This window comes from Lagopus leucura, unplaced genomic scaffold (assembly GCF_019238085.1).
Source record: "Lagopus leucura isolate 7727_CA_CO unplaced genomic scaffold, USGS_WTPT01 Super-Scaffold_100073, whole genome shotgun sequence".
NCBI lineage: Eukaryota > Metazoa > Chordata > Aves > Galliformes > Phasianidae > Lagopus > Lagopus leucura.
The window spans coordinates 739,334-807,511 of NW_024962314.1; the positions used below are offsets into that span (position 1 = coordinate 739,334).

The window sequence follows — 68,178 nt, forward strand, 5'->3', positions numbered from 1 at the left end:
TGCAGCCACAAATCAGCACCAGTGAGCACAGGGAAAGCCTTCTGCTCACGGCAGAGCTGCTGTTCATTTCACAGCACTGACGATTTGGGGGTCACTGCTTCATGAACACAAGCACAGGTGGCAGAGCATGGGATGGCATCGCTTACTGCCCCTCTGCGATACACGAATGCCTCAGCATCACACTGACGTTACTGGTAAGGAATCCAACCTTTAGAAACCTGCCCTTTTCAGAAATACCTGTCATCTGCAGCATTGGCTGTGAGAGGGGATTCAGTACAGTCAAAGCGCTCCATTTAGACACTGTTTTAAGTGCTACATACACCACAAGTTTACATCACGTACCTCAAATACAACAATAATATCAGTGTTTCTTGCTATGGAATAATGGTGTTTTGAAAAAACTGCATTTTTCAGCAGAAGGCATTGCATAGAAAGGAGCAAAAGCATGAGAACAGTACCCGGAGGGATTTCTCATGGTCAAGTGGAACACAACCATACAAGGCCAGCCTCAGTCTTCTGCCCCCTTCCAGGCTCTGACTGCTGGGCCCCCAAGGGACGCTGTGGTTGCTCATGCTGGTGGTTAATTTTACACTTTCAGAAGTGTGGCCACTCCTCTGCTGACACACAGCCTCGTGCTGATCCCTGCAGACCGGGACGGAGCCGTGCCTGAGCACAGCGCTGCGCTGCAGGACGGCCGTCCCTGCTCTGATCTGCGGGGCTGCAGCCCCAGCGCTGCGCAGCAGCCGGGCGCCCAGCAGTTCTCATGGCTTTGGCTGCAGAGGAGCTGCGTGCGGACGGTGAACGAAGCTCCCCGTTTTCTGGCTCTGCTCTGGGCTCACTTTTGCATGATGAGCTGATTCTTAAATTCTGGCGTTTGGCACACGCAGCGTAGCCTGAAGGTGCATCCTGCCCCAACCCTGCAGCAGCAATGAACCCCTGTGCAGCACAGAGCGCCCATCAGAGCCCATCTCAGAAGCACGCAGCCCCCAGCGCAGCACCCCCCTACTGGGTACTCACAGCTCCTCCAGGAATTGCAGGCGGCCGAAGGCGCTGGGCTGCAGCTGGCTGATGTTGTTCATGCTCAGATCCCTGTGGGGAAGAAGACATTCTCAGGTGAGTCCCATTGCAGTGTGCACACATAACTCCGTGTGCTCTGCTTCTCCACTGAGACAGAAAGCACTTCAGTGAGGGAAAACCCTGCGCAGCCCATCTCAGAGCTAACAGCTCGGTGCAGCCCGGGCTGCAAAGGGATGGAGAGCAGCACACCGTATTCCTGTTTGCATTGTTCTGTCTGCCACTCCATGCTCCGTATTTGGATGATCCCATGGTGTAACACAAGGGTTAAAATATTAGTTTGTGCTGCTGCTATTTTTATTTTTAAATCCCTAAGGGCAGTTGCTACTTAGCACCCATTAAAACATCTTTTTTCCCTGCATCAAAGTGCATCGTGTTTACACTGTAATGAATCAGCCTGATGTTTTGACACGTTGTGAAACAATGCAAAAATAATAAAACCAAAAAAAAAAAAAAACCAAAAAAAAAAACAAAAAAACAAAAAAAACCACACGGAATGAAAGGCTATGAAACAAAACACAGACCTGAAACATTCAACATCTCCTGGAAATTCTGCAGCCTGCTCCTCAAGCTGCCTTCTGCTGGCAATGCGGGCAGCCCTGCTTGCTCCCTGCAGAAGGCACTTCTCCAATCTCATATAAAAGCACCTATTCTGACTCCTTCTCTCCTCCACCTCGGTCTATACGCACATAACCTCAGGAGGAGGACAGCACGCTGCTTCCTCAAGCAGTCATCCAGACATCAGAGGAGAAATACCCTACCCATCACTCTGCTCCCCTTGCCTTGCCTCCCCAGGGCTCCCACCTGTGTTCAGGCCAAAGAGAAGGGGCCCTCCCCCATCACCTCTAAGGACAGAAAGAAGAAGAGGACGGATTTTCAAGGCACAGGGAAGATTTAGGCTCATTTTTTACAAATATATAAATCCCTGCTGCTGCAGGGGTTTGGATGCTGTTTGTTCATCACAGTTCTCCTGCAGGACTCAATCTCAACACATTTTTCTCCACAGGTCACCCACCCTCGTGTGAAGGCACAGCATTCCTGCCCGAAGCGTTGTTGGAGTGTTTGCCTTATTGCTCATATCAGGATGTTGTTGACTTGTTGCTTGTTTTCCCAAGCTCGTGCTTCTCCTCTTAGTAACGTTCCTTGCGTTACACACAACCCAGCACACGTAAGCACGGCAGTGCTTCTGTCTGGGTGGAAAGGGCCATCCATCTGTGCAGGTGTTGGGGGATGGCTGCTCCAGTCAGCCACGTTCAGCCCATTTTGAAAGGATGCCATTGCATCCGAACCCTTCTCAGGATTACTTTTTCAGGCACATCCACGCAGGGTTTTGGGATCCATGGATCGCAGGCTCTCCTGCAGCTTCTCTGGTCCTCCAGTGATTTTGTCTTTCCAAAATAGCTCTCTCGTTTAAATCTTCAGCATCTACTGAAGTCAAACAAATATTGGGTTCAGCAGCCTGCCCAGCTGCTTGCCTTTGGGTCCAGGAGGCCACACTGCTCTGGTGCAGTGGGACATGCCCTACCATCCCATCCCAGAGCTCTCCTGCTCCTCTTTCCCCAACCACCTCCTCTTTGCCCTCTCCACAAGCTACAAGATCAAAGCAGGACTCCTGCAATCCAACCACATTATGTGGCAGCAGCATGAAACGCTGTCAGAGAAGCAACACGAGCTCCCAGAACCAAAATGTGGCTCTGCATCACCTTCACCCACCCACAGGGCGACGTCTTTGAAGGCCTCCAGCACCAGGCGCTCAGGTTACCTGTGCTTCCCAATGGCGCTGAACCAAAGCCATCATGGCTGTAATTAGTGTGATTTAAAACCGTCCCCCGCTCCTTCCCCAGCTCATCCTAAACATTTATCAGACGCATTTCTAACTTGTACCTGCAGGAAAACTGAGACACAGTTCATGGAAACTGAGCCCATGTGATTCAGCCTCAGACCTTACAACTCCTCTGGCCCTCCAGGGGTTCCTTAAATTATTTGCTTTGATGTCACCTTCTTTCATGAGCAACCTTTGAGCATTCACTGATGAGCTGATCTTTACCAAAGAGAATGACATGACACACAGCACGTGCCAGGTTCTCCAGTAACTGCTCACCATGGCCTCTGCAGGAGCCACGAGATGGGCACTGCAGCCTTTTAGTTCAGGAATGATAACGAGATTTAAAGAGCAAAGCAATTTACCTGAGGCACAATCACGGAGGCAGGTGGGATGCCGGGAGGACACTGCCCAAACCACGGGGCAGCACTCCCAGTATTCAGGGAAACAGACTTTGATCCACTTCTGTAAGGGAGCAAAGCGACCCCAAAGAACGCGATGACTGCAATCCTCAGGTTTGAGCCTTCTGGAAGCTGTTAAGAATCCCAAATAGCGACCATCTCCTCAAGCCCTAAAAATCAATCCACCTTATCCATACCTTTCCCTTTTTCAGGAAGCTCAGGATTTCCGTGGGATGTTTCCCAGCACGGACTCAACCCCAGGTCCCCTCAGTGTTGGAACTCGAGTTCCCCGACCATCAAACAGAGATTCCTTTCACCCAGGCATCTGAGCAGAAGCGTTTAAGATGGCTGTGGGGAGAAGCCAACAAGCTGGTATTCTCTTGATTAATTGATTACACAGAAACACATTAAAGCCTCCCAGTTTTGGTCCTGCAGTCTGATTTCTGTGGGAGCTGTAAAACCAGACCAAAATTCCCATGCTTATCCCTGAAGCATCTATCGCTGGACCTGCTCTCGCAAGGCACGGAGCGCTCCTGTCTTGCAGAAATCTCCTGGAGATGAGCGATATCTGCACCAATCTTCTGGCCACTCTCTTTAGCATCCAGTGAAAAAAAAAATGCACAAATAAACCACCTTTAATAAAGGAGCCCAACGGCAATAAATGATGGTTTTTATAAATTCTTCAGATTGTACAAGAGTGATTCATAAAGGTTCTTGTTATCTCCTTTCCTCAGTATCTTGAGATCTCCGAGGCCACCACAAAATGCCTGCGCTGCTTTGGGTAAAGCTGAGGCTGCAGAACGAATGGGACTGGAAGCCATCGAGCCAGCTGAATTTTTTTGCTAAAAGCCTGCAGGTTGAAAACCATGCTAAAGGTATTCTTGGTGGAGAAAAAGAGAAAGGGAAGATAAAGAGATCAAAGCAGCAAGAGCTCATTTGCATTGCACCATATCTGGAGGCACCAGCCCCGCTTCAATCCCCTATCACTGCAATAGGCAGAAGCAGAATGCGTTTCAACTCCCACCTCTACAGTTTGAAAACAGATCAGACATCTCAGATCACCCCCCCATGCGGGCCCTACCTGAGATCTCCACAGCGTTTCAGTCATAAGGGTTCCACCAAGAGCAGCCTGGCAGGGTGAGATTCAGCCCATCCCTGCCCTGTCAGCAGTCTGATCCATGCAGTGCATCCCAGCTGCCCATGGCGAGCATCGCGCTCATGCTGCCCTCATTAATCCTCTCCCAACTCATCCCACTGCTGCCCCAGCTCTGCTCGGTGCTCTGCAGCCTACGTGCTTGGAAGCAGAAATGGGCTGAGCAGAGGAGGTGGCACAGCTCTGTCTCTGTGGGCAGGCAATCAGAAATAACCCTTTGGAGCCACCTGACGAGCCAGGGCAGTGGATGAATGCTGACTGCTTCTCAAAGAAACAAAACGTGGATGTTGCCAAATGTGTTCCTAGAGGCTTTTCTCCTATTTCAGCCATGGCAGCTTAAGGTGTTTTCCAGAGCACGTCCTTCGGGCGCAGCTCAGCTGCTATCCGCACCCTGCAGACAGCCTCCCTCCTGCATCTCCGGGCACAGCAGCCCCTGCCATCCACATCCTTCTTAAGACTGCACCAAGTGCATTCCAGGTGCATTGGCCCCACGAGTCCTGGAGGAGTGCAGTTGGGAGCCTAAGGGAAGGCTGACAGTCATAGAATGCTTGGGCTGGAAAGGATCCCTGAAGATTGCCTCATCCAACCCCTGCCCTGGGCAGGAAGGATGAAATAAAGCCTTCCTGGACACTGCCGTGCCCACACTTCACCTCTGCCCACTCAAAACCCCCAACATCTGGGGCACTCCTCCCCCACTGCCAGCTGCTCCCCCCAGCCCTGCTCCATTTACTTCCAGACCTGCACAAAGGGGATGGCAGAGCCCAGGGCTGGCAGAGAGGAAACTGATAGCCTGCAATCGACCAGAGACACGCACAAAAACATGCTGCTTTATTTCACTTTGAGAGGAGCTGGCAGCCCGCAGTTACTCCTGTTAGTTCCCTGTCTGGCAAGAAATCAGAGAACAGACCTGGCAGACATCATGGTCACACAACCTGCCACCCCATCAGCAACAGAGCTCTGAGCAGGGGACCAAATCAGGGGAGCAACCAGGGCATAGCAGCACCCAAAGAGCGCAGCACCAGGCTGCCCATCCCGAGAGCTGCACCTCGGGGGTGACAGCAGCAGGGCAGAATACCACCCCCAAACCCGAACACAAGGTGTACACACAGACCACAGCACTGGAGGAGATGCACTGCTGAACCTGGGGGGCTTCGTCTGACACAAACTGGAAAAACTCATTCAGAAGTCAGGGAGATTTTACAGGAGAAAGATTCTGATGTATATTTTCAGTTGGAAGCCTCAGAAACTCCAGTTGGAATGCTTTAAGCCGACGTCAAAACATTTCATTCACTAAATGCCAAGCCATGAGAACACAGTATTTAATTACATACATTATCTGCATGCATTAACCTAAGGTTGAACGTGGAAAAAAAAAAAATAAATAAATCAGAAGCAAAACAAAACCCAAACTGAAACACAACCTTTCACTTTTACAATATGTTTTCATTCAAAAAAAATTTCAACCACAGCTGCACACTGCCTGGAAAACGGGCTTTGATGGAGAACAGCTTTTGCTGGAGGTAATGAAAGATTTCGTTTCCCCGTACACCACCAGCACTCCTGCTGCTCACAAGGAGGGACTTGGGTACCAGGGGTGACCGCATGCAAGAGCTGGCAGAGGGAACAGGTCTGCATTTACATGAACTTCCTCTCCTTGCTCGTCACCTCTCAGCTTTCCAAACACTGATGACAGCACTGCAGCTGCACACGCCGTTCTCTCACCATCAGAAACCCAATTAATTGGGAATGGAGGATTCTGCCTGATTTGGCACTTCTGGAGCAGCTCCCTAAAGTTCCTGGAAAAGCACAGGGGCCTCAGAAATAAGAGGACAGGTGTTGGTGTGATGCCGGGGTCTTCGTGCCTCCTGTTCCTTGGAGCAGACTGACAGCTCCAGAGATCACAGATTTCTATTACCCACAAGGTGAAGAAAGATCTCAGGTCAGAAGAAAATGAGCTTAAGGTTAAGGTTAAGGTGGGAGTTAAAGTGCCAGCTGCAGGCTGAGGGCTTTCTGCCCAGATCCCTGACCTCATGGAGAGGGAGAGCTTCTCCCATGGAGTCAGAAAGCTCTATGCAGACAAAGCACGCAGATCCCCCAGGTCTCAAGTGGGATTTATTTCTGCTGGCAAAAGGCTGCAGAGCTGCCACATCTGTGCCTTGGCTGCACGCAGCCCTGCACCTGTGTCCTCTGGCCATGTCACAGACAACCCTGGATTCCCCCCATCATATCTGCCACAGTGGTTCACTGAACCAAAACTCTTTTTCAGACTCAGCACTCCCACAAAACCCCTTACACCTCATTTTGCTCCAAGTGCTTCTTTAAGACTCCCACTCCCCTTTCCAGCCTCAGAGCAGTCAGTTGGGTTACAAGCACACAGTGCAGATATATGCAAGCACCTGCAGGAAGCAGCAGGGATGTCTGTGCAGCACATGTGTGCTGAGAACCACCAGTCTCAGCCTGCAGATGTGCAGCACTGATGAGCACAGCCTCCCTATGGCCTCCAACCTGCAGCTCAGCGGGCAGGAGCTGCGTCAGCCTGGGAGCTGGCAGGAGTGGCCTCAGGAGGCAGCACTCGTTGGGAAACGGTCCCCAAGAATGTTCACACTTTGGCCATTGCCATGTTTGGTTTGGAACACTTTGTGCTACAGAAGCCTGTTAAAATGGCACTTCCTACACATTCCCAGCCAGCATGGCCAACCAGCAAAGACAATTCAGCGTCACAAACAACCCAAAGAGCCAAGGATGTGTTCCCATGCCTGAAATGGGCGGAAGCCTCAGTTGTGGTGTCTCTGACACCACTGTGGTGCCAGCTGTGTTGCAACGCTGGCCGGCAGGCACAAGAAGGTGGGCTGTTCTGAACGCTCCCTTCTGGCTCGTGCTGTAGCGCGAGGCTGAACTCCTGCAGCATCACTGCCCTGCTCACACCAGTGCCACTGTGAGCTCACCCTGACCTACAGCAACAGCAAGCGAGCTGGAATCAGCCAGGAAAACAAGGCCAGATATCAGCTTAGGGTCAGCACTGAACTGCAGCCCCCCAGACCTTGCCTCTACCAACCCACAGCTGCAGATGACCTGAGGTGTCCTCACACTCACCTGGACTTCCAGCCACCACACCGGGAATCGCCATGGATCTCAGACAGCCACTGCTCAGGGAACAGCATCCAACCCAAGGTCTTTGCAGATCTTTGGTCTAGCAAAGGGAGGCAGCTGGGTTTGACTCTGAGCTGATGGGGAGCCCTCTCAGGTGGTTCTCATCAGATTACAGCACACCAATCAGTAGAGTCTGATCCCCCTCACACACAGGGGACACACAAGAGACAAATAGAAAGGAGTTGCTGAAGGTTATTTATAACCCTCTGCACTTTATCACAGGTTCACGTGCCTTGTTATGTCCTTGGGGTTCATTTGCCCATGCATGGCAATGCTAAGATGCTGCTAATTACCTCATTGCCTGTCCTACCCCCAGAAGAGAGCTGCCCACAGTAGAAACGAAGCACATGGAGGTTGTTCCCCTCATTAGCAGATGACAGGCCAGGCTCAGCCCAGTGGCCACCTGCATCAGTGCTGGCAAGTTGGTACTGCCCCCAGAAAGCATTCCCAGGTCACCGCATCCAGGTCAAACTTCCAGCCAATATAATGCCATCCACAAATAGAACTTCTGGAGAGCGGTGGCCTCAGAAAGTAGAAAATGTCATAAAGTGACACCAGCTGAGAAGTCAGGTTTTGTCAGCTCGCCCATGTGAGAGGAGCTGTGCTCTGTGAGGCGAGTCAGAGAAGCAGAACGCGCTGTGACGAGGCTGGATGCGAGCGATGCGCTCACACAGCAACGGAAAGCAATAATTCAAGTGGAGCAGGACTGGCTTCGGATGGTCTGGCACTGCAGATGATTTATATTTAGAGTTAGGCTTGGCAGGTGCTTTTATGGATGTTGGGTTTTCTATTGTATTCAACCTGTCCCAAAAATAATTTAAACCATCCTGCTTTAAGCCCTGGCCAACTGTTAACTACCGCCGCTAGAAAAAGCTCACAGCTCTGCCCTGCTCCATTTCCAGGGAGGTGGATGGAGTGAGGGCTGCTGGAGACGCAGTGCTGGCCTTGGTCAGAAACAGCCAGTCTCTCTAACGTGGTGGCCTGAGAACGTGGGCTGATGGAGGGAGGCACCGCAGCCTGACAGAGGATCTGACCCTGCTGGTGCTCCCCACCACGGAGTGTTTTCCATTCCTCGTGAGATTTTGAGTAAAGGAAATCGTAAATATTTGGTCCTGCAAATGTTCCTTCTCAATTCCGTGTAGGAGGTTGGACTCGGGCAGAGTGAGAAGGGAAATATCACCTCTCAAGCAATCGAGATGGACTCTGGGGTGGGACTTGCTCTGTCTGACCTCATGCTTGGGGAGGAAGGCAGAAAAAGCAGGGGGAAAAAAAAAGTGAGATCATTTAGAAGCGTAGATAATGATATTTTAAGTTGTGCTTATTATTTAAAATCTGTTCCTAGGGCTTCACAAAAACTGAGCAACACCGATGTTCCTGCTGATAACAGGGCAGGAAAGCACCCAAGTGATGTGACATGCAGAGGTAGGATGTCACAGGACAGCACCCACCTTTATCCAAAGGGATGACAGAATCCATGGCACAGCCCTGGGACAGGAGCTCTGCCTGCTGCCTTCCCTGCCAGCCAACAGAGCTTTTGGGACACACGGACCATGGCTGAGGTGAGCACACCAAGGGTATTCACCAGGGTTATCTATCGGGGTGTCCAGGATAGAGGATACAGGGATAGACATGAAGCTACAGGCAGAAAATCAGGAGATAACATTCATCTGGAGAAGAAAGCTCCATCTGTTCTCATTCTTATGGGCCACTGGCAAAGTGCAGGTGCTGCTCCCAGCCTGGGCAGCCCCAGAAATGGGGAAACCACCCACAGCAGCTGTGATCTCACAGACTTCCCAGATGCTTAGGCCACGGGAGTTCTGTGCAGCCACATCAAGTCTTGACAAGCCTTGGCAAAGGATGACGCAGATGCCACTGCCTCGCCAAGCTCTGCCCTTGTGGGAGCAACGTGTGGCCATTACCAACACGACCTCCCCAAAGGTCAACAGAGCAACACCCAGAGCATCGCTGCAGGCTCTCACTGAAGGTGCTCTGATTGCTGATCTGGGTTAAGGAAGGGGAAACCACTCAACCCTTGTGATCGCTCAGCTTTGTGCTGAGCCCATGTGGGCACCTCCAGCACTCTGCTCCTGCAGCTCCCCTGCAGGCAGCTGCGATGGAGCCGGAGAAACTCCCAGGCAGGTCCATGAATGCTCATTTTCAGATGTTATCTATGAGCAGGACAGCCAACCCTGCAGACCAGGTGTGCAGAAAGCAGGCTGGAGGTGAGACACTGCTGCCAAGCTGAAAGGATAACAGTGCCCAGTACGGAGCCCCCAGGCTGCTTGGAAAATGCTCACAATACCTTCACAAACATGAAGGAACTGGGCTGGCCCTCTATGGGGCACAAAGGTTGTGGCCCCAGAGCATCCTTCATCCTGACCTCCCCTGGGCTGGGGGAGGAGTGCTGTCTGTGGAACACAGTGTGCTGCATGCAGTCTGCCAGGTGGTGTCCAGCTGACAGCCTGTCGGCAATGCAGGGTGTGCTGAGGGGACCCAAAATGGGTAAACTTGGCATTTCTTCTCAGTCTTCTAACCAGCACACTTACAGTGTCTGAAGGCTGCAGAACTCAGCAGCCTGGAGCCCTCGCAGAGGATGTGATGGAGTCATACAGACACAGCACACTTATTAGCTCACAGCCATCATTCGCTGCAGATGCAGCACCTGCCTGAACAGTCGAGCTATTAAACAGCATGGCAGCCTGAAATTATGTTATGGGTCACCCCAAAAATGGCCCTTGGTGACAAAAGGCCGCGTTTCCCAGTCTGTGCCTGCTGCACCCACACCAAGGAGGGACTGCTGAAACCATGCGGGCAGCTGCAAGTTGCAAAAGCGTTTCTCCTGGCTGTCAGTGGATGCCTTCTCGCCCCCACACAGCCCACAAGAGCTCACCTTCTGCACCAGCAGCTTCCTGCTGGCCTCGCCATGCCCCCACACGCTGTGTGTTATCTGGGGCGCAGCGCTCCTGCCCGTGTTCTGATGCACCATCAAAGGCATCGGGAGACGTTGGGGTAAATGGAAAAGGGCTGGGGCATTTTTGTGCTCTGAATTAAGGAGAGGGGGGTCACCAACTCGGCAAGGTTGAGAAACCTGGCAAAAGCAGTGTCAAAGCAGGCGGGGCAGGCTGCGCCCAGAGGCAGAAATCAGTCGCAGCCCGAGGATTCAGGTCTGTCCCAGCTCTCTGAATGGAGCTCGGGACCCTCCCTGTCTCCACTTTGCTGACAAAGCAGACGAGGGAGGCAGTTCCTAAAGCAAAGAAAGTTTGAATTCCTCCAGCCCATTACCTCATGGCTGTAAATCTTCCACCTCTCCTTCCCAGTCACTGGTGAAGCCTGTCTATTGTCTAGGGAGCCCGGCTGTCTGCCCCAGCACAAAAGGGAGAACAATCAGTGGGCTTGGGAAACACAGGATGTACTAAAAGAGGGAAGAATAAAGCAGGGAAAGGGCCAGGGAGAGCTGGATGGGAAGGAGATCTCCAAGAGGCAGCTCCGACGATGGGTGCCTGGCTTCGGGAGGCATCCAGCCCTGCCTGCCTCGTGCAGGTGTTGCTCAGGCTGGGTCCAGCTCAGCATGATGCTGGGCAGGGCTGGGGCTCTCGGCATGGAGGTTCTCAGAGGTGGGGATGCTGTGCCCGCTGACTCCTGTTGTTCAGACTGCTCTGCCTGGTTTGAGATGAGCTGACCTTCGACACAGAGGTTGGGGTGTTTGTGTGGGTAATCCAGGGAACGCTTTGGGTTTTGCCAACCTCCCCCTCTGGGATGTGGCTGTGCTCCTTGAGGTATGGGCAGGCACCTTCCCATGATCGGGACGGTTGCTGGCAGCCTGATCCTGCATAAACCATCTTCAGAGCCACGGCCTGCAGTGCTCCAGGTCCTTTCCCTGCCCGTGAGGTGGAAGGTGACATTTCCTCATAGCAGTGAGACACGGATCCTTCCCCAAGAGCCCAACCTGATTCAGGGCTCCCATTCAACTCTAGCCTGATCTTTTTTTTCATCTTGCGCAGTTCAAACGTGCAAAACATTTCTGGAGAAAGTCGGTGGTTGTGTCATTTGCCCCCCAAGTTTTGGACTCAGCTTTGGAGCATTAGTCTTCCATTGCCCCAACAGACCGAGACACAGAGAAAGACAAAGCCCTTTTCTATGCTGTGCCTTAGAGCATGGCATGACTCCCATGGGCCACCAGCACGTGGAACACTGGGAAGGGAATCAAGGCCACAGAGCAATGTGCTAACCCAGACTATTGTGAGGAATGATGGCTGATGGGCTGATGGAGACCTCAGTCGTGTTAGCAGACTCCACAGGTGCTGTGCAGATGTTCTTCACTCCCTCACTATCTTGAGCTGCCACAAACCAAAGGCTGATGGTCCTGCATGAGCTCTGAGAGGTCCCCACCCTGCTCTGGTGGTCAGCTGGGCTGAGTCAAGCTTGCTTTGATGCATGGGGTGTGTGAGACGAAGCTGAGTGTGACCACAACCTCTTCATTTGCCAGTGCCCCAGCAGAGAGCAGCACAGAGTTGGGTTCCTGCGTCCCCATCTGGCACTGCTCTTCGCTTCTCAGTGCTTGAAATGTGAAGAGAAGCCTGGGCTGGAGATGGGGATTTGGCCACAGAATTAGGCAACCCAAAATGTAGACCTCCGAGCTTCTCGCATGGAAACCAGTGCTGTGCCCTGAGGACAGCAGGGTGACATGGGCTCAGTGGGAACTGCCTTCAGCTTCTGAAACTTTGCCTCTGTTGGAGAGCTGAAGTCTTGTGCCCACTCTGCTCCCTGCTTACAGGCGATATCCGTGCTGTTGAAATGGAGCATGTCCCACATGCCACGGGATGCTCATGGGAAGGGCACAGAGCACTACGTGGGTCTTGGGAGGACCAACCTTAGCAGATTTGAAAACCATCATCCTGATTATTGCTGTCACTCCTCCAGAGGAAGCTCAGATCAAAAGCCGTGTGGGTACGAGGGCTGTGATATTGAGTCCTGGAGTCCGGCTGCAGGTGATGACCCTCGGTCTTGGTTGCTGCTGGGTGACAGAGCTGGGCTTCCTGGGCACTGAGGAGCAGGTGTGGGATTTCTGAGCCAAGTTGGTGGCTGTTTGTTCTGCCAGTGCTCAGGGGAACAGGCCCCAGCGTGTGTTCTTGGTAAATAAATGAGATTACATCAAGAATACACCCAACTCCTATAATTTACTTTTCATCTGAACAAAACCAGCCTGTCATGACTCTGGATATTGCCTACTTGCTTGGGCAGAAGGGTTAACAATGAAGAATATTGGGTTTCTTTTGTTTGCTTTCTGAATTTTGAGCCTTAAGAAGCTCAGGAAATCCCTTTTTCAAATGAGAGAGCTTCACTGCATGGTGTGAGTCCAAGAACTGTTTTGCTAAAAGCTCTAAGAAGTGTGAAGGTCTGGCACTGCCATCAGCCACCCGTGCTGCCACCTGTGCCCTGACATCAACACCAGCTGGTCTTTCCAACAGTGACCCGGGACACTGATGACTTCATGGAGACAACCTCAGTGTCTGTGAGGGTGGGACTTCGGAAGTCCTGGGGACAGCCAGGGTCAGGGGAGGAGCTGTGGCTCTTTGTTCATTGCAGGGAGAGGGATCTCACGGCCTTTAATGGTCCCTCCAACTTAAGTGATTCAATGATTCTGTGAAGTCAACATCCAGGGCTGCTGCCACGGTACCCCCAAATTAAAGGGAGCTCTCTCAGCCAGTCTTGACATCTGATGCATCTCCCTCTTCCCTCCTCACCATCCTGCTCTCCTTCTGCCATGCTGTAGCATTTCTCAATGCCAGAATGCTCCTAAGGACCAACATCAATGCATGCAGTGCTGTCCTTGGTGGTGGGGCTCTGAATTTGCTCTCTGTGCATTTCCTCTGCTAAATGAAGAGCCGTAAGAGAAAGCTCCACTGCCTTCCCTACCAGCACAGCAACAGACAGAAGGGACTCAGAGCCGCTGCACGAGGAGCCCAGTGTCCATGCCCTGCTGCATCTGCTGTGATGTATCTGCCTACAAGTCCTGCGAGGGCCACTGGGCTGGGAAGAACTGCTGTCGGTGGGGGAAGCTTGGAAGTGTTGTGATCCCTGATTCCAAGCATGCTGCTGTCTATCTGTGGGACGACTCTCTGGTCCCTCCCTTAACTTGGCCCATGAGACCGTTTGGAAACAAGCGGGATTGGGTTTGTGGAGACCTTGCTGCTGAACCCAAACCATCCAGGCAGCAAAAGGTGAGAGCGCATTGCTGCCCAGTCACCTCCAACACTCGTCAGCAGAAAAGCTTCTGAACTCTGACCGCACGTTTTCTGGCCCTTGGCCAGAGCTGCCAGAGCTTTGCTTTCAGCAGAAAGTGCCTTTTCTCCAAAAGCAGCAGCCCTCGGTTCTGCAGGGTTTCAGCTGCTGTCCGGGCTGGGCCTGCAGGAAGGCTGAGGGCTTGGCTGCGGCAGCGCAGCTCCCATCCATGCCAGACCATCCTTCCGTTCAGTCTGAGTCTTCAAAGGAGTCTGCGCCATTAATTTTGCTGTCTTCCCTACCACAAGCTGTAAATCTCCTGACAGCAGGGAGAAGAAAGCAGCGAGCCCAGCTCTGCACAGCTCTGCACACAGGAGGATGCTGCAGCAGCATGGCGCAGCTCGTCCTCCTGCGCTTCGTCCCGCGCCGCCCCGCAGCTCCTGCCCGCAGCACCTCCTGCCGTGAGCCCACACCTCCTGCTCTCGCTGTGCTGATGGTGTCACACCTCAGCATCTCCCCTCAAGTCCCATCCTCCCTCCCACCAGCGCTGCTCCATGCAGCTGGCTGCCATGGTTGGAGAGGAGCATCTTCTGGAGAGCTCGCAGCCCGCAGCTCCCCGCTGCAAAGGCAGGATTTTGTTTTTCTGCTCTGTACTCACTAGACAAAAATGTCACGGCTTTTCCCACTTTTTCTATTGAGCTTCCAGCATTCACCGCAGAGCTCTGTCCCTTCTCACCCACATGGGGCCCTGCAGAAACGCCGCTGCCCTCAGCCCAGCACCTCCCAGCATCACCTGCCACCAGAGGCGGCTGCTGTTGCTGTTGGTCACAAAGACAAGAACGGCCTAAGGAGGAACAAAATGAAAGGTCCGCCTGGCACTGCTGCCTCCGTGCAAAGAGCCATAAAGACGAATCTTAAGGAGAAAACCTGCAGTAAGTGCTGTCCTCCATCCCACCACAGGGAAATAAACTTGGTGCCATTCACCGTGCTGGGCAGTCACTGCCTCCTGCTGTGCTGGGGCAATCACCAGCACAAAACAGAATGACCCGATGGGCTTCTGGTGGGGGAAAGGTTTTGCTTTGCCAGATACACTGATGGGACAGCAGAGCAAAACTCAGCAAATTGGCACCCATTTTTCCCAGTGATCTGTGGAGGCAAAGGCTGCAAAGCTCAGAACATCGTTCTGTTTTCACAATATCCTTTGGACAACATCATCCTTCATCCAGGCTGACACTCTCAAACACACTGAATTGCTTGAAATCCTTTCAGACAAAACATTGTCTTCAACCCAGAACAAAGTCCCCCATTTTCAGCTTGTGAGGGCAGCTGCAATAATTCCTCCTGGGATTACTTTTTTTCTGGCTTTCCAATTTGTCCATCTCCACCTAGAAAGGCCACTAAGGAGAATACAGGGAACCAGTGAGAGGCTACTGAGGCTCTACGAAATTCTCATGGTGTGTCTTTCAGAACAAAGGCAAAGCTTGAGATTCAGCATTTGTTTTCTGCATAGAGAACTCACTTCCAGCGTTAGCATCCTTGTCACATCGCAGTCACTCTGGGTCCCACGAGGAGCCCCGTCTCAGGGCCGTCTGAGCTGCAGGTGCCTCCTGCTGTGGGGTTCGGTCGCTGTGAGTCCAACAGGGTTCTGTCTCAGCCAGGAGCTTTGGTTGAGGGTTGGAAGACGCCATTCAACGCGTCACAGCTCAGCTTTTCCAGCGGAAATTTGAGACGTCCTGGCACAGAGCGCGATGTTCTGAAGGAAGTGTTCAATTTGGGGAGAAAAATGCATTTTTCCATTAACAAAGCCCTGAAAGAGAAACTCCTCTCTCCCTCTCCCATGGGCAGGCGTCAGCCCGCGGCGCTCAGAGCTCTGTCTGAGAATGTGATGGCAGAACAGCGTGCTTTGGGGCCAGCTTCCCTGCAGGCCCCTCGGGGCAGCCTGCATCTCACAGCACAGCGGTACCAGCAGCTCCTGACTTCACAGCTGCTCTGTTGTTGAGCACCACGACCCCAAATGCAGCACTGCATGGAAACCGTGCAGCACAGACATCCGTCAGAGGGTCTCTGGCTCAGGATGGACCGAAGGGGAGGAAGCAGGAAATGTGGAATAAAGCTCATGCGAAGTTATTGTTGCTTTGGCAAGGTAAGGGAAGTGGGGGAGGTGTTGGTGGGGCCATTGGTTTTGCAGCCATTTCACAGCCGTTCCCACATGGCGAGAGCACCCTGCGCCCACCATAGGCTTAAAGCCCCCAGTGAAGCCAAATGCTGCACGGAAGGGTTTTCCATCATGGGAACTGCTCCACGAGCACCAGCAGAAAGAACAGCAGGGGAGGGGGTGGCGGAAGGAGCATTTCCCTAAGCTCCAAGTCAAAGGCGCTTGGAACCGGCCGGGGCAGAAAGGCAGGACCTGCCCGACCAACCAAGGAGAGAAAGGACTCAGAAGCAGTGCTGAGGGCCAATTCTCCCATTTCATAGATCTGCTTTCTCTCTCATTTGCTGCCTCTTTTCCGGGCTCTGGAGCTCGAACCTTAGAGACCACGTATTTTGGTGCAGAAGGCGCTCCAGACCTCTGATCCTGCTTTTTAACCCCGCCGGTTCCAGCTGAGCCAGCTGCAGGAAATGCACCCATTGCCCTTGATCTTGGAAATTAGATGGCAGCTCAGGTATTACAAAGCTGTCCCTCAGAAGTCTTGTAATTTGGGGAGAGCGTCCCCAAAGGATGAAAAGAAAGGGAACTCTTGGACCAGAGGCAGACACCGTGTGACTTTTGGCCCAGCTGATGCAGTTGGCTTGCAGAAATAGAAAAAGGAATTCTGGGTTTCTGTAGAGATTCGTTAGATCCCTTTTATCACAATAATCCAGGACAACAGCACTGCTTCTTTCAAGGGACGTGAACCAACCCAGCCATCAGAGCCGTCACAAGGTGCCAAATTAGAGAGGTGAAATCCTGACGGCTCTCCACCGAATCCCTGGGCTTCACCTCCCCAGAGGCAATGGAAATGAACTCAGAAATCACAGACTTGGCCACGCCAAAGACAGTTAGTAGGTTTCAGCGTTTTATTAGCTTCATTAACTTTTATCACCAATTAATTAAAGACTTCACCAAACTTCTCCCCATTCCTGGAATTACTGAAGGGGACGTTTGAAGCTCACCACCGTTTGGATGCCTCCAGTGCACATGTCTGCATCTGGGCCAGGCGTGGGCTCCCTTCTCAGTGCCACAAAGAGGGGCTGATCCTCCTGCTGTCAGCTCAGCCTCCCTCCTCCTCCTACTGGCTTTAAGGAGTGGGTAAATGAAGAAGACAAGCTGTGAGGTTAGGTTAGGCTTGTGCTATCTGGATGGCTGGGGACCATTACCCTGCTTCCGAAGTTCCCACTGTTCCTTTCACTTCTCTGTGCAGCTCTCTGTGCCCACGAGTTGAGGTCTATCAATGCTTTCACTCTCTGTTCCATTAAATTACAAAGCAGCAGACTGGGCCAGGCTGAGCACTGGGATTACAGTCCCATCTGGAAAAATCAAAGGAAGTCTTTAAAGCCCAGCCAGATTTTCATTGTCAGGAGTCTCCAGCTCCATCAAAGGAGAGGCAGTCTAGACAAAACACCTACAAACTCCACTCTGAAAAACTGAACCGTTGTGGTTTCTGGGGAGGGTGAAGGGGCTTTCACAATTTCTGCTCAGATCAACCAAATAAATTACACCTTTGCTGCTTTGAGCTCTTCCACTCTTTCGTGAATCCCCACGAAGAGACTTTTGAAAAACCACTCCCCACCTTCTGGTCTATTCAGTGATCCTCCGGAGCGTGAAGTCCAAAAATCAGTGCATTCTGAGGAGATTCACAGGCAGCACTTCATTGCTTTGGGAGCAATCCTCACTGGAGAACTCCTGGAGACCTCCTCCTCCTCCTCCCTCATTCCAGCAAATGCCAAAAAGGAGCCTAGGACACATGATGGCAGATAGAAGCATAGACTCATAGAATGGCTTGGGTTGGAAAGGACCTTAAAGATCCTCTTATTCCAATCCCCCACATTGCCAGAGACAGCCCCAGAACTGCAGGCATCCTTTGGGCTAATTAGAGCTGCCTACTGCCTTCTCTCTGTCTCTCATTTTATTAGGCATGGCTTCTGTAAGGAGCATCCCAATCTTAGGGAGCCCATCTGCAGCAGTGCTGCAGCTGGATGGTAAATAATGGGACGCTCACATTGCCATCCTGAAAGCTTCCTGCTCTCAGCAAACAGCTCCTCAAGAGCACTGAGCTGCCTTTCCTGTGGCAGGGATCTTGTTTCTTTCCGGAAAAACACTCTGCTTCCTTTTGTTCTGTTCTCAGTGGTTGCTTTAGTGGAGAAGCTTAAACCCTACTAAGCCACAACAGTAGGGATGTAACGCGTGCTCTGAGTGTGTCAGATGGGTTGCTGCAGTGTTTTCTCCTTGCCCACCTTCTTACGAAGAGCAGCAGACTCAAAGCACTTGAATTGGCTGGAAATGAGGAAGCTGCCACACGAGCAGCCACTGCTGGCAAAGCCTCAGCCATCACCTCCATCGTGGGGGCCAGGAACTCCTGCACGTGGGTGCACCATGAGCACTCACACGGGCAGCGCTAACACAATTAATGCCCACAGTTAATGGTCACAGCACTGACTCAATGTCTCCAAGATAATTCTGGATGAGATGAGGAATGAGACAGGAACACAAAGTGCTGGAGCAGATCCACCCCACCCAGCAGCTGCCAAAGCGCCCTGGCCGATAGGCCTCCAGCCTCTGTGTTGGGCTGCCCACCACAGCCGTGACTTCCAGGGCTTGCACCTCCCTCAGCAGACTGCGAAAGCCAAGTCCCAGCACCGTGCAGGATGGGTGCAGAACATCCTGAGGGCGTCAGGCTGTCTGCATTGGGTCACCTCCGTTGGCTGTAATGAGTGACCTTCCTCTGTCCCACACACGGTGCCCTCCAGGTAGAGAAAGAAACTCACAGACAATGTTGTTGTTGCTGGGAATTTTGGAGTAAAAGCAGAAATTTTGACAGCAGAAACGAGTTTGAATGTCTGTACTTCATGGAAGTTTGGGAGCCGTGGCATCTCTGCTGGTGGTGGCTGCGCTCTGAGCAGTGCTGTCACACTCCAGCAGCGTTTCAAATCCTCCCCCCTCTATTTGTATTTTTTTGACTGATGCTCTCCAGTGCAAAACTGCTTGTCTGCATCAGCTGGAAGCTGAGGTGTGGAGGGTTAAGAAGCAGGTACAGGTCAAAGAGTTGGAGAACAGTACCTGGAATGAGCAAATACCAGAGGCAGAACAGATGAGACAGACTCATCTCTAAGCAGATCCGTCTCCACATTTTTGTAGGAGGCAGCAGAGCCAAAGGAATGCACAGTCTGCACACATCAGTAATAATGAATTGTTCCATTGTGACACTTAATGGGAAGAAGGTTCATTAATTACAAGGAGCTTTTACACAGTGGGGGGTTTAGCCTGGCTACAGCCAACATCTTTGGGCAAGCCCAATGTTCCCTGATGCTCTCCCAGCCTGGGAAATCATAGGCAGAGCTTATGCAAACCTCCCATCTCTGGCTGCCATACGCTGGACCGGAGCCTGCGTGCTCCGTGCTGCCTGCACTCAGCTCCAGCGCTGCCCCACCGCCCCGTCCTGCTGGGAGGGCAGCAGAGAGCCGCTCCATGCCTCCTCGCACCGACCCGCACAGCCCTGGCCCTGACGCTGCTCTGTGTGAAGAAGGGACCCCCGGCAGCCACGTTTGCTCCGGCTCCCACGGCTGCAGAACATGGAAACCTTTGCCTGCAGCTCGCGCTCCAGCTCCGCTCCCTCCCCTTTCGGGTGCAGATCCAGTGACCCCAACACCTGCGGCCCCATCTCCTGGGCGAAAGGTGCTGAAGTGTTTGGGGCACATCTGGAAGCCAGATGCCCTGCAGGTGACTCAGTGGCACTCCCTCTGCTCATGCACTTCACCTGTCCTGTCCAGACAAGTTGCAGCAGCGTGAGCAACAACTGAAAGCCAGCAATATCCCAAGATGACACCAGCTGAGAGCCCATATGGGACACGTCTGCAGGAAACGGCCCTTTCTGAGGGACAGCGGTGGGCGCTGCCCGTGGAACTCAGGGCACACAGAGGTGCTGCTGGGAGGGAGCGGGGCAGGGCTGGGGGCTGAGCCCTCCTGCTGGGCACTGGCAGCTGCGCAGTGGTCAAACTGCAGTGGCTCTCCAGGCTCCATGGCTGCTCTGGTTTGGGTCCATGCCCTGTTCCCTTGCATCAGATTTTACAAGGCACGTGGAGCAACAAAGCCAGAACACAAACATTCTCAGGAAGCCGTTGTGGTTGGGCTGCCAACAAACTGGTATCTGCTATCTGGTGGCAAGCTTTGCTTGACAGCACTGCATGGCTGTACCCAAATCCCAGTGATCTCCATTTGCTCTGCAGGTGAAGTCTGCTGGGAGTGCAGCATGGTCCCAGGATAGGTCTTTGGATCCATCCATCCACCGCCATCAGGCACAGCTGTAACACTAAGCCTGGGCATGGTCCTGGCTCTGCTGCTGGATGTGGGGGGACCAAAGAGCACCCAGCTCTGCTGCTCAGCACCACTGGGGCTCTGCTCCAGCTCCCTCCCCTATGCCCCATCCCCAGGCCCTCCTGAGAGCCACCACTTTGTACCCACAGCCTTATTTGGGTATGGCAGCAATCAGAAGGAGTGGTGAAAACGTCCGATGTCTTTTATTTATTTACTCATTTATTTTTCCCACAGCAGCTTCTCTGGAACAACTCCTCCTGCAGACAGCCTGCAGAGCAACTGAGCTTTGGGGAGGGGGTCTGCATGCAGCCCTCCTTCCATGACAGCCCCACTGCTGTCAGTGCATGGAGCCAACCTGCCCCACTCCCTCACCCAGACTGAAACTTCCTTAAGACACTTCCCATCTTTCAGGATCTTTTGGTGCTACTTTCATCTCCAATCCACATATCACAGCCCTATAATAATAATAGCAGTAATAATAATAGCAATAATAACAGCGATAATAATAATACCTTCTGCACGTATGTAGCACCTTTCATCCGAGGATCTAAGTCACAATTACAGCCCCACACATTCCTGTACATTACAGCCCTATAATTCCAAGACTCCTCAAGTATCCAGACTTCAAAGGGAGCGTGGATTTCCCCTCCAGCCCAGTCACAGTGCCCAACACGTCTCAGAGGTGTTTCGAAGGTGTCTTGGCAGGAGCTGGGGAGAGGCAGGAGAGCTCCGAAGCCAAAAGGAGCCTTCGTGGATTCCTTCCTCCCCTTTCCTGGCGCTGTCTGATCTCCCTGGGAAGTCATTGCAGCCACGGGACGTTGTGGGGTGCCGCTATGGGGTGGGTGCTGCTGTGAGGCAGCGCGTGTGCAGTGGGAAGCAGGCAGGCAGGAATGGCACTGGGAGGCCATTGGCACTGGGTGACATCCAGGCCAGGAGCCCACATGGTGAATTTCTGCTCCACTGAAGAGAAGAAAGGAGTGGAGACGGCGTTGTTCTCAGTGAAAGCTCTTATAAGGGCTGAGAGATTTTCAAGTAACCCCGAAATTCTCCTTTTGGGTTCAAAGCAAAACATCTCAGGGATATCCAAAACAAGTATGATTTGTTTTGGTTTTGGTTTGGTCTTAATTGCATGGGAAACATGAAAAAAAATCCATTAGTTTAATGAAAGCCAACCTTTCCTCCTCCTTTGTTTTTTTGTTTTGTTGTTTAATCAAAGAGGTGAAATGGCTGCTATTTACACCTGTGCGTTCAGGGCGCTCAAAGCAAGGCAGCTTCCTATAGCAAACAGGTGACCTTGAAGAGGGGCTGCAGGAGCTCAGGCCGGGCTGCTGCGTTCAGGGAGCCGTTCATGGAGCTCACCTGAGTGCGACCGCGGCACAGCGGCACCCCGAAGGCTTCACCCAGCCTCCTACCCGAGCTCCCGGTTGGGATGTGGCTGCGGGTCCGTTTGCACCAACGCCCCACAGCCGACCCCAAAGGGGTTTCCCGTCCTCTGCGCGGCTCGGGGAGGGGACAGCCCCGTCCGGACCGCTCCGTGGGACTCCCGGCAGCTCCTGTGGCCGGCGGGCACGGAGGAAGAGCCCAGCGCTGCTCAGAGCCTCTGCTGCTCCTCCTCCCCTGGGCTGAAGCGCTGCTTCTGCGCCCGTAGCGCCGACCTGCCCGGAGCCGAGGGGGAGCGGCGGGGAACGGGTTAAAGCAGAGCAGCAGAGGGGGTTCCCCGTTACCGGAATTCCTTCTCGTGTTCTCTGTGAGAAATAGGAGCTGAGTTTCTGCCTGAAAGCCCCAGTGCCTTTCCCGCAGGTTTCGTGCATGCAGTTAGGAAAACTCGCTGTGCTCAGGTTGGGAAGTGCCCGGAACGGAGAAGTCTCTGGAAGCTGTCCCGTATGGGGTGCAACGACACCCAGAGCCACCGCTACACCGGTAACAGCCCGGGGAAGGCAGCCCGCGCCTCACCCCCCCGACTCGGCAGAGATGTTCCTCTCCACGCCCCGGCGGGTGATGCGCAGCCCGCTGAGCGCTGCGCTGCCCGGGCATCGCGTTCCATCTGAATGAGGGGCAGCGTTACTAATTGGTGCCTCACGGGGATGCCGAGCGCTGGAAAACTGTTCTGTCTCCCCGGGGCCTCCGCTGTGGGTCCCGAGGCAGCTCACAAAGAAAGGAAGGGGGTCCCTCAGCAGGGCGACGGGGAAGTGCCGGGGGTCTCACAGCCCCACACGGCCCCCAGGGAAGCGCCGTGCTTCCCTCTCCCTCCTCCACCCTCCCGCTGCTCCCTGACCCAGGCAGGTGCAGAGGGGGAGAGGCGTTCGCAGCTCCATCGCTGCCTTTTGGCACCGGAGCCTCTGCCAGAATCAAAGCGCATTTCAAAGCAAACCCTAAACTCCTTTAATCGCCAGCGAGAGCTCCTCCTGCGCAGATCTAAGGGCCATGAGCTCAGTGTTTTCGTTGCCCGGGGCAGATTTATGAGCTTATTCTTCACGGAAGGGAGGGAGAGAGGGGAGGCTGTGGCGTATTGCTTAGCCCGGGGGGCGGGCAGGGAGGAGCGGGGTTGGGGGTGGGACGACTCCACGGGCTTCGGGTGCGAGCAGAGACCGCGATGCTGAAGCCCAGAGCGCGGGGAGGACGGACAGCAGCTCCTGCTGCGCTCTGTTAGCCGTGCGCTCGCGCACGTTCGCTCCGTGCTGCCTGCATCAGCGCGCTCCTCACCCCCTGCAACCCAGCCGGCAATTCCTGCCAGCTGCGCAGGGCTGACTGCTCCCACTCCTGCAGAGCCGAAAAGGGGACACTGCTGACACCCTGCGCCCAGGAAGCCCCGCAGGGAACGGCTCTGCACCTGGGGACTGAAAACTGGGGAAGGGCCCGGTGATGATCTGCAGCGCTACGGCCGGCTGGGGACTCACGGAGCTGCACGGGGCCCAGCGAGACACAGCAGAGCCCCGAATGGGGCCGCTGTGAGCACCGTTGGACCCAAACTGTTCTAGCTGATGGTACTGAGAGGAGAAAAGGAGCAGAGCTTGTGAGAGAGGGGCTGGGAGATGAGAAGAAGAGACAGGGAGAGCCTCCAAGGACCTGCAGGTTTCCACCTGGTTGGAAATTCAGTCTTCAGCTGTTCCTTTCCTCCCAACCCCCCACAAAGAGCCAACGAATCAGTACTGACCACCACCACCAAAATCAACAGAACGTGCTTTAAAAAGGCCAAGATGTTTTGCCACGATGATTCTGCAGTCCCACAACGTGAACATTAAACGGCTGGCAGGTAAACGAGCAGGTGAAAATATGGAAATGGAAACTTCAAAAAGAGAATTTGAGGGAAGTGAAAGCACTGAAATAATCTCTCAATATTTTTTCTATTCCATCAACTCTGGTCGGTCACACCAAGCATTTCCCTCCCAGGGAAACAACGTGTTCCATCCCCCCCCATCAGCCCCTGGTGCAGCTCTGGAGCTGAACGCTCTGCCGCGCCCTCGCTGCCCCGCTCCATCGCCCTGCCTGCAGACCCCTCACAGCTGCTCCAAATGTCTCTGCAAAGCGAGAAGGGCCCCGAGAGCCCTTAAATGGGGATGAAAGATCCGCGAGAGCGGTCAGCGCTGTAACGGGGTCGGGTCCTTAGGAGGTATTAGAGACGCTCGAAACGGGTGAGGCAGCAGCAGCAGCGCCGTCCGCGAGCAGCTTCAACCAGCGGAGGTCTGTTTTCACCCCGCACTGCCCTCCCCAGGGCTGGTACCGCGCACAGGGGCGGAGGGGGCCGGGATGTCCTCGCAGGCAGCTCCCATCCCCCGCGCTCTCACCTCGCCGCCGTCCAGCCCCGTCGGCCCCAGGACGGCCCTCCTCTGGCAGCGGGAGGCGGAGCTGCGGTGCTGCGACCGCATCCCTCGGTTCTCCGGTGCCTTTGCAGGCTCTCGGCTCTCCGGTGCGGCGCGGAGATGCGGGGCAGCGCCCGGCCCCGCAAGGCGGTCGATCCGCTGTCAGAGGCGCCGTCTGTGCGCGGATTCCCCGCCCTCTGCGCACCGGGAGCGCCGATCGGCGGCGGAGGCTCCGCGTCCCCGCAGCCCCACAACCCGGGTAACGGGGATGGAGGCAGCGGCTGCCCGCGGCTCCCAGAGCGGGGGAACCTCGTGTGAAAGGTGCTGCGCGGTCCGCTCTGCTTGCCTCGCACAGCTCTCCCTTCACACGATCTATAGCAAAACTCATCCTTTCCTGCCCTGACTTCTTCCCAGCTGCCCATCTGCACGGTACAAAAAGCGATGCCCTCGGGTCAACGGGAGCTCTCGCCGGGCCCCAACGGCCCAGCCGTGTTTTGCAGAGCCCCTCGTGAACTCGGAGTGCTGAGGAGGACCCGGAACACCGGGATGCCACACCTGGCCACCTGTCCTTCCTCACACACAGCAGCTTCCAGCAGCAGCACACTGGCTGGGGAAAGCAAGGTCCTTCCCGACCTGCTGCGCTGCACTCTGCTGATAGAAGCACCAAGCATCCTCTCACGGTGCACCAGTGCTCAGCGGTGTGTCCCATCCCCCGGTCAAAATGTGGGATCCTTCCCAGCCCACAGGACACCATCAGACAGTGCTGCTGAGCCCAGCTTTGAGGCTCCCCCAATCCCTGTGGGAGCGGAACCCTTTGGGGTATTCATACCAGAGGGGATGGGAGACACAGAGAGCATTGAGAGCCTTTAAATCCTTCCAGAAAAAGAAGAAAAAAAAAAAAAAAAAAAAAAAAGTGGGCGAGCACCTAAAACACCTGTAGGACTTCAGGATTGATTTCAAAGAGGCAATTTGGGCACAGCTGATGGCCAGCACAACTCAACCCCAAAAGCTGTGAGTTCTCACACCTGTGGAAGCGTTTGACAGGAGGGGTCCTGGAGCAGCTGGCAGTCATTGCGCGGCACCAACGCTCCGTTGTGCTCTCAGACGATTCGGATCCGCCCAGCAAAGCAGCCCCGGAGCAACGCGTGCAGAACGTCGTGGTGCAAACAGCGGAGGGGCGCGGGGGTGGGGGGAAGGAAGGGGTGCGGGTGCCTCTGCTTGGCAGCTCCTGGAGGAACTGCTGCCTTTCTTTATTTTCGGCCGTTTCGTTTTTGTTTCCAATTTGTGTGAAACCTGGCGCAAAGCTCCGAGCCGGAGGGTCCGAGAAAGCGGCGCAAAGGGGAAAAAAAAAAATAGCAGCGAGGGCTGTACTTACAGGTAGGCGGTCAGCGGGCTCAGGGCGGAGGGCACCTCGGGCAGCCCCAGCTCGGAGCAATCCACCGACAGCACGATGCCGTCCTGCTCGCAGTGACACTGTGCCGGGCACGAGGGCGCAGCGCCCGGCTCCGCCGCTCGGATGTGGGCGCAGCACGCCAGCAAAACGCTCCAGAAGGTGAAGCGCTCCATCCTCAGCTCGCTGCAAGCAGCGGGGAGCCGACGGGGATCCACCCCCACCCTGAGAGCTGCACCGACGGGACGCCCCGGGGCGCTCCGTCACCGCGCACCCGACCTGCGGCAATGGGGAGAGCGGTGGGGATGCAGCCGGGGAAGGGAAGGCATTGTTGGATGATTTTGGTTATTGGGTTTCAAGGGCTGGGCAGGGGCGTGAGGCGCTCCGGTGGGAGGAGTCAAACCTTCTGCTCTTTCCCTCTCTCTCTCTCTCTCAGAGCTGGCAGAAATTTCATTCAAAGGGAAGAAAGGGGAACGAAAAAGGAAAAAAAAAAAAAAAAAGAAAAGAAACCTCGACAAATAAAGCCGTGTTCTTGACTCCGGGAGCAGTGCTTGGTCTGTAACAGAGATTTTTGTGAGAGAGCAGTGCAGGAGAAGGCAGAGCTGAAGCACCAACGGGGAGGCAGCAGCACCCAACCTGCACTGCAAGCGCTTCGGACCTCGGGACGCTGAAACACAGCCCCGGATAACGCTCTGTGTCTGCGCCGGCAGCTGGGAGGTCCGGATGCAGCCGGGCTGAGCTCGAGCTGCTGGGTCCTGCCCTGCTCCCCTCACCATCCCCATCCACGGAGCAGGGCTGGGGGAGCTGCAGGTATGGGGCAGTCGCTGCCGCGGGGCTGAGTTCGGTGGGGCGGCTCCAGAGCGCCCTGCAGGGCTGCGGTGGCTGTGACGTTGGAGACGCTCATCGAAGCGGGCTGTGAGCTGCAGCCACGCTGCTCCAAGAGGAGCTTCCCCCTGCCTCCCCTCGAGGGGATGAGGCACAGGCAGAGGAAGGAGGGACCCCCTTCGGGTGGCTGTGACCCACGAAGTCGCCCCTCTGGCCGCGGCCGTGCTGAGGAAGGTTCACATTGCTGCTGCACGTGTTGGGAGCTGCATGTCACGGCTGCACATCCTGACAGGGTGCTTTTGCTTCCAGCTATAAAAGTCTTTCCTAACTGATGTCCCCATTCTCTCAGGTAAACAGAGGTGGGAGAGTTGTATGGGGTCAAGCAGCAAAGCGGGGGACTTAAAAACTCCAGTCGAGCTGGGGTGTGATCCCTCATCCACAGAGGTCTGTGGGGATTTCCTCCAAAGAGTTCTGCTCCCAGTGGAGCTCAGGTTTGGAGCTAATGCACAGACCGTGGCAGAGAGCCGTGCAGGACCTGAAGGGCACTGGGCAGAAACAGAGCCTGCACCTCATTGGACCTGAGAGCTTCGGTGCGTCCATGGCCGACCTGAGTACATCCCTCTGGGGTGGAAGTCCCACTTCTCAGCCGCTTCTAACTGCAACTGCTCTGTGCTGTCAGGTGCCCCGGTTACAGGCGCCGGAGCTCCACGTACAGCTCACTGCTATGAATGTGAGGGGATGCGCTCCTGCACGGCACACAACCTCTGTGTTGTCCTCTAGTGGCAGCAGTGGGTTGGGATGATGGGATGAGTGCAGCTGAGCAGCGAGGTGAGCTGCGTCTGTGCATCCCATCCCTGCCTCTGGGCATCACTTCGGCAGCCCCCAAAGCACCCCAGTCCTCCCACATCACTCCTCTCAGGGTGCTGCCAGAGCTGGGGACAGTCCCAGGCTGTGGGAAAGGTGAGGGTTACTGGGCTATTGGGCTGTGGGCTGCTTGCTGCTGTTCTCAGCAAATCAAGAGCGTGCCTTCTGCCCTGTAGGCAAACTGTGCCCTCTGTTTGTTTCCTGCTATTTCAGGGGCTTGGCACCATCCCGGCTTGGCTGTCAGTCCTTAATCCCTGCTGCAGCCCATCAGATTTTGGCTGCTCATCACTACTGTCACAACTGAGCCCCTGCTGGGCTGCATACTGGGACAAGAGGGCCATAGTGCCAGGGATGCTGCAGGAAAATAGGCAGTGCCAGGGCTGGGTGGTAAATGCAAGCCCTTGCAAGCAAGCAGGGAGCCCCAGGGTCAGGGGCCTGAAGCCATGGCAAGCTCAGCATGCATAAGAGCAGGGCAGAAGCGAGTCTCAGCATTGGTCCCATCTGACTATCCCAGAAGGAGTTCCCCCTCCAGTTCAGACTGTCCCATCCAGCCCTGGTGCTTCCAGGATGAGAGTGGTGCAGTGGCTGATGAGAGAGAATGCTGGAGATCCATGAGCTGCAATGCCTGTGCTGATATGGCTCAGGTGGAGGGGGAGCGAGCCCTGGGGAACCCCACAGCATGCATCCAGCTGGGGCAGCCAGCCCAGAGTATCGTGGGGGTGCTCAGCAGTGTCCCATGATGGTGCTGGGGGAAGACGCTGCAGCTGCTGAGCTCTGTACCTTGGAGGGTCACGTATCATCAGCACCAGCAAACAGAGGAGCTGTGGGATCCAGGAGCTGTGGTGCACAGCAGTCACCATGGCCCCGTGCCTGCAGATGTGTGCTTGGGAGTCCTGCCCTCCTCCTGCACAGCAGTGCTAACGCGGCGTGCCCCTGCTATGGGAGCAGGAGGGGCCCAAACAGAAGGGATCCTGCTTGTCTCTGGGGTTCTGGCCTCTGCAGGGGGCTGAAGGAGGAGGTGGGGGTTGGATGCTGAAGGACGCGGCACGGGGCACAGCTTGCTGGGCGGCCCGTGCTGGAGGCTTTGTTCTGTGTTACTGTTTTGTTGTCTCTTTCTCCCACTCTGGGTTTCGTGGCTCTGAGCTGCAGGGCTGGAAAATTATTCATCCCAACCACAGCTCCCACGACACCCTCTGGAAACAGCTGCAGCTTCAGCAGTGGGTGGGAGGTCGTAAATTCAGCATCGCCACCGCCTTGGCCTCCCTGCAGCTGGGATGTGAAGCACGGAGACGCAGTCGCACTGAACTCGCTGAGTGAAACCTGCTGACCAGCTTGCAGGACAATTCCCTGCCACGTGCTCGTCCCCTCCAAGTCCTTCTGGTCCCTCCAAGCTGTGCTGCAGCTGCAGCTGCCTGCAGGTTCACCTTGGCTGCCGGCTCCACTGCAATCTCTTTGTGCTGCCAGATGGGATTGCTTGCTCCTGGACATCAGGAAGCCCTGCAGACAGCAGCCTCTCCCACCGTGGGTTTCCCTTGCTTCCCTACAGCCGGCAGCTCGGCAGTAACACGCAGCAGGCCGTGCATCAGCTCTGCCTTACAGCGTGTCCCTGTGCAAGGAGACCCATGAGAGCTGTAGGAAGCTCCTGATGCAACACAGTAAGAGAAGTTAGAAGTGTGCTCTTTCCCAGGGCTGTTTATTGGCTGTACCCAACGCTGATCCATCAGCCCAGACCACGCTCAGTGCTGCAGAGCTCAGCACTCTCCACCCTGGGGCCACCCAGCGCTACAGCCGGGTCAGCATCCCGGGCACCAGTGAGCTCAGAAGGTGAGCAGAGGGGGAGCATCCCACCTCCCACCCCCAGCAAGGCAGAGGAGTGCTTCCTGAGGCTGCCCGGGCGTCCCATGCTGACAGTGGGGTGACAGCGCCAGGTTGGGTCTCCCTCTTGCTGCAGGGCTCATGCTGTGCCAGGAGCCACTCAGTGCTCCCACTCAGAGGGCAGGATGCTGCCGGGAAGCACCAAGGGGCCTCAGGGCTGCTTCTGAGTGATGATGTCCCGGATGCAGGTGTACAGGAACACGTACTGGTCCTAAGGAAGAGAAAGAGCGTTCTGGGGTCAGGGCTCCAGCAGTTTGCCTTATTATTGTGCAATTAACCAGCAGGGTAATGGCAAAGCAGGATTCACTGTCCCAAGTGGTCCATGACTGCTCTGTACCACCACAACTATCCAGAAAGGAAGCATCAGACACAGAGCTCACTAGGCCACCCTCATTTCCTTCTGCTATGATGTTCTGCACAAACTGCTCCAGAACGCTTCTGGGTTCCAAAAGCCCTCAGAGAAGGGCAGGGGGAGGACCAACTCCTGGCAGGGCTCTGGGAAAGGCAAGCTGTGAGGAAGGCAAAGGGCTGAGCTCCACTCACAGAGCCCCGGGGCAGGGCAGCTGCTGTGGGTCGCAGCGCCATGGGAGCCAGGAAGAGGGTTGTGGGTTGTAGACCCAACAGAGGGGCCCCCGAGCAGCTTGATGATGTGCTGGCTGAGCTGCAAGGCATGAGGAGCCTCCCCCACCCTGGCAGCAGTGGGCTCAGCCCTGCTGCATGGCCGGGGAAGCCACAGAGCCCACAGTGGCTGCACTTCTTCTATGAGCCTGTTCTGATTGGGTAATCTGCAGTGACAACCTGGAGCACAGCCCTGGGGATGTGTGCTTCAATATCCACTGGTTACCCATAGCAACGACTCAAAAGTTCATCCTCACCCCCGTGTGGTTGTTCAGCCAAACCCACGTGACCCCACCAGGGAGGAAGGCAGCATCCCACTGATGGAGGATGCTGGCAGTCACAAAGCACGGGGTTGGGGTTCCAGCCCTGATCCCCCTTTGCTGGCCAGCACCTGCAGCAAGGTGGGGAGGCAGCAGAGCTGCACCCACAGCAGCTTTATGCATTTCTGGGCACGCTGTGTCCTGTTCAGCAAGAGCACTGCTGGAATACAGTGCTCTCTGTGGAGCTCTGGTGTGGAGCAGCAGAGGCGGTTTTTGCAGGCAGCTCTGCAGCTGGGAAGCCCCAGATCTGCCCCAGTTCTCCTGTCCTCTGCAGGGAGGGGTTACAGGGGTGCTGCGTCAGCACAGCAAATGGAAGCGCTGCCAGAAGGCATCTGAGGTAGCAGCGCCCATCAGAAGCACACACCAGCGTCCACTCCTGCCCGCCTACCAGCGTGGGGGTCATGAGGCAGCAGCTTCTCATCAGCTGGAGGGTCACCCCATAGACATCCACAGTCCTCTCTGTTTTCAGCTGGTGCAGCAGGCAATCCAGGGCGATCAGTGTCCCCATCTGGTTCTCACCACCACTGCAAAGGACGAGAGGAGGGGTCACTGACGCCAGGCCAGGCTGAGCTGGGTCTGTGAGCACTGCACTGACCAGAGGTATGAGAACCCACAAGAGCCATCAAAGGAAGCTGGAGGCACAGCCAATCTGCCCCATCGAGCAACAGGGAGATGTGTGGCACCTGGGGACATGGTCAGTGGGCATGGTAGGAAAGGGACAAATGATCTCAGAGGTCTCTTCCAACCTTCTGACTCAATGATGCTATGAGAGAGCACGGTGGCGTGAGGTGACAGTTGGATTTAATGACCTCAGAAGTTTTTTCCAACCTTAATGATTCAATGATACTCTCCACACATCTGAAACTCCTCAGGCCATTGGTGGGGCAGAGCCTTACTGGTGGAACTGGAAGGTCTTTAGGGCCCTTCCAACCCAGCTGTTCTATGATCCTATGACTCTATGACCCCATGTACCTGCAGTGCAGAAGGAGAGGGCTGGCTCTCTTCCTGCTGGGCACGCACCGCCTGATGGCACCGAGGAGCTCCACCAAGCTCTCAACATTTGGCTGCTCCTTGTTGCTCCACAGCCTGTACAGGAACTGCTGCACCTGCCTCTCCTTTCCTTTCTTCTCCTGGGGAGACACAGAGCTGATGGCTGAGTTTGGATACAGCTCAGCCACATCTCCACACACCTCTCAGCCTGTGCCCCTCCAGCACCCCAAAACAGCCCCACAGAGACGTACGTGCTTCACTTTCAGCTGGATACACCTCCAGCCCGAGGCAGGCTTCTCCATGCCGCACTGGATGGTCAGCAGCTTTGTGCAGAGAGAGTCTCCTTCCAGCGGCCAGCACACGTCATGTGGGATCTGTGCACAGCAGCAGGTCTGGTTCGTGTCGATGGCAGACATCACAGCAGTCACTAATAGCTCCACCAAGGAGCAGCAGGCACAGTGCCTTACCTCCCCCATCTCCTGCCACGGCAGCAGCGTCAGGATGGTGTGAATGTCCTGCTCCCACACCAGCGTCCAGAAGTCCTCCGTGGTCAGCTTGTCAGGCCCCTGCACAGCCAGATAGTCTCTGCTGGAGCTGCAGCCCTGGGTGGGGAATGAGAACGTCACCCTCTGGTGAGGGCAGCGCAGGAACCTGGGGGGGGTGGGCATTGCTGCGGGGGGCCGACTCACCGGGACGCGCCACACCTGCAGACCTGAGAAAGGGCCTTGGTCCAGCAGGGAAAACTTCACTCTGGAGCGATCATCTGCAAAATAGGTGGGAGACAGAGTGAGCTGGGGCCACCGTCATGGGATTTTTTTCCCCTTATATTGATTTGGAATATCCTACATCTTCCAAAGTGTCCCTGTTGCCTCTTGTCCTTCCATGGCGCACAAGACTGCTTCTTCTCAGCACCCTCCCAGCAGTCGTAAAAGCTCCCCTTTGCCTTCTCAAAGCTGAACAAACCCACCCACCTGAGTGCCATGCAGCACACACTCTCAGTCCCCAGCCACCCCAGAGCCACCTGCTGGACTCACTCCCATGTTTCCAAGCACGTTTGGCTCTGGCCCAGCATGGTGGGAAGGGGATGTGAGGTGTCACAGCACTTACACGGCAGGATGCTGGATGAGGGCCGTGTTTGCTGGGTGCCCAATGATGGTGTAGCAGAGCTGGTTTCTTCCTTAGCAACCTCCAGGAGGGTCTGCCAGAGTGAAAGACAGAGGTGAAAGCGTGAGCAGAACTGGCCCAGGGGAGCAGGAGGGACCGGCAGCGCTCCCTGCTGCCTGGGGCAGCTCTCACCTCGTATTCCCTCAAGAAGCCCACGTTGGACTTGGCTGAGTTCTGGCAGTAGTGCTGTGCAAAGCTTTTCAGTGGGACGGGGCAGGACCTGCGGAGGGAGGCTGGTGGTGAGGGTGAACAAATGCAGAAGCATCCAGGCTGTGTCTGCAGGAGCTGAGCAGGGCTGTGGGCAGAGCATGGCCAGGCTCGTGCAGCTCCCCAGCCCAGCTCTGCAGCCCTGACCCTCATCCTAACCCATTCCCAAGACGCAGCATGGGCAAGGGCATCCCATTTTGAAGGAAGGAGAATTTGGCCATATAGATAGGTGTGCGACCTCCAGAAGCACACTCAGATGATAAGGTACGTGGGCAAAGCCTGTCCTGCTCCCTCCTCTGGGCCTCTTTAAGAAGGGACATCCAAAAGCCCAGCTGCCGTGAGTCCCTGGACCCCATCCCTGGTGCGTCCCACAGGCTGGGAAATCCCAGCTGATATCCACGCCTGCCCCAGGAGAGCTCTGCAGAAATTTGGTGTTGGCATTGCCCAGAAAAATGACACTGAGGAGGGGAGGACTGTTCTGGATTGGGCTCCCTGTGCTGCAGGGAACAACCAGCCCCAGGCTGACCCTTCTTAAAGCAGTGGGTGGGACAGCTGCTGGGTCACCCTGTCCTCCTGTCCTGGGATCCCAGCTCGCTGTCTGCAGGGCCATGGGGCAGAGTGGAGAGAGGGCAGGAGAAACACAGCAGGCTCTTACGTCTCTGTCCCTGATAAACCCAGGAGTGGTTCCTCCAAGATCTTGTCCAGGATGCAGCTGTGCAGGAAAATATACTGGGACTGGAAGGCAAAGACAGACAGCAATGTAGAGCAATCCTGCACCATGCAGATAGCGAGAAGGGGGGTATGGCACTGCTAGGGGGCAGGGTGTGCCTGATATTCATGCCCCCCGCACTCATACCCCACAGCCTTGGTTAGCCCAATCTCAGATCTCCCACATCCCTCCCCTGCGTTGTCATGAAGGGCATTACTGACTCCTTGACCCAACCTGGGGCAGAGGGCTCATCAGTTGGAAGGGATGACCTGGTGTGGGCAAGAACTGCCTGCAAAGGTTCTGGTCCTGTTGCTACGTGCTCTTGGGCATCTGTCTGCCAGCCCTGCAGGCTTTCGTCCCAGTGGGGCTGCGGAAGAGGGAGCAGAAATCTTACCAACGTCTGGATCATCTGGTAGCGGTTCATCCGCAGGGTGTAGACCACACCAAACATGTCCACCACCTTCTCCTGCTTCATCTGCTGCAGCAGCCGGTCCAGAGCAATGAAGGTGCCGCTGCGGCCCACCCCAGCACTGAGGGCACAGAGAGCACAGCTGGAACACTGCCTGACCCTGCGGCTGAGGAGGTCCCCTCCTGGACACGTCCCCCCCATGCCGTGCCAGCGTGACTGAAGGCTGAGCATCCGCAGTTCCCCATCCCCTGGGACTGGATGTCATGCTGGGGACATGCAATCCTCAGTTCCCAAGGAAGGAGACTCCACAGACCCTCAGTGCCCTCGGATGTTGTTTTCCTCCCTGCACCCTCTGCCACCCGTTGTCCCGCTGAGCAGCGCCTTGCCTGCAGTGCACCAGGGTCGGCCCAGCATCCTTGGCGCTCTGGATGTGCTCCCGCACCAGTTCCCTGAAGGCCAGAATGGATGTTGTGGACTCTGGGATCCCGTGGTCAGGCCATGCAGTGTAGTGCAGGTGGGACACGTGCCGTTCTGCCCGGAGGCCCTCCTGCCAGGGGTACATTGGTTATCAGTGTGCATGGATGTGCATGCAACCCACAGCTCCAGGAGCACACAGGGACCCTGGGACACCCGACTGCAGGCAGGGCCACATCCACCCCACCTGTCACACTACTGCATCCCTGAAGCAGCAGGGCACATCCCATAGCAGGGACACAGCAAAGCAACAGAAAGGAGAGAGAACGGATGAGTAAGAGGGGTGATACGTGTTGGATGTGTCTGCGCTACTAAGTTTGAGGCAGCAAGAAATGGAGCGGGTTGTCCAGAGAGGTGGTGGTAACCCATCCCTGCAGACCTCCAAGGTCAGGGCAGGGGCTCTGAGCACTGCTGGAGCTGTGGTGTACATGGCAGAGAGTGGGACCAGGCGGCCTTCAAAGGTCCCTTCCAACTCAGACCATTCCATGACTATGAGATGGATGACTCCTCTGGGGACTGGGTCATCTTTGAACCCTGTTGCAGGCAGGGGAGACTGCACCACCACCAAGGAGAAAAACCACTGCATGCCATGCAAACTCACAGCTCTTGATGGGTCCCTGGATCCTTACTTACATGCCACAGCTTGAACTCACGCATGGTCCACTCCTCAGCACTGCTCTGAGACAGCAGGTGAACCCGGAGCTGCCCGTAGGAGATGGGGGCAGCTTCAGACGGCCAGTAGTGATCACAGAGAACCTGGGACACAGGCAGGACAGGGTCACGGTGGGGCTGCATCACCCAGGGTGACCTCACACCTCCCTGGGCAGCGTGCACAAACCCAGCTCACGCTCAGGGTGAGGCTGGGCTGGGGGGTCCACATCCAGCACGCAGACGTACCCGCCCGTTCTCCATGCACACCGTCAGCATGATGATGTTGCAGACGTTCTGCTCCCACACCAGCCTCCAGAAGTCCTCGATGGTTTTCTTCAGGGGCCCTTGGGTGACAATGAACTCCTGCGGGGACGTATAGCCCTGAACAAGAGCCAGAGAGGAGCAGTTGGCAAGGGGTTGAGGCAGGTGGGTCCTGCCCTGGGACAGCCAGGCCCGCTCTGCCCTACAGATGGAGAAGTACCCTTTGTCCTCAGCCCATGTGGGCAGAGTTTCCTGGGCAACTGACTTTGCAAGAAGCCGATTTCACAGGAAGCGAGTGCTGCTCAGCACGTGCTCTACATTTTTGGAATAAGGAATGGCAGCCCACTTCCCCCCAAGCGGTTCCTCATTCAGCCTAACCAGGGAAAGACAGCTCCGGGTCCCTCTCCAGCTCCTTGCTCATTGCTGGAGGTGAGATGAGCATGCAGGGTCCCAGCCTTCTCCGCGCTGTCCCTCAGGCACACAAATGCCCTGTGGGTTCCCGTGTGCCCCGCTGTTACCTGGGAACAGCTCCGGGGTGTGGGATGCGGGCACAGCTCCGGGGTGTTCAAATGCAGCTGCACAGAGCAGAAGGAGAAAGAGCAGACAGAGACAGGGCAGCAAGCTGAGAGAGGATGGAAAGAGGACAGAGCTGAAGAAGAAGGAAGAAAGCCCTGCTGGTCTCACGCTCACTCCTCTGCGTTCACAGCACTCGCCATCAACCTCTGCTAAAAGGCACCCCAACACCTCGCCACTGCCAGCTGTGGTCCCAGCAGCAGCTCCTGCCCACAGCCCTCACTGCCTCCATCCTGGGGTCCTTTGGCCATGTTGCTATGTGGGAAGGTGGGCGGGCACTCACAGGCACAAAGTTGGCGTTGATGTAGTCTGAGTGCAGGTCGTCCCCCAGTTGGCTCAACCTGACCCGAGAGTGGTCGTCTGAAAGAGATCAGGTGTGTGAAACTGAAGGTGTGCACACACCACTCCTCCCAGGAGGGGAGCCAGGCTGCCTGGTGAGCCCACCTCACAGCCCAGGAGGGTGCTGGTGGGAGCAAGGAGCACTTACAGGGCAGCACGTGTGGGTATCTGTTCTTGGAGACGTTGGCTGGGAGCTCAGCCCCCACCTTCAGCTGCTCCTTCCCAACCTCCTTCAGCTCCTGTGGGACAAGGGAGAAGCCATGCACAAGCATCGTGGAGCTGCCAGCCCACCGCCAATGGCTGGCTGGTGCTTCCCGAGCCGGGCAGGGCTCACCCCTGCACAGGGAACTGCTCCACCTTTCACCCAGCATTGCCACTGGTACCGATTTGAGCCACAAGTGGCTGCCCAGCAACTGGGCCATGGCAACTTCCTTTGACCCAGGATGGATTGGAATGAGCTATTTAGGGGGAAATTAAGTCCCATCTTTTGCAGGAGTCCCATCTCACCTCAAACTCCTGGAAAAAAGCGTGGCTACCACTTGCTGTCTTCATCTCATAGTACTGCTTGAAGTTCTGTATGGGGATCGGCCGGTGGACATTTCTGCATGAAATGAAGTCCGGAAGAAAAGTTGCCTCAGATGCTGGGAGGTGAGGGCAGCAGAGCCCAGTGCTGAGCTACAGGGCAACGGAGGCAGGCAGAGAGGGAAGAGCCCAACCAGCAGCACCAACCTCAAGCTGTAGGTCACCATTTCCTGGGGCAGGCTGCTCTTCTGTGTCCTGGAAGCAGAACGGGGGAGCTGTTACTGATGCTGTCAGTGTGCCGTGTTTTGTTGGCCCACGGAGCACCACGGGCATCAGGCACATGGCCCAGTTCTCTGAATTAACCACGGGCAGCTGCCCTTCGCATGGTGCTTTTGCAGTCATAGAAAATCTTATCGGAAGGGACCCATAAGGATCACTGAGCTCAGCTGGTGGCTTCACACAGGACCAGACCCAGGGGGTGCCCTGGTTGGCCAAAAGCTCCTTTTATGCCCTTGCTCTTCCCCACAGCCTGGTTGAGTCTTGCTTGAGATTTTCAGCTGAGACCCATTGGGTAAGAGATGGCCCATCCTCACCTCCTCGCTCTGAGCTGCTTCCAGTAGACCAAAGCAAAAATAGCAGCCAATGTCAGGAGAAATCCCACGATGATTCCAGCTATTATTGGCACTGGGAGCGGAGCTGTGTCCATGCTACCTCCAGCAGCTGGAATCAGAAAGAAGGGACAGAAGTAGGAGCCAGTATGTGACTTGGTTTTCTCCATTTATGACATTTACTATAGCCCATGAGCTCCCTCTGGCTTGCTATTAGCTAACTGCTATTAATCTCTAACCTGCGTAGCCAGGTAGGGAAGATGAGAGAGCAGCTGGGAGATAACATCCCCATCTTACCCGAGAACGTGGTGAATGACACTGCAGGGGTGACAGGGTCGTACTTGGTGAAGGCAGCGATGCTGAACCTACGGCAGAGCAGAGCACAGTGCCCATGCACCACGAGCCAGCAGAACTGAGCACCCCGGCAGAGGGGGCTGAGCTCCACACAGACCCTCCCCTGTGCCCAAAGATGTCGGGGCATCCCGTTCCCGTGGAGACCTGCCCTCCTTCCTCCTCCAACAGGGAGCCTTCCCAGCTCCCTGCAGAGCCAGCTTCCTTCTCAGGTAGGCGTCCTACACACAACGCAGCATCTCTAAATGCACCTCTGGATTTTAGCAGCTGAGTCTGTGGGATGCAGGGTGAGCACCCTCTGGCAGCACCCCAAACCCAATGCTGGGAGCAAATGGAGCCACGGAATGACATAAGGGTTTGTTGATAAATAGGAAACAAGCATTGGCTGTCGGAGGAATGAGCAGCCAGGGACATCTGATTTGCACCCTGCTGCTAACGATTAACTAGGAAAACAATAGTTGATTGAGGATATCTGTTCTTCAGGGCAGCCAGAATGAAAGCTAGCTGTGATGAGGTGCAAAAGGCCCTGCGCAACCAAACTATTCTAAGTGCGTGCTATTCAACCACGGCTGAATAATGACACCGTGCCTTAAATGCCTCCTCACAGAAAGCTAATGATAGACTGCAGGGGAGCGCTGGGAGCACTGAGAGTGTTCTGGCTGGAGCCTGGGACAATACCGGGAGGGCAGAGGGGCGTCCTGCTGTGTTTGGCACTGTAAGGCAGTGCGCTGTAAGGCAAATCCCTGACTCACAGCAGAACTGGAGCAGAAATCCGGATTCGAGGCTGCAAGATTTAAGCAGCAAGAGTTAGCAATGAGGAACAGCTGGGCTGCATGGGCAGCCAGCGTCAGAGCTCCTGGATCAGCTGGATGCTCTCCTGTTGGGGGTGCAACACCCCAGTGTGTCTGATGACCATGGGATGGCAGTGCATCGCAGTGCAGCTGTACTGCTGGGCATGACAGCACAGCGCCTCAGGAGAGCAGTGAAGCACTGCCAGCCTCCACAATCCTGCCCTGCGGGTGGGATTTCCAAAGGAATGGTTCTCTTGAGCTCCGAGAGCTCTCATGACAGCCATCCTTGCTGTTAGTTCCTTCAGAATGGAGAGCCGCAGTCCTCTAGACTCTGGAGGTCCCCTTTGTCAGAGGGATGCTTGGGGATTTGGCTCCTATTAACAAAGCACTGAAGAAATGATGCTTTGTTCACAACTTCCCCTTTCACTCCTGCTCCCCTTACCCACCGACCCTAACATTCCCTCCTCCTGCCCTCATGGCACAGCGAGCCCTGGGGTCTGCTTTGAGGGCAGGGTGGGCGTGCAGCCACCTCACCAGGACCCTCCTGCAGCCCCTGGGGACAGAGGCTGACATCTCTCACCTGTACTGCTCGTTGGCTTTCAGCTTCCCATTGCACATCGCCCGGGTCCGGCCGCACTCCTCTGTCCCCACGGGCACTCGCCAGGTTTCAGTGGATTGGATGGAGCTCGGGTGGAAGGGGTTGGGGATGAGCACAGCCAGGTAGGAGTCCTCCGTCCCGTAGTAATGGTCGTACCATGTGCTGGACATGACGTCCTGGGTGGGCCTCAGCACTGCAGGGCGATGCACAAGGTGATGTGTGGGGACCCACATCCCTTTGGGGAGCCGCTGCAATTCAGAACACTTACGTGAGTCATTAGTGGTAGCAACGACTCCATAGTACTCAATTTGGCCGTTCTCCTCGCTGAACAGGTCAGATGAAATGATGACGGTGGAGCTGGCCTCTACCTGGAAGACTTCTGCTCGCAGGGGCGGGGGAAGAGCTGCAAGAGGAACCAGCAAGCGCAGCCTGTCAGCACATCCCTGCTCCCACAGCACTGCTCCCAGCATCACTGCCCAGAGCGCTGCCAGGACTGCACTGAGCTCACAGACAGTCCCTGGGTCTAATCAGCAATGCTGGCTGTCTTCTGCAGGGTGCGCGGGGAAGAAGGGGACTCACCCTCTGCTGTTGTGTTGCAGAGCAGAGTGACAGCCGGGCTCCTCATGGCATTGATGCCCACAGTGCTCACAGCGATTCGGTAGGAGGAGTTTGGCTGCAGCCTCTCCAGGCTGGCCTGGCTCACGAGAACGCTCACAGAATGCTTGGGGGTGGGGGGGCTGTCCGAGAGCCCCTCTGTCACCACCTCGTAAGCCTCCACGTCTCCAGGAGGGCCGCTCCAGTTCACAAAAAGGCTCCTCGACTCTGGTAGGCATTGCACATCCTCCACAGGGTTTGGATCTTTGAATGAGACGCCCAGGGATGTGAGAGGTGGGCTCACCCTACTGATGGGGTCTCCTTATCGCCCACCAAGAAAACCTGCACCCCACTGCTGAATGCAAAGGGTGATCCACCCCACCCTGTGTTTCACACCCCCGGCCCCAACCTGTGCATACCCACCCATAGCCACCGCCAAGGGCCTGGTGCTGCTCCAATAGGGCCCGGCCACGCAGCTCAGGGACACGGAGTAGTTCCTGCCTGGGGTCAGCCCGTGCAGGAGGTGCTGGAATTGCCCCTTGGTGAGTGCGTGCCGCCGTGGCACTGAGCCGTTCCGGGGGTCCCGCAGCCACAGCTGGCAGTCGTCCTGCTGCCCAGGGGTGCTGCCCCAGGAGATGAGCACTGTGCTGTTCCCCTCCGCCACCGCAGAGACATTTTGGGGAACTGAGGGGGCTGCAAGGGAAACCACAGCGGGGCGGTGACTGGGACAGCAGGCACTCTTGTGCTCTGCGGAGATGTAAGCAGAAGATGGGTAATATGCAGGGAAGCTTCGTGTGCTCAGTGATAACATTGCTGGCTGCCACTATGAGAAACGGCCTTTAAATGGCAATGGGAGGACATGCAGATGATGAACATGAGCAGATGGCTTCCTCCTGCCAATTAGCAAGTTTCGTTAACGACCTGCCTGAAGGGCTCTGCACATGACTCCCAGTACCCTGCAGGGCTGGCTGAGCGTGGGAGCAGAGACCTCTGGATCCCCCAAGCAAAGCGCAGGGACTGTGGGGATAAGCACATGAAAAGACTTATTGTGCTTATCTGCCATTTCCACATTCCTGAAAATTACAAAAAAAAAAAAAGAAAAAGCCAACTTCCCCATATTTCCCATGCCAGGAATTTTCTGAGTGCCTGGGAGCAAGGCACTGGGGGTGGAGGGGTACCCAAGGGCAATGTATTGCCTGCCCTCCTCCATGACCCCCAAAGCACGATCCCTCTGCTGCAGCTTCCAGGCAACATTCCCAACCCCATCCCTGCCCCCTTTCCCCCACCCCAGCACTCTGAGCTTCATGCAGCCCTGCAGCCCCCACTGCTCACTCGTCCAGTCGCTGATGTTCCCTGCGGAGGCTGCATAGGGCCCTGCCACAGACATCACCTCCAGCAGGTATTTGTGTCCCGGATCCAGGCCAGAAAAGGTGAACTTGCTGATGCCTTTCCCAACAGATGTGCTGGCTGCCAACACACCCGACCCCGAGTGGTACAGGAGCAGCCTGTAACCGTCGTGTCCCTGCGGTTCGGCCCTCCAGGACGCACTCAGTCTATTGGGGTACCCTTGGTTTGTCATGTACACGTTACGGGGCGGCAGGGGATCTGCAGAGACAAAGATGAGCATCGTGTGTCAATGCAAGTCTGAGTACGTGGCTCGGGCATCCCAGCAGTGCCATCGGACGGGATGCACTGAGTGAGATGGGGCACTTCATTATGCTCAGGACCACAGCATTGCTGAGCCCTGGGCTTTGGGCTCAGAGGCTGCCATAAGCATCAGTGGGGCCACGTCCTTTGCTGTGACCCACACTCAGCCAAGGCACAAACTCCAAAGCCAGCTACTCACATGTCCAGTTGCTGACGTTCCCCGCAGGTGTCCGGTAGGACCCAGCTATGGAGGCCACCTCCAGTGAGTACTTGCTTCCTGGGGCCAGCCCCGTGAAGGTGACGTTGTGGGTGTCCCTCCCAGCTGAGGCCGTGGCTGTCCTGGTGCCCAGCAAGGCATGGTAGAGGGTCAGCATGTAGCCATCGTGCCCCCCGGCTGCAGCCCCCCAGGATGCGCTCAGCCTGTCGGGGTGCCCGGTGCTCAGCAGGCGCACGGCAGTCGGGGGCAGCGGGGCTGGGGGGCACAAGACCTGATGTTAGGGACCAGACATCAGGCAGAAGGTGCTTAGTAGGACACCACACAGCAGGACAGCGCTCCCTGAGGGCTGGGATGTGCAGTGCCACTCTGCAACACTGCCAGCTCTCTTCATTTCCATCCCCTTCCCACCTGTGGCCCTCGTTCCCTCCAGCTCCTACTCTCACCCTGCTCTCTGTGCCCACCTCCAAGCGTCTGCCACAGCTGTGTGTACTCATCCTCCAACAGAATTGGCATAGGACTAATCCAAACCCTGCCCAGCCCTAAAACCTTTCTGGGTGAGCAGAGGGGCTGATCGGTCCACCTCCAGAGCAAAGATTTGTTCTCCTAGGAGGAAGAGGGATCAGCCTCTTCTACTGCACCAATTTGCAGAGCTTATGGAAACATGGATTCTATCTGCAAGAGGAGTTCAGTAAGTGTGTACAAATCCTTGGAGGTGCAGGGAGATGGGGCTGCTTGGGCAGCGGGATATCGCCATGTGGGCACAGCTGGGGAACCCTGCATGTCATCAGCACATACTTATGCCGTCCTACAGAGCAGAACATCCACATGCCCATGAGTTCAGCAGTGTGCCCGTGCACCAACCACCGCACGTTGCACCCATCCACACCTCCAAAGGCACCAGGGCCCCTGTAAACTCTCCAGGTGGTGCAAACCTCCCACCCCTCTGCAGGGGAAATTTCCCTGGGCAACTCACGTGTCCAACCACTGACGTTGGGCGCTGCTGTCTGGTATGGTCCAGCCGTGGCACTGACCTCCAGGGAGTACTCGTACCCTGGGGCCAGCCCCGTGAAGGTGATGTTCTGGGTGTCCCTCCCAGCTGAGGCCGTGGCTGCCGTGGTGCCCAGCAAAGCATGGTACAGGGTCAGGATGTAGCCATCGTGCCCCCCGGCTGCAGCCCTCCAGGACGCGCTCAGCCTGTCGGGGTGCCCGGTGCTCAGCAGGCGCACGGCAGTCGGGGGCAGCGGGCCTGGGGGGGAGACAGGAGTCACTGGCAGGAGCCAAACCTGGGCTGACCGAGGGGAGACCATACAATCATAGAATCCTTAAGGTTGGAAAACTCTTCCAAGATCACCAGTCCAACCCCAACCCACCCACCGTGCCCACTGACCACGTCCCTCAGTGCCGCATCTCTGCAGCTCTGAACGCCTCCAGGGATGGTGAGGCAGAATGGCCTCTGAATCAAACTGGGAATGGTGGAGGACATGACTGCAAGAAGAGCACTGTACTCACGTGTGCAGTGGGTGAGGTTGGGGGTGCTGGTGTGGTAGGGCCCAGCTGCAGCTCTCACTGCCACGCTGTAGCGAGTGCCGGGGTTCAGGCCATGGAAGATGTGACTCCTGGCACCCCCAGCCAGCACCGCGTGTCCAACACGGCGGCTGGAGGCTGCGTCATACAGCTCTGCCACGTAACGCTCTGCTCCTCGTGCCATGGCTGCCCAGGATGCGCGCAGTGCTGAGGCTGAGGGGCTGCCCAGGGTGAGGTTGGCAGGGGCCAAGGGATCTGGAAAGCAAGAGGGAGAGAGTCAGCTTCTGCGTGCCAGGATGGGACGAGATGGCCACCAGAGTTCCTCCTGGAGGGAGGCACGGGCTTAGTGCACGTGGTCCAGGCACAATATCCCCAGGCTGGACGTGGCAGGGGAGATAGCACAACAGAGAGGATTTGGAATGGGGAAGGTGATGGTGAGCACTCTGTGGGGCTCACGCGGGGGGGATCTGAGGCTCAACACAGCCCCTCAGACTCACATGTCCATTGGGTGACGTTGGCAGAAGAGGCTTCCAAAGAGCCTTTGACAGCAATGACCTGCACAGCAAACCTGCTGCCTGCCTCCAGGTGAGTCCAGCTGATGTTCTGGGCATCCTGGCTCACGGTCTGCACCCGATCTCTGCTCTGGGTGAGGCTGTGCAGAACAACACGGTAGTGGTCCCTCCTGCCGAGGGGTTTGTTCCACCGCGCGTGGAGCTCAGAGGAGCTGCCTGGGTTGGTCAGGCTCAGGTTTGTTGGAGCAGCAGGAACTGCAAGGAAGGACAGACACACGAGTCAGAGAGAAAAACAATCCAGTCCTGAACACGCCACCAACTCTGTGGAGTTTTCTCCTTGCTGCTCTTGGTGCAGGAAGGCTGCAGGAGGCAGCGCATCAGAAGAACATCCAGGTGCCCTTTGGTCTGGGTGGCAGACATAGATCCCCATCCCATAAGGAGCTCCTTGCAGCTCTGAGCCACCTGAGGGTGCTGTGATCTCACCTGTGCAGCCAGTGGTATTCCTGGGGAGGGAGCGGAAGGCTCCAGCTACTGCCCAGATCCCAACAAGATAGCACGCTCCCGGTGTCAGCTGTGTCAGGGTGATGTTGGTGCTGTCCTTCCCCAGTTCCAGGTTCCTTGCTGGTGAGGAGGAGCTTTCCTCCAGCACGCTGAGCAGGTATCCGTCCCTCTGCCCTGGAGGGGTCTCCCAGTGCACAGCCAGAGCCCAGGCAGCGCCCACAGGGCTGGCAGACAGGGAGAGTGGAGGTAGCGGGACTGTGAGAGAGAAATAGAGTTACAGGGGCAGGACTGGGACACCCAGGGCTGATTCCAGCTTGGGAATGGAGCTGGGAGCCGCAGGACTGCGAGCCTGGCATGGGACATGGGCGGAGGGGCTGCCTTCCTACCTGTGTAGCCGATGGCAGTCTGAGAGGAGATACGATGAGGCCCAGCCTGAGAAATGATCTCCACTCGGTACCGGGAGCCCGGCACCAGCCCCTCCAGGTCCAGGTGGGTGACACCACGGGGCACAGACACATTCCTGATGATGGACAGGGACTCTGCCACCGAGAGCTGCACCAAATGCTCTCGGCCACCACCTGACTCCACCCAGCTCACGTGCAGCTCCTGTGGTCTCCGGCCAGGCTGCACGCTCACGTTAGCCAGAGACAGCGGATCTAGGAGGAAACACAGCACAGAGATCCGTGAGATGGCAGGGAAAAGCAGCTGGAGAGGACAGGAGCCAGCCCACACCTCTGCATCGCACTGAGGGAGAAGTGGTGACCACTGCGCACAGTGTGCAGGTGGGCACAGAACAGAGCCCTCAGCTCCCCAGAACTGCTCACACAGCATCACCAAATGGCTGAGGTGAGAAGGGACCTCTGGAGGTCACCCGGTCTAAGCAGAGCCACCTAAGAGCAGGTGACCCAGCAGCAGCAAGTCCAACGGCACTCTGTGCACATCCTGCATCCCTCTCTGCTGGTCTGAGGCCAGCCTGGAGACAATGCATGCCCTAGGCAGCTCAATAGGGCTGCTCTTGGAGGGCCCAGAAGGCATCATACAGCACCGAACTCATGGTTCCCATTCCCATCAGCATGCAGAGTGCAGCTCTCGCTCCACAGAATGGCCCAGGCACATCAGTGTCACTGCGGGTCCTGCAGGCAGTGCCAGCCCTCACTCACATGTCCACTCGGTGGCAAAGTGTGACGAGGATCGGTAGGGGCCAGCGAGGACGGACACCTTCAGGAAGTACTGCACGCCAGGGGACAGCCCCAGGAAGGTGAAGTTGTGGATGTTTGGCCCCACAGAGATGTTCCTCTGCGCTGGATGGCTCTTGCTGTAGAGCTGGAGGTGGAACTGGTCCACGTCGCCTGCAGCCTTGTCCCAGAAGGCTGAGAGTCCCAGCGGGCGCCGGGTGTTGGTCAGGGTGACGCCGGATGGAGCCAGCGGGTCTGGGGGGTGCAAGAAGTGAGGGGAGGCAGTGGGGTGGGGGCTGTGGTGGGGATGCGGCATGGAGGATGAGTTGCAGCCCAACAGCATCAAGGGGAGGTGGGTGCAGGGCAGCTGGCTGCAAAGAGGGTCCTACACTGCTGTGTACTCATCATGGGCACCCTCAGCTGCTTGCCCCCAGTCAGGTCATCAGCACTGGGAAATTAAACCCCACACAGCATGAATGTCTGCTCTGCAACATAGGAGCAGGACCCCACTTGGTGTGCTGGGTACCCATTAGTAACACATTCCATTCTGCACTGAGGACTCTTTTGCTTCCAACACGGCTGGAAGTGGCTCTGACTGTCCTGCTCTTCCTTTGTCTGTCTGTCCATCCCCCCATACGTGCTCCACTCCCTGCCCTCTCTGTCCAGGCTGTGGCTGCCATCTGCAATAGTGTTGGGGCAGGCATTGCACACTCACATGTCCAGTCTGTGGCTGACCGCACGCTGGATCTGTAAGGCCCAGCCATAGCAGCCATCTCCAGTGTGTACTGTCGCCCAGGGACCAGGTCCTCAAAGGTGACATTCGTCCAGTTGTTCCCCACAGACACGTTTCTGACCCGCTCCTGAGATCTGCTCTCCCACAGGGTGCCTGTGTAGCCAGTGCTGCCCGCGGGCGCTGCTCTCCAGGCTGCTTGCAGAGAAGTGCTGCAGCCCTGATTGCTGAGCGTCAGCTGCTCCAGGGGCAAAGGATCTATGAGAAAAGGTGTAGAGCCACTGAGCCGGGATCACCTGCAAAGGTGCAGCCCCAAACATGCTGAGATGGAGCCCCTTTCCTGGAACACCCACACCAGGGTGGGTCAGCGTGCCATCCCCGCTGACATCTACAGACCAGCTTGGCCCAGAGACTGGTCCAGCACAGAGCCCAGACAGGAGAAGGTGTTTGGTGAGGAAAGCTGTTTCAGGGCATATCCAGCCCAAGCAGTGCCACCAAAATGGAGCCAAAGGGGGGAGAAGGGCACTAGGCTCTGCTGACCCTCGTGCTGGGTGGCGGGGGCACAGATGAGGGTCAGACACATCCAGCAACACCTCTGCCTTCTTCCTGAGCCTTTTGCCCTTTTACTGGGTGAGGCTGCAAACAATCTCTGCTATGCCATGCCCTGAGGCACAACACGTGGGAAACAGGCAGGATGCAGTGGGACCCCCAGGGCTGGCTGCAGCAAGGGCGGAGGGACTCACATGTCCAGTTGGTGATGCGCCGGGGTGTAGAGGTGTAGGGACCAGCCACGGTGCTGACCTCAAAGGTGTAGAGGGTCCCAGGGCGAAGGCCCTCATAGGTGACATTGGTGGCACCTCTGAGCAGAGAGCTGTTCTTCACGGGGCTCTCTGTGGGGCTGAGAGCCAACATGTAGCCCTCTCCCATGGCCTCTTCCCAGCTGGCTCGTAGGCTGGAGGGGCTGCCGTGGCTGGAGAGGCTCAAAGCAGACGGTGGGAGCGGCTCTGCAAGGGACAAGGGCAGGGTCATGCACAAGGACAGATTCATGTCATCAGGCAGCACTTCTGCCATCAAATACAGGCAGGCGGGGCTGCAGGGAGACTGCTGCTCTCAGCCTCAGGACTGGGCGAGTGCCCCGCTCACTGTTCCGGGCTCCAGCCCTTCTTCCAGGAGCGGCAGCTCTGGGGCATCTGCCTGGACACTGGCCATGGCTCCAAGTCACCCAGGAGGGGCCAGGTACAAGGAAGATGCTGCTTTAAAGGGGCTGGTGGAGATACATGCCCCCAGAGCAGCTGCTGGGAGTAGAGAGAGGTGAGCGCATAGCTTTCAGGCTTGGCTGGTGCCTGCCACAACCTGGCACAGCTTTGCCACAGATCTTCGAGTCCCTTCTCGTGAGGAAGAGCAGTGCAGCAGACTTTAGCTGCTTCTAGGGCCAGGTGCAGCTGTATCACACAGCCCCATCTCTGCTCCCACAGACATATCTGCAGGAGCTCAGCCTCTCTGCAAGGCACCCGAACGGCCCAACAAGACACGCTTCAGCTTTCTGCTTACGTGTCCAGGCTGCCGCGCTGCGGGCAGAAGCTCGGTAAGGCCCAGCCACCGCCGTCACCTGCACAGAGTACTGCGTGCCGGGGCTCAGCCCATGGAAGGTGACGTGGCCGTTGTCTCCCCCGACGGAGATGTTCCTGGTGGGAGCACCGACCTCCTCCTCCCGCAGTGTCACCAGGTAGAAGTCCCTCTGTCCAGCCGGGGTGCTCCAGTGAGCCTGCAGGGAGCTCTGCTCCTCCGCACCACTCAGCGTCACGTTGGTGGGGCTCAGGGGGTCTGGAGGGGAACGGGAGGGGGTCAGGGTGATGGGGTGTGTAGACTCCCAGCCCAAGGCCTGCTGTGTGCTGTAACTCAGGGCTGCTGGGTACAGCAGCAATACCTGCTTGGTCAGAGGGGACAGACAGCCGTGTGAGACCCCACAGTTGCCTCACACACCCCCAGCCTCACTCCTGCTGCCTTATCCGCATCCAGCCTTCAGCATCCTTTTGGAGCGTGCTGTTTCCAGTCCCCAGCACAACCATTCCTACTCAGCCCTGCTGGGAAATTCCTACGGGGCCCCTCATCTCCACGGATGTCCTGTTACGACCTCGCTGATATTCCCAGGATCCAGCCTGGACGGAGCTCCTGGCTGGGCTGTGTGTCTGGCTCTGGGCGCTGTGCAGTCGGGTCAGTCAGACAACTGCAGGGACTGAGTCAGGCTCCACAACAGAACCAAAGCAGCTGGGGGTGTGGAGCTGTTCCAAAATCCGAGCTGCACAGTCAGCAGGCTGCAGCTGCCCGGACTGGCAGGCAGAGCAAGGAAGGGCTGGAGAGCATTGCTCTTGTCCACGACTTGGACTGCGCTCTGCATTTTCCTCGTGGTTTCCTGGTCTGAGAGAGCAAGTCTGAGGCTAGAGCTGCTCCCAGCACTACAGCCACTGTGATGGCAGGGAATGGTCCCTTCCAACCTAAGCTGCTATGGTTCTACAATACTATTCTGACAGCAACCAACGGGGACCACAGGCTGCCTGTCCCCTCATCTACCATCGTGGCTCCCCAGAGCTGGGTCCTGGTGTGGCTTTCTACCCTCTGCACCCAGGTGCTGGCACATTCACATTCACACTCAGAGGCTGGATCAGAGAAAGTCACGGCAACCGAGGTGCCCCCAGCCCCCATTCCATTACTCACATGTCCATGCTGTGGCATTGGGCCCCTCCACGGTGTAGGGCCCGGCCACGGCGCTCAGCCCCAGCCAGTACTGGGTGCCAGGCTGGAGATGCTGGAAGCTGTAGCTGGTGAGGCCTCTCTTGGCTGACAGGGTCTTGGTCACCGTCTGGGTGTGGAGGTTGCGGAGCACGAGGTGCAGCCAGGCAGCCCCCCCTGCGCCCACCCAGGTGGCTGAGAGGCTGGTGCTGGAGCTGGGGCTGAGCCTCAGCTGGGTGGGGATGGAGGGTGCTGGGGGGAAACAGTGAGATTGGGCAGTGCACAGCCATGCTGGGGGCTGCCATCACCCTCCTCCCTCCCCAGGGTCTCCTCCTCTTCCCCTGGCACTGTCACAGGGGCTGCAGATTCCCCATGTCCCTGCCCAGGTGAGCTGAGGGCCTTGTGAGGTCCCTCCATATTTTTCCAGGCTGTGGAATGCAACATTTGTGCAGCTCCCACCAATTGAGGCTCTTTGCTAAGGCTGCCCTCCTCTGCTACAGAGCAGAGAAGCCCCACCGGGCACTGGGGCCCCACAGGGCAGGACAGGTGTGTAGGGCTGTCCCCATGGGTGACACACCATGGGTGGTGGTCCTTTCCACATCCCTCAGCTCACAGCATGGTGGTGGCGGGTCAGCAGTTGGACTCGGTGACCTTACCGGTCCTTCCCAACCTTAGTGATTCCACGACTCTACGATGAGCTCCCAGCTCTTCCCCATCCTCCACAAACTGCCCATTCTGAACCGAAGTCCTCATCCCCTTCTCCACCAGCCCGCATGTTTCAACCCTTCCTCCCCAAACCCTTCATCCCTCCCAGCCTTCCCCCCGGGACACACGCACCCATCGATCCCTACCTGTCCACTGGTGGGTGCTGGTGCTCGCCTGCCCAGCCCCAGCCAGTGTGCTGACCTTCAGGGCGTACTCACTGCCAGCAGCCAACCCATCAAACAGGAAGGCGGTGGCGTTGGGTGGGACGGACGCATTTCTCACCAGCGTCTGTGAGTCGCTGTGGTACAGGCTGAGCTGATAACCGTCCCGCTGCCCGCTGCCGGCTGCCCAGGAGGCCTGCAGTGAGGCCGGGCTGCCGCCGCTGCTCAGGCTCAGGTTGCGGACGGGTGAAGGACCTACATGAGGTACAGCACGATGGGGCCGGCAGGTTGTCGTGTGGCTCAGGAGGGGCGGGATGGGGCTTCCCGTGGGTGAGGTCCTGCCAGATGGGCCCAATCCACCGCGCACAGCCCTGTCCGCTCCCTGCCAGCCCCCCGCCCTCCCACCAGCAGTGTGAGCTGCCCCATCCCCGCTCTGTCCCTTTGTGTCATTCTGCACAGTGACTGAACAGGGCAGGGAAGCTTGGCCCGGGACACACGGCTATCCGACCCCATCCCTTCTCCTGGCCATGCCCTTCCCTCCAGTTCTGCTCTCCTGTCCCAGTTTTTCTGCCTTCACCTGCACCACTTTGCCTTCCAGAGGGATGCTGGCTCCCCAGCTCTGCTCCTTCCCCAACCCTCGCATGAACCGGGGGGGGGGGGGGGTGCAGGGAGCAAGGCTGGGTCTGACAGCGACTGGCAGAGATGTCCCAAAATCACAGAGCAGCTCTCAGACCTGCAGTCCCAGGGGAAGCCCTTACTTGTCTGTGCTGTGACTGTCTGCCTGGCAGTGTCCATGCAGTGCAGCGTGGCTGTCACCTCAATCTCATAGTATGTGCCAGGGGTCAGCCCATGGAACCAGAAGTTGGTGACGTTGGGTCCCACCGATCCATTCTGCAGCAGTGTGCCCGACCCCAGCGGGGAGAGGGTGAGCGAAAAGCCCTCAGCACCCCCCTCTGGCTCATCCCAGGAGAGCAGGAGTGAACCTGACCGGCCCTGGTCACTTGCACTGACATTCAGGATCAGCCCTGCAGGAGCAAGAAGGAATTGAAAACATCATGGATGTGAAAGAGGTGCCCCTGAGCATCTGCTGCACTGCATAAAGACGCCAAAGGCTTCAGGCCATCTCCTGCTTTGCCCACACATCCCCACGTCTGCAGCGTGAGGGGACGAGGAAGTGGCACATGGGGCTTTGTTTAATGGGTGGGTCGGTGGCCAAAGCTGCCATCAGATCCCTGCCCTTGGAGCTGCTCAGCGCTGAGCCTGTGCACCAGTGCCAAGCTGCAGTGGGACCCCTCCGTGCTCCATCTCTGCTGCCGTCCCCAGCGCTGCAGCTTCTGAGCAGCTCTAGCGCTAATAAGACACTTGTGTAATCATTAGCGCTTAAAATTTGCAATGTGCAACATGTTGGAACAGGTTTACCTGGGGCCTGGCAGGGCAAGAAAGCTTTAAACAAGCACAGCTATTGCCCCAGAGAGCTGCCTGGGGCTGCCTTTACACAGCTAAGAGCAGTGTGGAGTGAGCCCTGGGGATAGGGGCACCTTTGGGACTGCTCAGGTGCAGTGCGTGCCCTCCCTACAAAGCCGGAGAGGCACAGAACTCTCAGAACAACGTGCAATTTCCACTTCATGCAATGCTGTCATTTAGAGGCAGTAGTTGGGAAAACCGGGCAGCACGCCGGGGTGCCGGCAGCCTGCGGAGCTGAGAGCATGGCTGAGCTCCTCTTGAGGACAGCCAGAGGAGCTGCACCCTGCACAGAGTTCATGCAGCAGTGGTTTTTCACTGTGGGATCTCTCTCACATCACTGAGGTATGAGATCTCCACCCATGTTTATTTGCTTGTCTCAGGTTTCCAACGCCTGAATTGCCTTCGTCCCTCACTTAGCAATGGGCTGCTTCACAAATGCCCCAGCTCCCCAAACCAGCAGGGCACATCTGGTGCCCACAAGGTCACAGCACCGCTCACACCCCACAGACAAACTCTGCCGACCGCATCCACATCCAGGTACCCCCACAGCCCACTGCTGCTGCAGATCACCCAGCAGTTGCAGGTCTCACCTCTGTCACCAGGTGCATCCCGTGCCTCCAGCCCTGCCCGCGTTGTCCCATTGCAGCCCTCTCCCTATGGGACAGAGAACATTGGCTGAGATGTGGACAAGGTGAGGTGCTCAGAGCTGGGGGTGCGGGGGGCTGCGACTCCTGAGGACTGTCACAGCCTGGGAGAGCACCAGCACCCCTGGCCAAGGCAGGGGACAGACTGAGCAGGCAGGACATGGGAGCTGCCCCAACCCTTAGCGCAGCTCCTGGGCCCGCTGACCCACACGGAGCTGTGCTCACAGGACGAGGGCATCCCACCAGCACGGCCAGGGCACAGGGGGAGGATTTGAGCAGGGAGGGAGCTCTGGGCAAGCAATCTCACTGCCCCGTCCCCATAACAGTGCGGGGTCGGAGGTACCCCAGAGCTCAGCCTGGCTGCAGAGTGAGGACATGAGGACTGTAGGGTGCTGCCGGCAGGACACCCATCCCCCCACAGCCTGCTGGCGAGCAGGGTGTGCCCTGCTTTAGGTTGGGGACAGTTCCCCCACATTAAAGGAAACCTCTGCCTACTCCCTGTCCCGCAACAAGAGAAGTAATCATTAGTTATTTTCCCCTTTGCTCTGCGGGATGATTCATTTCTGGCTTCCTCTCAACCCAAGTGCGGTGGTTTTGGGGACTGTGTGCACAGAGGGGAGCGGAGGAGCTCGGGACCCCCGGGGGGAGCCTGGCAGCAACGGCAGCAGAAACACCGGGAGACGATGGCAACGGCGAGGGGGGGGTGAGCGGAGCAAAGCGGCAGCTCGTAATTGCTAACGCCGCTAATTTGGTGCAGCTGCACGGCTGGAGAGGCAGCCCAGAACGATGCCGTCATTCCTCAGCGGGGTAGGACTATGCGAGCCCCCATCGCCAGCACGCTCCGAGCCAGACACGGACAGATGGGGGGTTCCGAGGGATGGGGGCTTACCTCCGCCAGGGTCCCCAGGAGCCGCGGCACCCACAGGACGAGCAGCGGCAGAAGCGGTGGCCTCATGGGGAGGGGGGCTGCGGATCAGAGGGGTGATACGTTGGGGTGGGGGCTCCTCAGCAGCGCCTGTCCCCACGCAGCCCCGTATCCCAGCGCAGCACGCATCCCCGCACGCTCCCCAAGCGACGGGGTGACATCAGTGGGGACGAGCGATGCATGCCAGCGCGCTGCCCGTCAGCCGTGCCAGCTGTCCCTGGGCTGGGAGAAGTCCAACGCGGCCGTGCGCCCCTCGCTGCGCGCATTTGCTATTGTTCCCGTGGCTCCGCGTCCCTCTGCGGTGGCGCTGCAGCTGTCCCCGTGCGCTGCGGGCAGGGAGCGGCTCGCTTGGGGACTGCCGGGGGGGGGCTCCGCGCGGCTGCAGCACGGGTTGGCCATCAGAAGGAGTGCTGCAGAGTTGTGGGATTTGTGCGGAGAGGGGAGGAGACAGGACGGCACGGATGGCGGCTCCGAGCTGGGAGGGAGTGCCCGAACCGGCCCCCAGCGAGGGGAGGGAGCGCAGCCCCGGTGCTGGGGGTGTTGGCACACGCGTGGCTGCGTGGGGCCGTGCGCTCTGTGCAGCCTTCAGCCGCGTGTGCACGGATTTCTGTGCAGGGTGCAGATGGAGGAGGGAAGCTTCGGTTGTGCTGCGCGGGGGACATGTGGCTCCATGTGATGCACGGAGATCAGATCTGGGGGTTGCACACACTGAGAGCTTTGTGTGCTGCATCGCATGGGCGTGAAGATGCCTGCAGCACACTCGGCCTGTCTGAAGGTCTGAGCTGCGCCCCGCGTGCTCACGGCTGTCGGATCTGCCCTTGGCAGCGCTGTGCCCCGGCCGTGTGCACGGCTGTGCTTTGTGCCATGCGGGGCTGTCTGTGCAACGCGCGGCTGCGTGCCAGCTCTGATTCAGAGCAGAGATGCCATTGGCTCCACATCAGCGCCGGAGATCTGGGACAGTGCTGGAAGAATCTCAGCAGTGCAGCCATCCCGGAAGGCAGCGCAGCCTGTGTGGCCGTGGGAGTCTGTCCCAGTAGCCAGCGTGGTCACCGACAGCAGCTATTCAGGCTGTGCCTTTTGCTGTCAGCTGCCCGAGCTGTCAGGATGTGACCCCATGGGGCATGTCCCCTAGCTGGCCCCAGGACAGAAGACTCCCTCCCCAGAGAGTTGGAGTTTTGTCAGGTGGAGCCTGTGAGAGCAAGATCCTTCCCCAGTGCTTGGGCAAAGATGTGGGAAAGCTATCACTAGCTGGGAGCAGAGCAGGTAGATGTTCCCAGAGGTCCCGCACTGCTGAGAGCCATTGGGGCTGCCCAGGAAAATGACAAAGGGGGTTCCTTTCTCCTTACATGGAGGATGGAAAGGGTGCCAAGAATCCTCTTGCTTTAGCATGGACAAGCTTAATATGGACAGCTTAGGAGAGGCCAAAAATGCAAGTGGTGCATCTGCTCAAGTGGACAAAAGCTCTTAGGGACCCCCAGTAGACATTTGGGATGGAGGTACATCAGCACCATGGGAAATGGATATGACCCATCAAGTCACACTGCTGACACTGGTCAGCACAGCTGGGGATACCATCCTGCTGCTGAAACTAAGCAGTGACCAGGAGCTGGTCAGCACTCCTGCATCCGACAGTAGCTGAGGGCAGGGCAGATGCCCACATGTGCTGCCGTTGTGTTTCCCAGCCACTTGCAGGCGGTGGGAATCCACATCCACAAACTGGGGCAGATGGAAGTGTGGTGCTGACAGTGGGCAGGGGGCTGTTTGCAAGGCCCCTTTCCAGCGCTGGGCAGCTGCAGCCAGCTGGGAGGAGGTTGGAGCTCCCCACTGCAGCCAGGCATGGCCAGGATTACCCGGGGGCCCAGGGCGGGAGCCTGGAGGCTATAGCTGGACCAGATGCATTTGCAAAGAGGCTTTGGCTGATTCTGTCTTCCCACATACCCTGACACTGGGCCTCACAGAGGAGTGACTCCACATTATGGCTGGGGACACAGGGCTGCTTCCTCAGGGTGACCCTGGAGGGAGGCAGGGGCTGCAGGGAGGGCAGGGATGAAGTGGAGGAGCAGGCAGCTGGTGAAGGGGGTTTAGATGGAGATCTCAGCCAGATGGGAGCTCTGATCTAGAGGGGGGGGATGGAGGACCCTGGGAAGAGATCTTGCATCCCACATTGCAGGTGACAGGAGGCAGTGTCACCAGCAATGGCACAGACGGGAGATTTTCCTGGTCTACAGATTCAAGGTGGGGCTCGTTTAGCTTCCAAGCACACCAGAGAGCTCTGGGCCAGCCAGAAAACAACCCCTGTCCCTGGAAGTCCAAGGAACTGCCAGCTCTGAGCTCGCCCTGGGAGCTCGGCTGGACCTGCCTGTACTCTCTGCCCACCCAGCCTCTCCATCCTCGTTTACACACCCCTGGCACAGACTTGAGGGCTGCTCCTCTATGCTGCCATTGCTGGGGTGAAGCCCCTTCCTGCCTGCCGGCACCCTCCATGCCCTGGGTGAGCAGAGCCGGCACCCCGCTGGCCTTGGGGACGCATCCCTGCCACCCCCACCAACTTCTTCCTAAGGCTGTGCCTGTGGTGCAAACCAGCCCAGAGCGCCGCCGGGAGCCAAACCCAGGCCTTATTCCCGGCGCCGCGGGGCTCGGCAGCCTCCCATGCCGGTGGATAAGCTGCTCATTATGTGCCAGCCCTGCCTTCTGTGTGGTCGCCCCATGCCACTGTGCCACCGCAGCGGGGACGCAGAGGGAGACGCCGTCAGCTGGGGATGCCAGAGCCCCCGTGCGGTCCCCCCCGACGGCGAAGCCTTTAGCTGTTCCAGACCCAAAAACAACTGCAGAAGGTTTCTCCACCCAGCGGCTGGAAGCGGGCCTGGAAACTCGGGGGCTGCCGAGTCATCACATTTTCCGTGAAGCAGCAAAGGCTGCCGCGAGGCGCAGGGGGAGGGGGACGCCCAGCAGGCAGCGAGTGCTGGAATGCCGGAGCCCTTTGCATTCTGTGCCCTTTGCGCTCGGGAACGGTGCTGGTGGCACAGGGCTCGTCCCTGCATGATCCCTGTGCCTGGGGGAGCAAGGAAACCTGATGGTAAGCTGCAGCAGGAGGGAGGATGAGGGAAGGTGTGCAGCAAGGCATGAGTCTGACGCACCAGACTATTCCTGGTGTCACAGGGTCTGCAAGGTGACAAAGTCCCCAGTTTTGGGCATTGGAGGGTCATTGCCAGGGGACAGCATGTGGGCAGGGGTGCTGCCACACCACTCCAAGGGACACAGCCTGTCACCTGGAGAGGTCACAGTACAGTGGACACAGCTGTGGCCTGGCCCTGCACCACGAGCAAAGCTATCACAGAACTCTGCAGTGCTGTGGGCACTGAGAGCAATGCTGTCTCTCCCTGGGCAGGACAGGACACCTTGCAGCCAGCCTGCACTCTGCATCACCCCATGGTACAGACACCGGTGCCACAGCAACCAGACTGGGAGCAGCTTTGGGACTCCTGTCCTGCCCCCAGCCCCCAGCAGCATCGCTCAGCTCCCAGTCCCTCCAGTCACAGTCTCTCCTCATGCCTGTGAGCACTGGGGGCTGCCCCAGGCCATGATTTCTTCCCACTGCCAACTCCAAGCACTGAGCACTGCCTAGTGCTGCAAGGGAGGAACAAGGGGAGCAGGGTGCATCCCTGCAGGGGATGCAGGTGCTGCTGGGATCTCTCTCTCTGTGAGGTTCACACGCTGAAGGGCCGGGACCCTGAGCTGCGCAGCACCATGATGCTCTCAGTCCAACCCCTCGCAGGTGTTTGATGATTTCCATGCTGAGCTCTGCCTCCTGCCCCACACCTTCTAGCATTGAAACTCTTTCCATTTTGTGGAGGGGACATGCAGGGCAGAGCTGTGCTCAGAGCCAGGCATGAGGACACCAGGAAGCTGAAGGGGATGGAAGCAAGTCCCACAGAAGGTGATGCTCTGCACCCCTTGGCTGCTGCCGGTGACAGAAACGACCTGGCAGCAGCAGCTGGAATGCCTGCGAGCATCAAGCTGGCTGGGAAGAGCAGGGCTGTGGGTGACTCAGAGCACGCCCAGCAAGCCGGCAGAGCCGGGCAGACCTGCTTTGCCCTCCTGGGGTGTGGGTGACTCTGCTGAGGATGATCAGACTCAGTCCCCTTCCCCTGGCTGAGGCAAGAGATACCGCACAAGGAGGGCTCGGAGCAGCTTGCATCAGCACCTCTAAAACCCCTCGAACCATCACCAGTAACCCCACGGGGCTCTGCTCCCACCCTGGGACGCAGTGCTGGAGGGCAGTGCACGGTGCACAGGCTGACGCTGAAGGCACCCTGTGCTGCCTGGACCCCTGCACCCACGGATCCAGGAATGCACTTCTGGCAATGCTGTGAGCAGCTCCCAGAGCCCTGTGCTTCACAGGCAGGGAACTCAAGGCGCACATTCCCCTCATGTAACATCAGTGGCACACATGCAGGAGCTGCCCCATCCGCTGCAGCCTACCCCAGCGCAAGAGTTTGCCCACGCCGTGCCATTCAGTGTGGGAGCATTCTCGCTCCATTCCCACCGCATGCATCCTGGTTTCATCTGGGAAAGGGGACGGGAGAGGAGTGGCCCCGGTACCTGTGTTGGTGGATGTCCCTGCTGTGCTCCTCGTCCCGTCCCCGCGCGGCGCTGCCTTGGCGCGCTCCCACTCGCTTTGCTGTTTGCTCCCGCGTGTGCGCAGCTCTGACGCTCAAGTCTGGGCTGGTCCATGGGAAGGGCTGCCTGTGCTCGCCCCGTGGCCGCGGGATGCCACGGGAATGGGATCGGCGTGGTGGGGATTTTCTATGGCAGACCCACGGCTCAGGGGTCTGCACCGCGGGGAGGGCAGGGCTGCAGGTAGGGGGGCTGGGCATGGCTCACAGCCCCCTGCACCATGAGCACCACGGGTGGTGGGGGGACGCTGTGATGGGGCCTTTGGAGACAGAGAGCATCCCATTGCGTTGCCATTGCAGAGGAGCAGGGAGGGCTCTAAGGCCACAACGGAGCCAGCACAGGCATCCAAACATGCTCCATCCCTGGAGAGGATGTGGGCTGTGATGAGCTTCAGTTCGCTGCCCTGAGTGCCATCAGAGCCCAGAGAGCCCCTCACTGGCTCATTGCCCTGCTTCGAGGAGATGTGGAAGGAGGAGGGTCAGAATGTTGGCTAGGGATGTCCCAGAGCTCATCAAAGGGCAATGCCACATCCTCACCATGGGCTCTGGGCTCCTGGCAGTGGTTTGGAGGAAAGCCATGCCCACAGGAGCAACTCCACAGACCCCTCTGTAAGCTCAATGGCTGCAGCAAGAGGAGATGTGAGAGCCCTGAACACGAGGATGCTGTCCCTGTGGCCACAGCCGAATGCACCACCTGCAGTTCGTATCTCAGGGCTCTTCACCAGCAAGTCCACCTGGCTCAGCCCCACGCAGGAGCAGTGAGTTTCTTCCAGCAGTGAGTTTCTTCCCCAGCTTGTCAAGATCTCTGCAGAGAAAAAGGAGAGGACCAGCAGCGCCGGCTCTATCCAGAGCAGCCCACCCGCATGGGAGGGATGTGAGGGAGCCTTGGACGCTGCTGCAGCTTGCAAAAAACACAGACTCCAAATTTGGAAAGCAGCTTGGCTTCCAAACACCACCATAAACTGAAAAGCTCACCTCAAAATGAAACCAGCCCCAGCCTTTGGTTCCAAGTTTCCTGTGTATGAACAAACCTGAAGGACGGCTGTATTTGCACACAAAAGGGTTTGGTTTTGGGAGAAAGGCCTCTCTTTTATTTTTTCTTCTTGCAGAAGTAAACACGAGCCCTCCCCATCCTCCATGCCCACAGGCAGGAGCAGCTCAGGACGAAGGCAGGGCAATGTCCCATCTTGTTCCCTGGCTGCTTTCCCTCATCTCTCTGGCAGCAGTGGCAGCACCACCGCCGCACTGCACTGCCCCCCACCTCGCCCCATCCAATGCAGCACCACCCCATGGGCAGAGGCACTCTGATCTCTCCTACCCAGAAGCTGCTTTTTGGGTCATTTCTTGGACACGGTGCTGGCAATTGCTGAAGGGTTTTCTGGCAGCTCTACTTTACCCCTGTGGGTGCTGCAATTCTGGAGCAGGGGTGAAGTGTTGGCAGAGGGATGCAGAACCACCATCGCCTGCTGGCTGCCTCCTCCCGGAGCCCTGTGTAGTCCCTGTTCCTTCAGTCTGCGCTGCTCAACTCAGGCTGATGGGAGTTGAGCATCCCCATCCATGGGGCCCTGCAGAGCAACGCGGAGCTCTGATTTGGTGGCCCAGGGACGTGTCCATGGAGGTGACCCTGGGTCTGATCAACCATCAGAAGCTGTGGGTGTCTCAGTTCATCGCAGGGAGTTGGACGTGATGACCGTTAAAGGTCCCTTCAACTCAACCATTCTATGAGTCTAAGACAGGTGTAGGGCATGGAGGGTCCATGGGACTTGGAGATATTCCAGATGCCATGATGGAAAGCTGCGCCCTGTGCAAAGCTCTGGCAAGAGCTATTCTCACTGCTGAGCTGACACAGCTGTCCTGCCTCAGTTTACTTCTGTGCATGGGGCACACAGAGCTGCTGTGCTGCTGGAGGGGAGGGAGGGCAGCAGCCTGGATGTCGGTGATGGGGTGGCTCACATGAGCAGGGGGTTTGGCATCTGGGCTGTGAAGCCACGCTGCCCTGCCTGTCCCATGGGCGTTGCGGCCTGGGTCCAGGGCTGCTCCAAGAGTCAGGGTGATCAGCTGGTCTGCTTGGCTGGGAGAGCCTAAAACAACAAACACTGCGGAGTAAGGGAGCGTCTCACTGCTTTTTCCTGGTCAGATGGTTTCCTGTTTTCTAAGCAGCTCCTCCAGCTCCACTGGGGCAGAGGACTTGTCCACACAGAGCTCAGCCCCGCAGCATGCCCTCACTGGGGAGCCAAGCTGCTGTGTGACTGACACAGAAAGAGCTTCAGGATCAGCGAGAGCTGTGGCAGAGACCTGTAGCAGCAGACTGCATTGTGCTCTTCTCTCTGGGATTAAAGCATGTTTAATCATGAGCATGGTGCCACCCTGGACAACCCCAACTTTGGACCTATAAGGCTGCAAGGTCAGCAGGTGAGGCAGAGCTGTGTTGGGCTCTGAGCAGTGGTGCATGCATGTAAGGTCACCTGCACGGCAGCATTGCCCCCCCCATGACCCCTACATCTCAGTGCCCCCCAACCCCCTGCGCAGCCCCTCCATCCCTGCTGCTTCTTCCTCTGCCCCCCCCAGGGACAGGCACAGATATTTGTTTGGCTGACAAACATCCTCTTCCCCCTCTGCTGCTGAGCATTATGAAAAAATAAGGCTGTTGGCAGAGAGTCTGTGCTGAAAGCCAGGCTGCGAGTGTCCGTGCAAGGGGACAGCCCAAGCTTTGGAGAGGGGACAGGCAGAGGGGACACCGACACGTGGGGCGGCTGTCACTGCGACAGGAGACCCCTCACGGTCTGCCCTGCATCCATGACCCTGACAGCATCAGAAAACTGGCTGCATTTGGGATGGAGAGCTGGGCAGATGTCTGTGCCCATTTCTGCCCCTTCTTCATCTGGAGTCTCCTGGGAGCACCTGCAGGTCCAGAAGCAGCAAGATGTGGTCCGTGCTGGGGCAGCCCAAAGACACAGAATCATGAAATCTCAGAATCATAGAACGTTCGAATCACAGAATCATACAATCATAGAACGACAGGATCACAGAAGCACCAAATCACAGAACGGGAGAATCACAGAATCATACGAACATGGAACCACAGAATGACAGAACCACAGAACACCCCACATGGGAGGGGACCCACAAACATCACACGTAGATGCAGGCGCGCCTGGGCCGTGTGCTGGAGGAGCTGCAGCCCATGCATCCGCAGCATTGCTGCCCTCTGGCTGCATCAGCCCATCCTCTGCGAGCCCCGCAGGGCACAGCAGTGCAGGGAGCTCCTCTGGGGGCAGATCAATGTGTTTTAGGGCGACAGCCAGGCTGGGTGCTGCCACCCAGGGCCGAAGCGTCGGACCGAGGACTTGAACTTTGGGGATTTGTCTCCTTTGCACGTGCCATTTGTCCCACTGTCTGCACGTGGGGTTTGCCTGTAGGGTGTGCCCAACAGGACAGGATCACAGAATCAGAATTGTTTCAGCTGGAGGGAGCCTTTAAAGCCCATCTTGTCCAACTCCCTGCAATCGACAGGCACACCTACACCTCCATTAGGTGCTCAGAGCCCAGTCCAGCACGGACTCCCAGAGGTGGTGCACAGCCCCACGTCCAGGTGGGTTTGAAGATCTCTGAGGAGGGAGCCCCACAGCCTGTCTGGTCCCTGCGCAGTGCTCCATCACCTGCACAGCACAGCAGTGCTCCTGATGGTCACAGAGACCCTCCTGGGCTCCCATTAGTGCCCAGTGCCCCCTGCCCTGCTGCTGGGCTCTGCCTCTCTGCCCCTCCTACAGGAGTTTATGGCCATGGATGGGATCCTGAGCCTCCTCTGCTCCAGGTGGGGCGGCCCCAGCTCTCTCAGCCTGTCCTCACAGCAGAGATGTTCCAGTCCATTGACCACCTTGGTGGCCTTCCACTGGGCCCTTTCCTATGCACCCAAGTTCTGGGGGTCCCAGCACTCCAAGTGCAGCCTCACCAATGCTGGCCTACTCATACTCTGACACGTTAAAAGAGAGCAGGAGAACAGAGTGCAAAGATCTGGAAAACGTGGCCTTAATTCAAAGATCCATTGGGACCCAGCTGCTCAGCTTGCCCAAGAAAAGAGGAAGAGGCGCTGGGGCGAGTTGTGCAACCATGTGCGCGGAGGGAAGGACACGTCAGCAGCTGAGAGCTGGAGGAGCCGCGCTCTGGGGTCACCTGCACCCGATGGCACTGGTTTGCTGGGCAGCCCCTCAGGCCCATCTGCTGCAGGCAAATCCCCTCTGCTCTGAGCCACGCTGGATCCACAGCTCTGACCCGCGGGGCTCAATGGTGCCCTCAGAGTCACACACGCTGTTTTTCATCCAGGTTCAGAAGCTGAACCCCCATGGGCTGCCAAAGTCAGCATCTGCTTGGCTCGCTGCATCTCTCACCACCGGACGTTGGCTATTTTTAACTGCCCCTGCTTTGCTTTTTTCTCTCCTGCTGTTACCGTGGGGCTGGAGGGGCTCTGTGTGCTCCTTGTGAGCAGCTCGCTGCCGACCCCAGGCCAGACAGATCTGTAGAAAGCCAGCACTGCTCCCCCAGCCCAGCAGAGCGTGGGTGCAGCAAAAATGGAAGTGGCTGCTTCTAACCGCTTCCTTTCTCTGTGGGTCTCTCTCTCCCTTCTGCCCCTCCTGACAACTTCGTTTCCTGTTATTGATAACAGCCTCTGCACCCGCCAAGGGGTCACCGTGCTCTGTGCCCCGAGGGCTGCAGGTGCCCATATCCCAACACCACAGCTGGGAATAAAGCAACCCCACAGCAGGAGAACACCTCTCCAGGGGCTGCCCTGTGCCCACGCAGCCCTGTCACCCCCGCCGGCTCCGGCTGTGTTGCTGCCAGCCCCACGCACACGGGGCTGATGGTCACTGCTTCATCTCTGCTCTCCTTGGCAAATCGGAGGGCAGCTCGGCTTGTTTGCAAGAGATCTAGGAAACAAAAAGTAGTTCTGTTAGGAAGGAAAAACAAACAGCGAAGAAGAAATCCATGCAGAAAGCCGTCCTCTTGCTTCTCCTTGAGGAGAGAAGCAGTAGTGCCGGGTTGGCAAGTTCAGCTGCAGATACCTTAAAAAAATTAAACAGCACTTCCAGACAGAGCCGGGCAGCGGCAGGAGCAAAGCCCGCACCGGCAGGCTGCGTCCCTGCAAGCGGTGGGAAGGTCACACACCGCTCCCAGCCCTCCGTCCAGCAACAGCACCGCGCAGGGGACGTGTGGGGGTCCGGGCTGGGAGCGGAGCGGCACCGGGAGCTCCGTGCGTGCAGCGGGGCCGCCTGTACGGCTCCGAAAGCCTGGGGCCGTCCTTGGGAATCGCTCACGCAGAGGAAGCTGCTCCGGGAAAAGCGATCTGCAGAGCGCTCGGCTGAGCTGCCGGCTGCTGTCCCTGCGACGCTGAGCCCCCCGATGCCGCGCCGCGCCCGGGCTGCTCGCACCTCCTGCGCTGGCTCTGCGGGATGCTCGGGGTGATGGCACAGCGCTCTGCGCACCTGCTGGGAGCTGAGCAGCCCTGCCAACGGAGGCTGCTGGATGCTGAGGCGGCCACTTCACCTTCGTACTCATGAGGGACGTTTTGGCAGAAAGGAGATGGGAACATTTCCAAAAGCCTGCAGGACATCCTGAGCTCCAAACTGTGTCAGCAGGAGCCCCGCGTGAGCACCAGACCCAAAGATGGTGGAGGCCTGGTGAGAGCAGAGCGTGCTGCGGTGGGTGACCCCGGGGGAGCGCGGCTGTGGGGCACCATCAGAACTTTGGGTGCTGGAGCAGTGACTGCACAGTGACCCACGGTGGTGACTTTGGGGGCACGGTGCTGCTCAGAGAGGGGTTGGGGGCTGGGGGAAGGATTTGTGCTCAGGTTTGGGGGGCAGAGAAGGGAAAAGAGAGTGTTTGAGGGGGAAGAACTCCCACCTGGAGCTGGGAGCTGCTGTGTGTGGGCAGAGGGTGCTCAGGGTGCAAAGTGACCCCATGGAAGTGGAGCTGTAAAACGCAAATGAACAACCCAGGGATGAAGCTACATATCCCCCAGGCAGCAGATCTGTAGGGCACTTTCTGTTAGGGATGCTGAAAATAAAACCACTATCACACAGCCCTCTGAAGACCCCTATGGCACTGCCACAGATCTCTAAGTCCCTAAATCCCAACTCATGACCCTAATGCATTTGTACAGCTATCCAGAGAGGACCCTGACCCGAACCCTGACCCGAACTCATCCTGGCACACTGGGAACCTCACCAGAGGTGGTGATGTGGTAGCAGCTTCATCCCTTTCCTTTGGGTCTGTTCTTTTATCAGTAGTCCCCATCACCATTCCTCATCACAGCTCTAGGCTTCATCCCCAGCTCCTGGAAGCAAACACCCCTTTACACCCCTGGCCTTAATCTGTGTTTGCTGTGTGACAGCGGGATCTCAAGAACCCTTGGTGAGTGCTGTGGTTTTGCACCAGAGCAGGAGTGAAGGAGAATGTCTGAACGGTGTGAAGTGTTACCCACATTGCTCACTGCTGTGTACTGGGGATGCAGTGAGGATGGCAAGCTCCAGGAATAGGGGCAGGAGTGAGTCCGGACATGGGCATGCAGCAGGGTTCCTGTGTGAGGCAGGGAGGAAGGATGGGACAAGGCACAGCTGTGACCCCATGGGGCCCACTGCATCCTCCATCCTCCATCCTCCATCCCACCCACCCCTCCTGCAGGTCACCCAGCCCCAGCAGCTCCTTCCTGTACAACTGGTGGCTGCCCCATGCTCTGACATGGGAGGATGGAGGGCAGGAGGGAAGGGCAGAGCTGTTCCTTGTCCACGCTGGGCTGCCCTTAGGCGTCTCCAGCTGAGTTCTTTCACTCTGCATAAGGCTGGGTCAGTTGCTCAGTCCGTCGCCGCACCTGCAGAGGCTGCTGGGATCCCATCACCTGCTCATGAGACACAGATGGTGGTGGTCCTTGTGTGCTGCACCAAGCAATGGGACTGGGCAGCTCCAACCCCCTGGCTGCGGAGTGGCATTGGGGCCACTGCGTCTCAGAGCAGGGGGAGCAGCAGGGGATGCTGCAGGGTGGGGGCAGGAGAGGAAGGAAGCGGGGCATGCGGTGTCTGTGCACGGAGCCGGGGCAGCGACAAACAGGAAGAGCAACAGGGACACGGTGGGAGGCAGTGAGCATCGACGGGCATCGCAGGCAGGATGTGCAGCGCCCCAAGGGCAGCCCCTGAGGTACCTGCGCTGCTCCCTCAGTAAAACGCCCCCCAGACGTTCCCTGACCCGCAGACAGGGGTGCGATGGCACCCGCGTGGCTGCTGAGCACGTTGATATGGGAACAAAGCGGCATTTCGCTCCCTTTGGGTGGGTGCGGTGTGGGATGGGGGATGCGGCGAGGCGGCAATGATCGGGGCCGGGTCGCGGCTCCCCGTGGGCCGGGGGGGTCACCGCGTGCCATGACAACACACTGAAACCCACCGTGCAGCTCCCTCGCGTCTCTCCACGTTGGGCCGCAGATGGGCACGGAGGACCCCGAGCGGCGATGCCCGCGGAGGAGCGCCGGGATCGGGGGGCAGCAGCGCCGTGCCCACATGAGGGGGCTTTGGTGGGGAGCGGGGCCGCGGGCTGCCGGCAGAGCCGAGCTGCGGCGATGTGGCCGGTATGCGTGTGGGCGGCAGGCAGGGTGGGGGAGAAGGAGGGAGAGGAAGCGGCAGAGGCAACAGCTCCTTTGATAAGCAGCTTCCTGAACACTTTCAAAGCCCCGGGTTCAGACCGACGTGCACAGCGCCCGCGGCCCCGTGCCGGGACGGACGGAGCCCACACCTCAGGGCGGCAGGTAAGGCACCCCCGGGCTGCGGGCACGGCCGCGAGGGTCCCTTTGGAGAGGACAGCCCCGCAGCAGCGGCAGGCCTCGGCACATGTGCTCGCTGCAGGCAGTGCAGGTGCCCCCGCAGAGATGCTGGCAGGGAGGCGGGATGTGGGGATGTGGGATGCTCCTGGGGCAGATGCCGGGAGCAGAAGCTCATCCCAGGGTCCTCTGTGCGCCTTCAGCTCAGCTGGGGCCTCTCCCAAGTGTTTCCTGGGTGATGCTGGGCTCCCAGCCCGCCGCTCCCAGCTATGAGCGGTGCCTGGGCGCTGAGGACAATTGTGGGATTAGCCAGGATTGACCCTGAGTGCTTCATCTCATGCCCTGCTGTGTTCCCACCCTGCACGGCCACGGCCAAACTGTGACCCTCCCTGCTCCAGCCCCGGCTTTGTCTGTGCCCAGTTCTCTGCAGGGATGTCCCTGAGCCTCTGGGCCATTCGGTACCCTGCTCTGTGCCTGTTGAGAGCTCTGGCCCTGCAGCATCCCCATCCCACTGGGTCCATCTCTCCTCGCAGAGGAAGCTGGGGAGGAGAAGGAGCTTTGCCACCCTGAGCTGCTGCCCGCGCCATGGGGACGTCTGCCCAAAGAAGAACCAGCATCACCCACATCTCCCTGCCAGGGGCTGCTCGGGGCTGCTGGTGGTGGAGCCTTGGCAGCCTCCTCCATCCAGATCACCCCATCACCTCTTGCTCAACCATTCAGATAGAGCAGTTTCCTCTTGACAGTTGCTGATACTTGTGGGATGGAGGAAGCTGTCCCAGGGCCGTTCCCCCCACCCCAGTATGTCCAAACAACAGGAACTGGCCATGACCCTCACAGCATCTTCCTCTGCTCCTCATCCCTGGGGGCTGCTGCCCTCCACATTAAGCTCACGAGCTTCCATCCCACCCCATCCAAGCCCCAGATCCTTCCTCCTGGTGGGTGCTACAGGCGCTCTCTCCATGCCACCTGTGGATGCTGGAGCCCTGATGCCACGGCAACGAGGACCTGAAACACCTCCTCTGCTTAGGGATGTTCTCATCCTGGTCCAGCAAGGGGTTCATCAGCCTCCTTGTGTCTCTCTCATCTGCCCTGTGTTTTCCAGCCGCTTCTCCTCTGATGGCAACTCCTTCCCTTGGGAGCTGAGGCCCCCCCACTCCCACTCCTCGTGCTTCAGGGCGAGCGCTTTGTGGCTGCCGCAGCATGGTCCAAGCCTGCTCAGTGTGCCACAGAGCTCATAACAGCAGCCTGACAGCCCGGGTGGCCACCAAAGCCATGGACAAGGCAGACAAGCCCAGTCCCTCCGCGAAGAAGCACGTGCGGCTCCAAGAGAGGTGAGCGTGGTCAGGCTGGGCAATGCCCACAGCCCAGGCTTTGCACTGCCCAGCCCTAAAGCGCAGTCCACCAAACTGTGCCCAACTGTGCTCTGCTGGGCCACGAATTGTCGGGGGTCACCGGGGACCCTTTGCCTCCTTTGCAGGAGGGGCTCCAACGTGTCGCTGGTGCTGGACATGAGCTCACTGGGCAGCGTGGAGCCCATCCAGCCCGTATGCACCCCGCGGGACGTCACGCTGCAGTTCCTGAGGACATCCAGCCATGTGCTGAGGATGGAGGAGCTTCAGCAGCGTGCCCAGAGCCTGGCACAGCTGCAGGAGGAGTTCTCGGTATGAGGGTGGGCGTGCAGGCGGAGGGGCACTGCGCATCTCCTGTTTGCCCGCTCCTTGCTCTTCCCTGTGTCTGTGGGAAGCCTTCCTGTGCCAAGCTCCGCTCCCATCTGTGAGCTGTCCCACCCCACTGGGGTGTGGATGGAGCTCATGCCAGCTCTGGCGATGCTGGGTCAGCATCTCACTGCCTGCGGGGCCATCTGTGCCCGATGAGGGGACGCAAGCAGCACCAAGAGGGGTTCCTCAAAGTTGTTCTCCCCTGCTGCAGAAAATCCCTCCCAACTTCATCAGTCCGGAGGAACTGGAGATCCCTGGCCGTGCCTCCAAGGACAGATACAAAACCATCCTCCCCAGTACGTGCTGCTGCATCCCTCTGTCTCACGTTCCCCCATGTGCGGGGAGATGTGTGTGCTGTGGGTGTCCCCGGTGCATCACGGTGTCCCTGCTGTGCTGGTTCTGCTGCTGGCAGCCGCCTTGCAGAGGTGTGAGCCCAGCAATGGGGCGGTTTGTGGGGAGCTTCTTGGGGCATGCAGCGCATCGCAGCCCGGCCTGGGCCGCTCCCTGTGCCGTGCAGCTTTAAGCATCCAAAGCGGGGGGTGTAAAGGCCGAGGAATCGTTCGGGTCGTCTTCATGTGCTGTGGGAAGGCTGTGGGGGGTTGGTGCTGGGCAGTGGCATGGAGCTGGGCGGGAGAGCACAGATCTGAAGGACAGTGCCAGGGTGCCTCTCACTGCGTCTTGCAGACCCCGAGAGCCGGGTGTGCCTCAGGAGAGCAGGGAGCCAGGAGGAAGACGGCTACATCAATGCCAACTACATCACGGTGAGCACGGCCTGCCTGGGGCACTCGGTGTCCACATCTCCTGGTGCTGCAGGGCTGGGGGTGCCGCAGCTCTGGGGTTCTGCCCACATGAGGGAATGGGCTGTCACATAGGCTGTGGGATACGGCTGTGGGATAAGCTGGTTTACATTTAACAGTGAGATTTTTGGGTGAGCAGAGCATTTGGACACGCTCCCTCCCAGATACTTCTCCATCTCCATGCACTGGTCTGTTGTTAAGTGCAGGAAGCAAGCTGTGCCAACTGGGCATCCCAGCCTGGTATCGACACATCCAGGAACTGCCTCTCCCCTCAAAGGGTTTGTTTTAATTGCCCAAAAGGAAAAAGGGGTGACTGTGGCTTGTCTCCAGCATCCGATGGGGTCCCCAGACAGTTATCTCCAGACTCAAAGGTGACCGTTGTTGCCATCACAGCAATAACCTGGGGATGCTTGGATGGAGTGTGCAGGGCTTTCTCCATGGGCTTGCTCCTGGTTTGCTGGGCTAGGAGGATGGAGAGGACTCCTGTCTGGGTCTGTCAAAGGATTTCAAGGACAAGTCTGGGAGGAAATAGGCAGTGTAGGCCAGGCTCTCTGCTGCAGAGGACAGGTAGCACAGCGGGCTGAGGTGCAGACCAGGTGCCCGCTGTCCCTGAAGGGCCGTGTGCTCAGCAGGGCTATGCAGGACGTCCCCGGGAGTACATTGCCACCCAGGGGCCCATGCTGAACACCGTGACTGATTTCTGGGAGATGGTGTGGCAGGAGGAAGCACCCATCATCGTCATGATAACCAAGCTCCAGGAGCGCAAGGAGGTACCGCTGTCCCTGCTCCACAGCACCCTGACCTGGAGGGTTGGGGAGGGAAAACCGCCAGGGGCTGAAAACCACATGGCAGGATGTGGGCAAAGTGTTCAGGGGGAGCAGGTGTTGGAACTGGGATCCATCCTTCCTTACCTTCCCTTTCTATCAGCCCACATCCCCCTTCCTCACACTTCCAAATCTCCAAAAAGCAATGACCAAAGGGCAGC

The 68,178-nt window shown here is 57.6% G+C and overlaps 3 protein-coding genes across 6 annotated transcripts in view; 1 reads left to right on the forward strand and 2 right to left on the reverse strand.

The window, feature by feature from the left end:
* Positions 1-25,699, reverse strand: part of LGR6 (leucine rich repeat containing G protein-coupled receptor 6) — a 67,473-nt gene extending 41,774 nt beyond the window's left edge. Inside the window, exons 1-2 of the mRNA XM_042887150.1 lie at positions 25,509-25,699; positions 1,018-1,089 (exon numbers count right to left, since the gene is read on the reverse strand). Coding sequence (XP_042743084.1) covers positions 1,018-1,089; positions 25,509-25,699 — 263 coding nt within the window. The remainder of the gene's footprint in view (positions 1-1,017; positions 1,090-25,508) is intronic.
* A 3,189-nt stretch (positions 25,700-28,888) lies between these two features.
* LOC122188672 (receptor-type tyrosine-protein phosphatase V-like) lies at positions 28,889-52,583 on the reverse strand. 2 transcript variants are annotated; one of them, XM_042887173.1, is made up of 39 exons: positions 52,166-52,583; positions 51,223-51,286; positions 49,927-50,193; positions 49,154-49,423; positions 48,288-48,554; positions 47,124-47,396; positions 46,316-46,576; positions 45,558-45,830; positions 44,828-45,097; positions 44,054-44,323; positions 43,650-43,922; positions 43,152-43,421; positions 42,640-42,909; positions 42,104-42,376; positions 41,113-41,385; positions 40,599-40,871; positions 39,690-39,959; positions 39,252-39,530; positions 38,941-39,075; positions 38,655-38,865; positions 37,230-37,297; positions 36,918-37,044; positions 36,532-36,579; positions 36,310-36,403; positions 35,951-36,041; positions 35,747-35,823; positions 34,876-35,010; positions 34,612-34,734; positions 33,891-34,051; positions 33,490-33,625; positions 33,042-33,121; positions 32,312-32,399; positions 32,123-32,213; positions 31,705-31,778; positions 31,483-31,617; positions 31,267-31,389; positions 30,998-31,155; positions 30,414-30,549; positions 28,889-29,298 (listed from the first exon to the last, which is right to left on the reverse strand). In XM_042887173.1, exons 1-39 carry the CDS (start codon positions 52,229-52,231, stop codon positions 29,239-29,241), a joined length of 6,813 nt encoding a protein of 2,270 aa, XP_042743107.1. In that variant the 5' UTR covers positions 52,232-52,583; the 3' UTR covers positions 28,889-29,238. The 2 variants fall into 2 exon arrangements, with proteins under 2 accessions (XP_042743107.1, XP_042743108.1); XM_042887174.1 differs by lacking the exon at positions 39,690-39,959.
* Positions 52,584-64,695: 12,112 nt separating this feature from the next.
* Positions 64,696-68,178, forward strand: part of PTPN7 (protein tyrosine phosphatase non-receptor type 7) — a 5,724-nt gene continuing 2,241 nt past the window's right edge. The window contains exons 1-5 of one of the 3 annotated variants that reach the window (XM_042887186.1): positions 64,696-66,009; positions 66,156-66,339; positions 66,608-66,692; positions 67,081-67,157; positions 67,823-67,963. In XM_042887186.1, the coding sequence (XP_042743120.1) occupies positions 65,879-66,009; positions 66,156-66,339; positions 66,608-66,692; positions 67,081-67,157; positions 67,823-67,963 (618 nt within the window). In that variant the 5' untranslated portion in view covers positions 64,696-65,878. The remainder of the gene's footprint in view (positions 66,010-66,155; positions 66,340-66,607; positions 66,693-67,080; positions 67,158-67,822; positions 67,964-68,178) is intronic. The other 2 variants (XM_042887183.1, XM_042887185.1) reach the window with 2 other exon arrangements.

Bases quoted from the DNA above. Each gene is read 5' to 3' on its own strand.
- LOC122188672 (XM_042887173.1), bottom strand. From the start codon at position 52,231: ATGAGGCCACCGCTTCTGCCGCTGCTCGTCCTGTGGGTGCCGCGGCTC. The intron at 50,194-51,222 runs GTGAGACCTGCA...TTGCTCCTGCAG, and splicing joins GGATGCACCTGGTGACAGAG to GGCTGATCCTGAATGTCAGT. The intron at 36,042-36,309 runs GTGAGATGGGAC...CTTGTCCCACAG, and splicing joins CTTTTTTCCAGGAGTTTGAG to GAGCTGAAGGAGGTTGGGAA.